Genomic DNA, 72089 nt, shown 5'->3' with positions numbered 1-72089 from the left:
ATTCGTGAGTATTCTTTGTGGGTTACGAGCAGCTCCGTCGGGTATGTTTTATGTAAGAGACACTGTGTGCGGACTTCGAAGCATTATATAACAGGCAAGGCCATCTCACTTCACGAGACGTCCCGTCACCGGGAAAAACCTGAGTAAGTGTCGCGGTTGAGACATGTCCGTGGCCCAAACGTCCTGCACCGCAATTAAGCAAAAAATAGACGCCAAAAATTCCTTTGGAAATGCCAGTTGGGAGACGACACTTAATATCTTAGCATGCTTTACTAGAGGACATTAGCCTCGTGAAGGTAGTACGAGCATAAAAGATAACATAGCGCAACCACTATTCAGATTGCCGATAATGAGACGAAACTGTGACTGTATAATTAAAAACAGTTCACTACACGATTCTTACAAGCAAAATGCTCTGACCTGAGATTCACTCTCTGCGGGTATAAAGTAACGCTATATGGCACTATTGGCTTGGATCCCCGTTCCCCTATTTTCCCGGCGGTAGAGGATCAGCCACCTATTTGGAAAGGTACTCTTCCTTGGCACTCAATGGCACCTTTCCTTCGCGAAGTGTGAGTGCTTAACATACGGCTACGAAGATAAAGAGTAGTTGAGGGAGAAGGGAGAAAATGAAACCTGGGGCTGGTATGTGTCCTGCCGGCCGCGGTGGCCGAGCGGTTCTACGCGCTTCAGTCCGGAACCGCGCGAGTGCTACGGTACAGGTTCGAATCCTGTCTCGGGCATGGATGTGTATGATTTCCTTAGGTTAGTTAGGTTTAAGTAGTCCTAAGTTCTAGGAGACTGATGACGTCAGAAGTTAAGTCCCATAGTGCTCAGAGCCATTTGAACCATTTGGTATGTGACCTATTCGCCTAACGTCACCAAGGGGACCACTAAGCTTAAGTTCCCCACGCGATGGACGAGTCGCCATCAACATTATCGTATACCCTCAGTGCATGAGACACGGCAGAGTGGTGTGAACTCAGGAGCTTTTCTGATAAGAAACTTTACGCCATCGTCTTTCCTTCCCTTGCCAAAAAAACATTGGTGACGAAATTTTCTTCCACCATCAGGAATCGAACCAGCTCTCTCTGGGCTGAGCGTTAGCGACACTCAGTGCGAAGGAATCTTCCTAGACGCCAGTTTTTCTTAATAAAGGACGTGTTGGACATCTTTCACTATAAACGGACAGTCAATGAGTCAGAACAAGTAAAATCCGGGCCACTTCGACTGCTGTCCATATGGCTAAAAGTAGTACAGTGTATTTTAAAAGATCTTTGACCAGTTTCAGTATTATGAACTGTATTACATTCATACTACTATCAACAACAATTAATTTTTGTTGCTGAATTACCAACATGATTCCCTTTCGGTTTTGGGGTTCAATACTTTATATAGAGAAGCCAGAAAGACGAAGTAATTTTCTGTAAGACTCTGCAAAATCACAGTAAAATTCTCATTGACTGGTGCCGAAAATTATATAAAAAAACTGTTACGGCATGGCAAGGTTTATGATAGCAAAAAATATTTTGCCAAAGCTGCAAATCTGCCGGACCACAGATACATATATCTACTGCTGTGAACCAACGGCGACGTCTTTGTGGTGACGTTTGGATGCCCAAGAAACGACGCGTCTTCTCATCTCTGTGCTGTTCATTCTAGAAGGAGGTTATCTGCGAATAACATTTTCTGCGGCGCTTTATGGACTCGTAAGCCTGCCAGTACGAGTTGGTCATTCAGGTCAGCTGTAAACCAAGCACAGAGACTCGTTTGCAGCGCACGAATGTGAACTAGACCGACGTGTTCTTCGGCAGTTTATGAAAGTCGCCAATGAAGTCATAACAATAATTTAATTAAGTTCAGAAACAAACACACGTACCTTTAATGCAAACAAACGTTCAAAAATTAAGGGTTGTTAAGCGAGCAATGTGGAGATTTATACACATTCCGAATTGCTATTAGAGACGGGAAAAAATCGACAGTGATGAGACTGGAGTACAAATTTTATTATGAACGAAATTAAAATGAAATGTGGTTGCGTACAAGTTGACAGGAGAATAGATGGACTAAAAGAGCTTCCTGCTTATTTTAAATCTTCGCAAACAACACGAACGCAGTAAATGCAACAGCAATTATGAATGGATCACCGACTATTAGGAAAAAAGCATACATGAACTAGAACATCCAACTATCATGGGAGCAAAAAAACCAATCTAATATGCTTTGATATAAGCGGCAGTCAAATGAAAACAATACAGATGAGAATAAATGTAAGTAAACATTTGGCCAGGGTTGTTTTGACTGCGCTGCAGACGTTTTCCATATAGTCCTGATCTCTCCCCATACGATTTCCGTATTTTTGGAGTCCTGAAGGAAAACATTCGTAACCGTCGATTTGCTTCAGGTGTACGCCTGTGTACAATCATGAGTCCGTAGGCAACCGCAAAAATTTTTCCTTGATGGCACTGAACGTCTTGTCTCGCAGTGGGATATATACATTTACAGTTACGGCGTAGCGGTCGCGCGATTCCAGACTGTAGCGCCTAGAACCGCTCGGCCACACTGGCCGGCAGTGTACTGGTGCTCTTAAGCATATTCACTACATCTAAATTCCAGTTCAGTGCCACGAAGTTATTTGCGAGGAACAACATAACAATCTTAAATTTAGATATTGTGTTCAGCAGAAGCTGGGGCGTGTGAAAGTTTAGTATCAAGTTGACGAATGTCAATCTCAAGTCGACGAGTATCAGCTAAATCCTTTAACGGACTTAAGAGTCAAAACAGGTACATAACTTTAACATTATTTAACGCTTTTGTACCAGCAGTGGCAAATCAAATACCTTCCTTTCGTTTCATGATGACAGTAGTGGGGTTCAGTGTCATTAGGAAGATAAGTGGAATCATACGCTAAACTGACTAAACTACCTGAGACTACGCTTAATAAATGCTCGTTAGGTGTCACTCAAGACATATGTTCAAGAAAATCAATAAGACATCTCAGAAATTTGGCTAAGCAGGTGACCTTGTTCTAGCAACACAAAGTAACCCTGTCAGCGCGCCTATGAATTTTTTCGGTGTCTGTTGCCATTCCTACTTGATAAAAACTCAGAACACTTGAATAGTACCCAGGAATCGGCCGCATTAGTGTCTTGTATGCGGTTTCCTTCAGAGGTGCACTGCATTTTCCCATAATCCTTCCAACAAGTCTGTCTTCAATTAAGACTCCCTAATACTGATTTTACCGTATCGTCCGATTTTATATCGCGTCTAGTATTCTAAATACTGATGTACTGTGAAGTCCTCAACATATTCACCACTACTCTTGTAATCACATACTATCGGGTTTTTTATCTTTGTTATTGGCATTATCTTATATTTAAAGAGGCCTGCCATTCATTGCACCAAGTGTAAATTCTGTCCAAGTTTTCCTGTAATCCCTTACGAGGACGAGGACAGTAGAATCGTTAGCAAACCATTTCATGCTGCTGGTAATCCTATTTGATAAATCATTTGTGTGTACCAAGAACATTAGAGGTCCTATTACACTTCCGTGAAACACACCCGTTGTTATTTTCAGTTCTGTGAAATATTCGCCGTCTAGTATAACGTACTGGATTCTATTAGTCTAATAACTCCAGAGCCAACTGCGTACTTCGTACGACTGTATCTCGGTTGGTTGTCGATTACGTGGCAGGGTATCGAAACCAATTCTAGGCAAACGGACTCTTTAACTGCTCAGCCGCATTTATTGTTTACAAGATGTCGTGTATTAATAGAGCAAGCTGTCTTTCACACGAGTGGTTATTCCTAAATCTACGTTGATTCCTTATGACAAGCTTCTCCTCCTTCGATGGCCGTTGTGGACGAGCGGTTCTAGATGCTTTATTCCGGAACCGCGCTGCTGCTACGGTCGCAGGTTCGAATCCTGCATCAGGCATGGATGTGTGTAATGTCCTTAGGTTAGTTAGGTTTAAGTAGTTCTAAGTCTAGGGGACTGATGGCCTCAGATGTTAAGTCCCGTAGCGCTCAGAGCCATTTTTCTCCTCCTCCTCCGCCTGTTTCTCAAGGAAATCAAGAGCGCTGCGCCTAACTGAGCAAAATTTAAGTTTGATAATGGCGTTACTTTTAAAAGTAGTTGCATACACAGCAGTGGCATTAATTCTGGACACTTTGTTAAAATGTTCATCCGTTTCGGTATACTAATTAATTAATTTTATTTTTATTGTTAATAAATTGTGCTTTTGTCCTACTGAATATTTATCATTTTCAGAGAAAGTGCTGTAATGTTTTTAATTAAAAATAAATAAACAGAGCTAATTGCCAGCGATTAAAAAACTGCACTATTTTACCTACTTGTGCAGCTGCTTGCAATTTGTTCTGTTCCGACAAGTCAGTCAGAGAAGGCGTGTTATTATTGCTTTAGCCAGTGAGAAAAAGCGTTCTGATCATTGTTGTATCTCCAGCAGTAGCAAATACATATTGTTGTTGAAGAGTAAGATTTCTTCAGTGTGAGCTGAGCTCTGACAGATGACAGATTGAAAACGGTGTCTCCTACATCGAAACGTGCTGACTGATCACCAAGTAAACGGAGGTTAAACCTCTACAGAAATAGGAAAAAGATTGAGTGGAGGCACTACTAAGTCGGATATGATACAAGTTTGCACCTGGTGTGAAGAAACTGGGTCAATAAAAACTGCTCCAAGAACCTGCAGAAAACCAATATCCACTAACCAAGACTGTCGTAGAATATGCCATCTTTCTTTGCAAGATTGTCGGCGTACCGAAGAAAACACAAATGAATGCCGAAGACTTCAGGAATTGAAGCTTCTGATCAAACCGTCAGACAGAAACTCAGCTAAAATGGTTTGTGAGCGATGATACTAAGGAAGAATCCTACTACTACAATACTAATACTACTAAGGCAGAGGAGCCCCCAACCATCAACTGCTGCCTTACAGTCACTAGAGGGATCTACAAAGGCTAAGGATGTTCCCCTGAAAATGGAACCAACTACCTGGCGAACTGTAAGAGGCAATCACCCCAAATGGTTGGGCGGAAGATTAACAATCTTGCCCTGTAAAAATCACTTGTTGCGAATGCTAACAAAGGAAGAATCCTTATCTGAACAAAATTCAGAGGTAGAAACGCGTGAAACGGTCATTAGACACAGGGAATGGACGCACACAGACTGAGTTAAAATCATTGGGAGTGCTGAGGCTAACATTAGCATTTTTGGAAGCGATGGAGCTAAGTTGGTTCGTCGTCGACCAGGCGAAGAATTATTGCTTCATTAAACTAGTTCCACTATGAAACGTCAGATCAGTGTCATGGTGTGGAGCTCTACAGAGCAACAACACCGCAAAAAAGTATCAAGAGGAAGCGTTAGTGTTGAAACAGGTGCCCCCTATTCCCCATTTGTTTGAAGGTAACAGCCATCAGTGCATCTTTCACCAAGACAGTACGACATGTCACACCGCGAAAATCAATAAGATTCGTTCGTTGACCATCAAATTAGTGCTTGCCTAGGCCTGGCAACAGTCCCGACCCCAGTCCAGTTGAGGAGTTGTGGTCGAGGCCTAAAATCATGGTTTCACGGAGGAATCCCAGTAACAAGAAAGAGCTCCTAGAGGCCATCGTCAATTCGTAGTTCAGAATGATCAAACCAGAAGATCTTCGACATTTGGAGGACTTGATGCTGCGCGGAGTTGCGGCAGTGATTAAATAAAAAAGATATCCCACAAAATATTAAGAAATATTGGAATAACTTTTGGGACAAGTAAAATTTGTAACTTTCTGAAATTGTCGGGTAGTGAGTATTTTGTTAAATTTTTAAACTTTTTATTAAATTTTTTTGTATTTGAACTTTAATTTTTCAAATAGTGGACATTAAGGCACGTTTTCAGAAAATTTGTACTGACTTACATTGTACATTTAAACTAAAATAAATTCCCGAATGCAATATTCGATGAATCTTATAAACTGTCCAGAATTAATGGCACTACTGTAAGTTAAACAGATAAGTTAGCATTGTCAATAGCTAATTTACTATGATGACGGTGTTCCAGTAAGCGGCCTGGACATTAAGTGTGAGTTGGTCTAGGAAGAGAATCTACGCTAGTGTAAGGAAAATTCGTGGTACAGAGAAAATATATCCCTTTGTAATACAGTACATCTACCCATCGACTGCCACTTCACCGCGGGCTAGAGTAGGTGGTCGATGTGTAGTAAAAATCGTGCCATATTGAGGAGCCATCACTGGGTTATGAGGTCAACAGCGGCAGGTGACAGACACTCTGCATACGCTTCACAGGCGCTCTGAGTCCTGGAGCACATGAGACTTGTCAGAACAATGCGTGACTCGTAGTTCTAAAAGTAGCTGTCAGAACGGCGACGCCGGAGATACTAGCGATAAGAGGAACGCGGCTGAGTCGTTACGCACGGTGCATCCGTGTCCAGGCGCAACGCGTGTCGGATCAAAGGTATGGAGGTGCCGGGTTGCAGGCGGTGAATCGGCGGCCTACCTGAGACGTTTGCAGCGCCGACTGCCGCGGCGATAACGCGCTGCCCGTCATGTCACGTCACGTCACGTCACATCTGCATGGGAACGAAGCCAGAGGCGGTGATAAGGCGGATGCACGTGCCTCACTACCCGCCACTCCAACGGCTGGGGCATGAGGCTTGCTATCCTACGAATGTTCGTTTTCACAATTTACGCTTTAATTACTAACAAGTACATTATAAAAATGAGAACAGAAGGGTTTCACATCTCGTCGACACTAAATCACTTCTGACGTTCAAAGTCGGAAACTGCAGCATTGTAGCGACAAATACTGTCTGCAGATAGGCGCCATAGTGTACCAATATCAAGGAGATAGAAAATAAAAAATTCTTAATTTTAAGGGGAGTCGTACTGCCCGATCTCGATAATGTTAAATTGGCCCCGTTTTCTCAGCAACTGTTAAGTATATTATAAATGTGGTGTTTGTATCACATGTTCTCCCATGTTTTGTGAGTGTATTGCTCTACACTTTAAAATAACAACTGGAAAAAAAGTTATGATTTTTTTCCCTAAACATAGAATTTTTTGTGTAAATTTTCACAATTTTAATTTCTTGAATTTTAACTAATACAGTAAATACTACTAAAGTAGAGCTACAACATCATTGTACTATCTATGTCATGTGGTAAATAATTCATTAATGTAGATTCAGAAGTTTCTGAGAAAAAGGGGCTTTTATACTGAAAAATGTCATGTTGAGAAAATTGCGTTTAAATAAAAAATTTTAATATACAGCCAACTGATACATAAAAAATATGTTAGAATCCTCCTGGTTAGTAGTCCTCATCTCCTCCTTCATCTTCCTCACCCAGTGCTGCCCTGCTTCTCTTGGATCTGGCTTCATTTGACGTACTGTTTGTTGCAATCTCTGCCTTTTAGTGGTGTTGTAACCTTTATGAATGCCAAGATATTCCAAAACCTGTAGTCTTACCGAATAGCCATCATGAAAAGTAAGAACAGCATCCAAAACACCAAGTTCAAAGATTGACCTTCCAACAAACACATTTTTTTGGCATCCTTGACCATACAACATTGTTAAATGATGCATTCGCATTTTCTGTTTTGCCCTTGAGACATTTCTTCAACAGCTCTGGTTGGGCAAGATCCTGAAACACATGTTTCATGGCAAGCATAACAGCATTTGGTATAGTAATTTTGTGCGAGAAAGTGTCTACTTTACCCTCCTCTTTTGCCTTCAAGTATTTACACCATTCAGTGGAACACAGGTTGTGTACTGGTTCAGCATCTGTAGACAGCTTGTGAAAATAAAATTGCCCAAACAGCTCTCTTCATACCATCTAAATTATCTCTGTTACTTCTAATAGCCATACCATAATACTGTATAATCTGATCAATTTGTTTATCAGTCAGTCGACGTCTTATACTTGGACCATCAGATAACTTGGTACTTCCCAACTGCTGTTTGAGTCTACGTAGTCTCGTGCCCATCCTCTTTTGCACATGATTAATGGACTCTAGTTTTGTAATTGACAAATCACCATAGGGTTTACTCTCCACCACTGCCTTATACGATCGTGAGTTTCCAACCCCAAGAAAACTCATGTAGCGAACAGCACGCAGCACGGTCATGCTGGGAACGTTGGAACATTTTCACTGCAGAACCAACCTCCATCCCTCCACTAGTTCCTTCATAGTTTCTCTGACAATTCATTTCATGCTTAGTTTGCTATTCAGTACTCTTGCCTGCTTGCCTACAATCCTGACAGTACACGGTCAACACATCAACATCCAACACTTTCCCATTGTCGATGCTGATAATAGATGCACATGAATTCTTTGACTGGAAACCTCTTTTTTGCCAGTATCCGTCGAATGATATTGCTATGTCAGAGCTACTATTTTCTGCTACAGCCTGCTCTGCTGCTGTAGTCATTGACTCCATAGCACACGCGTTGACACTACTTCTTACTATGGAGTTGTATTTGATAGATTTTGTAGGGGGGCTAGAGAGGTTCAGCAAGCCACAAAGAACCTTACCAGCGTAATGGCCTTTTCCTATGCATCTAAGTCCATAGAAGTATCTTAGATTACTGTCAAAAAGTCCATTCTTTACACTTACTTCTGAAGTCTTGGAAGTCTTTTCGCTTTTACAGTTCAAACACATTATTTGTAAAGAGCACACCAGACCATTGCGTTGAGATAGCTTTTGAGAAATTTCATTTTCTCCTCCACATATACGACAACACACTGTTTCACACAAAGCTGAAATAAGTATACGGAGATTAATAATGATCTTGCAGTTTGTTTCACTGTCTGAAGCTGCGCTATATTTTACATCATAACCCAGCAGTTTTTTCTTGGAAGCACTCGGAGGAGTAGAAGGACTGTCACTATTTACAACCAAATTATCACGCCCTTCGGCGCTAACCACTTCTTTTACTGCAACTATATTTGTTCTGTAGTATCTGTTTCCTTTGTTTCGTTTTTTTAAAACACTCCTTTTAGTTTAGTCATGACGAAAACTATCACAGTAAACACAGAAACTAAAACGCGGCTAGTGGATAACTGTTGTTGTCAAATACAAAGAAATGTACATTTCTAAAAGTTTACTGCGAAATACCGCCAATGTAGGAAACTTATGAAACGGACAGTTCTCTACAAAACAAAAGAAGCCACAGCCTTCTAGACTATATAGTTCCAGAGAAAAATGCCAATATGCGAAATGATAGAAAACAAAATTCTCGGTAATGTCATTGCATGATTATTTTCAAATATTTATTTAAAATAGTAAATAATCGAATATTTCAATAAAACCAACACCAAATTAAACATAAACATCCATATTTTCATAATTTGCATAAAAGCATTTTGGGCGATACGACTCCCCTTAATTAGAGCCAGAGATTTTTTTTTAACAGATGACATTTTCTCGTCCGGGAAACAGCTTCGAACTTATCACGTCATACATCTAAAACAACTGAACTCAATGAAGTACCTTATGTTCGGCTATTACCAAAGTATCTCGCGTCCGAACAAGTTTACAACTTGAGAACTGACAGGCACAATGCTTTGCACCGCGGAAGAGGCCGACAATACCAGCCTCCAACTGGCGGGAGCGATCATACCAGCTCTAGGTCGAATGCCGACGAATTTCAGCTGGGGTATAAAGTCGGAGTACCAAATTAATTGTATAATTTTGGGATGTATATAGCTCGCCCATTGAATTACATACACTGACCTAAATTGAATAGCTTGGTATGGATAAATCAAAGTAGATGTAATGATATGAAATGACATTAGTTCAAAGCGTTCAGAAATGAACAACTTAGAATTAATAAGTATGTCATGACAAATGAAAATATGTGCCTTATCGAAAAAGGAACCCAGATATACGCAAGCAGTAGCCTTTATCTTCTTCATCGGTATTCAGTTAAATTGTGTAGTCATAAAAAACTTACAATTACGTCGGCTGAAGCAGAAAAACGTCGGTATTAATAAGTTCAAAAATGGTTCAAATGGCTCTGAGCACTATGGGACTCAACATCTTAGGTCATAAGTCCCCTAGAACTTAGAACTACTTAAACCTAACTAACCTAAGGACATCACACACACCCATGCCCGAGGCAGGATTCGAACCTGCGACCGTAGCAGTCCCGCGGTTCCGGACTGCAGCGCCAGAACCGCACGGCCACCGCGGCCGGCAGGTATTAATAAGTGTTCAACTCTGTAATTTCATGAGTTATTCACCATCAGATCTACAGGGGACAAAATCGATGTTTCTAGAAAACTTATGAAGGAGAGAGTTTACTTAAAATTCCCATACTGACAGCCCCGACTCAAACTTTCACTGTCAATGATGTTTCCACATACGACAGCATGTCATTCCATCTTCACTGATTTCATCAACAAAGTCTCATTTTCATTCGAATTTAGAAATTGCAGTTCAATTGAAATATGCTAATATTCCTTGGGCTAGGGCAAACCAGCTTCCTCCATCAGATTCGTTTCCCCGGTGATTCTATCCCCATTTACCCAGGGAAAGCTTTGGTGGTAGAGATCGGAAATCATAGGCGAAACAACAGTAGCAATGCAAGTTTGGGTGAGTCCTGGAAGAGCGCTCAGGTATGCTAAATTTTCAGACTGCTGCTTGTGTAAAGCAGGAGATCTGGCTCAAGTCTCGATCTGCCACAAATTTTCAGTTGTCATGACATATCATTGCATTTGTCGTGGTCTATTGAAACGAATCATTCCTGCATACATCTGAAGTAATTTGGGAATACCACGGGCGACAAATTTAACTACACTCCTATATGTGGATCCACCATCAACAGCGTAACATCACAGCGTCAAAGTGATGGAAAAGGGCTTCCAGTGTGAGCTCATTAGAAAACTTCAATAAATGCTATTTAAGGGTCTCCAAAGCAAGTCTTTGATCACGTGCTGTAGGAACGCCAAAGTCACATTTCATCTTCCACAGGGCAGACATCTAGAGTGAGTCATGTTTCCGCTTCATCGAAAGGGTGGCCATATATGTATCAGGCGGAAAGCGGCGCAGAAGAGGCACACAGAAGCTATGTCCCGTAGCTCATTTGGTGCTTACTGCAACATTGTCGCCTGAGAACGTTTTCGTAACATTCTTCGGTTCCAGCCATCCGTAAGAAAGCCGCTGTGGTCTGAACCGCTTCTAAAGCCATTCCTGTTGATTACAGAAAAGTATACACGCTGATGGTCTTCTCCTGTCGGATGGAAGATAACGCGGCCTACCACAAAGCTAGGAATGTCAGATAGCACTCCCCGGCTCCCCAAACGCACAGTCTCGGATCTAGATGACTAAGTGTGGAGCAATTTTGGCAGTTGCTTCTTCTATGTGTACCCATTGCCACACACTCCAGTGCACTATAGCTAATATTTTTTTCCCATATAGACGTTGCTACAGGTTCTGTTTCTTGTACTATTTGCATATTCTCACAAGAATGCGACAAGACTGCGTAGATACACATGAATCAAGCACTGCTGCTACTTCAGTCATGTAGTTCATTTTTAGGCTTGTCCAGGAAGCTACACTGGGGAATTTGGAACCGAACTTCCATCATTCGCTTCTTTTTAAGTTGCTCGACCATGATAGCAATCCTGCCGCCACTACGAAAGAAATATGTTTCTTAAATGGGAGAGGTAACGAAGGGTCGTGTGTTCAGATTTTCTTGAAACGCAACCATTGAAAGCCAACTGGTGAAAAAATGACGTACGACGAAAATTTGCGCAGTAAAGTAGCATTTGCTCGAACGAGAGAAAGCAATCAATCAATCTTTTTCGTAATTTTATACTTCACTGTTTCCAACGAATTTGATATTACTTTCGCACTTAAAAACAGCATAATAGCCGACAGCTATCGTGCCCTTATCTCCCACCTGACATCTTAAAAAAATGTTAAATATAATTCTAATCATATCGAAGTCTCTGTAAGTTCCGTATCATTGCCAACATTAGCCTCCTTTTACTGCAGTTCCGTCGAGCGGTCTCTAAAGTTATTTATAATAGAACCCTTATTATATCGCTGAAGTGTAACACCAGCACGTAATTTCCACAATGTGCGTTCGTATAATTAAGCATGTGTATTAAATTATACTGTAAATTCATTTGATAGTCCTTTACCACCTCGATGAAACGCTGTGAATAAGTCTTGTTAGTCTTGTTTAAGATGTGATTCTGGTGTAATAAATCTGACTTTTTTATCTCCAGGATTATTGTTCTGTATATACACCATCTGATCAAAAGTATGCGGACAACATTAGTAGAAATTAATTTGGAGTGTGTTCAGCCTTCGCTTTTATGGCGGCTTTGAATTCTGGTGGGGGCACTGTCAATGAGGTTTCTGAATGTCTGCGCAGGAATGGCAGCGCTTCTTCCTCAACAGCCAAAACTAGGAAAGGCAGAGATGTTGGACGCTGGGGTCTGAAGCGAAGTTGACTTTCTAACGCTACCCAAACATGTTCCGTGGAGTTAAAGTTGGGTCTCTGGGCAGGCCAATCCATTTCGGGAATGTTATTGTCCACAAACCATTGCCTCACAGACGCTGCTTTATGACTGGGTGCACTGTCATGCAGACACAAACTGTTGTGGATTGGTCGGAGACCAACCCACTAAATTGAGAGGAAGCCGAAAGGCACGCGTTTAAGCTCACGCAGGCTGGCGTGAGGTCTGGAACAGGACAAGGTATTTAGACTTCAGAAAAAAGGTGGTACTTGGTGGAATACTTAACTTTAATCCATTAATCTTCAACGAAGCTCTTGTCTGTACATTCTTTACAATATCAATAGCAACTGATGATGGCGCCTTGTTAGGTCGTAGCAAATGACGTAGCTGAAGGCTATGCTAACTATCGTCTCGGCAAATGAGAACGTATTTTGTCAGTGAACCATCGCTAGCAAAGTCGGCTGTACAACTGGGGCGAGTGCTAGGAAATCTCTCTAGACCTGCCGTGTGGCGGCGCTCGGTCTGCAATCACTGATAGTGGCGACACGCGGGTCCGACGTATACTACCGGACCGCGGCCGATTTAAAGGCTACCACCTAGCAAGTGTGGTGTCTGGCGGTGACACCACACAAACAATAATCGTTTCCGAGCTGTTCCTCAACTTTGCGTAGCACACATTGCTGTAAAACGTGTTCATGTCTTTCTGCACTTAACATTTGCTCACGCGCAATAAGGAGAGCACACCCTAACCACAAAAAACACCCCTGTACCGTAACGCCACCTCCTTCGTACTTCACTGGTGGCATTGTACATGATGACAAGTAACGGTTCCCAGGCGTCCCCCAACCTAAACTCTTCTGTCGGATTGTCAAGGGGTATAAGGGGATTCATCCCACCAAATGAATCGGCTTCATTAATCCACTGTCCACTGGCGTCGCTCTTTACACGATCTCAAGAGTAGCCTAGCACTGACTGCAGAAACGTGTGGCTCATGAGGAGGTTCTCGGCCACTGTACCCCAATTTTCTTAACTCCCTACCCACAGGCACTATGCTAACTGGAATCGTAGCAGTACTTTAGAACTCGCAGGTGATTCCTTCCGCTGATTTCATGCGATTTTTTACGACCATCCTCTACAATGCTTGACACGCCCTGTCGGTCAGTACACGAGGTCTGCCTGGTTTTGGGTTTGCTGTGATTGTTTCTCCGCGTTTCAACTTCACAGTCATATCACCAACAGTCGACCTGGGCAGCTTTAGAAGCGTTCAAATGTCTTTGTTGGATTTGATACCAATGATTAGTCCACATTCAGAATCACTGAGCTTTCCTGCCGTTATTGCTTCTCTACTGACAACACAATATCTCGCCTCCCTTTATGCTGAGGGGTCCGCCTCTCGTTATACCTAGAGGTCAATTCCGCATTACATAGGGACGTCCTGACACTTTCGATTCGATAGTATATGCTACATTTAACGTTGCGAACGATGTGTCTTAGTCAGCATTCTAGCTAGCACTGAGAGGGTTTTACAGCCACCAACGTCTCGCTAGCTCAGGAGTGCTATTCTCATCACGTAACGCTACGTTTATGCTTTCTGTCAGTTCAAAACTGGCTATACTTTATGCCAGTTTCCTAAAATCACCTTTAAACCTGTTGAAAACAGTCATAATACAGTTCAGTAATATAATCACAAGAAAACCTTGATGATCGTTTTGGTGCTGTTGCGTAGACTGAATAATCAACTTTTGATAATCTTCAACTCTTTACTAGAATGCGACTGACTTCATTTTCTATATTACTATTATTATGCAGAGTCAAATCATATGTGTGGTACAACAGCAAAAGTTGTCACCAGTTGTAGCATGCCTGCCACTGGAAATGATCTTCACTTACAGCCAAAACGCTGTCGCATCTACCGTAGGAAACTTACTGCACATCATCATAAAAGAGAAGTATTGTAATGTAGTATAACGGGCAGTATCATAGACACTCAGCTGTGCTGTTAAATGTTCCAGAATCGTCCCTTTTCTTCTTCTATTCATCTTCGGCAGGTGAGAAGAAGTAATGTTTCCTGACTCGTATCGGGTCATGGGACCTCGGAATTTTGCAAGCCTCTCGGTAATACAAGCGCCTCCATTGTAACATTTTACACAAAAGTTTGTTGAGCGCCTGTGGGACCCTCTCGGAACGACCCTCGTACATCTATCTTTTCGTGTGACGATGGGAACTTCAGTGGTAGAACTCAACATTCGCTTGTGACAGCGGTCGCTCCCGTGAATAACACATTACACTAGTATCGCAGTTGGTAGTGATATGGGCAGGCACTGGTTGTGCGGCAGCTACCCCCGCGTTGCCTGCGACCTGAATGAAGGGCCAGGGCGTGGGCGACCACGTGACCCGCGAGGCCGTATCGTAGCCCAGATAGGCACGACACGCCGCCCTGCGCCGGCCGCCCGCCAACGCCTCGCTTTCGCGCTGCATACGTTTTGCATTTGTCTTATATCCTGGGGGAAAACTTCAAAACTTTCGATACCAGAAGTTCCGCACTCAGCTGTAAATTGAGAATTTTGCCATTCATCAAAATGATAGTATCGTCTATTGCGAATCTGTAGATGCAAATACCCTTTGTTGATAATTGCATGACTGCAGGACAATTACTGAAAGCAGTCACTCGAATAAAATATATACGAATATGCGTACGGAGCGATCTAAAGTGGAACGACCACATAAAACCAGTCGCAGGAAAGGCAAATGCCAGACTGAGATTCAGTGGAAGAATTCTCAGGAAATGTAGTCCATCAACAAAGGAAGCAGTTTACTAAACACTCGGTTTATCAGTACCTGAACACTGCTTATCACTCTGAGATCCGTTAGGACTACTTGTGTGAAATTCCAAATCGCAACGCTGTCTCGTGCCGAGGTGTGGCATTACGATCCCTGAAGATTCAATAATAGCCGTGCAGAAGCTCACAGTGCTAGAGCTTCACTGCAGCAGGCGTCCTGAATGCTAATGTAACAGGTGTGTCCGACACTTGTGGAAAATGGCGGTGAAGCAGCGGGTCAACACCAAAATTTTTGACTCCTCTATCGTTTGTGGGCGAGAATTCATCGAATTCGACCCGAAAACAGACAGGATGGTTCCTGGCCGCTCCTCCCGACAATGACCCAGCCCACAAAGTTCGACCAGCGAATGGATCACAGTCCTCGATCACCCACAATATTCGCCGGATTTGGCACCAGCCGACTTCTAGTTCCCCAAATTGAAGTAGTCAATAAAAAGAAACAATTACGACGCGGTTGAGGACATCCAAGAAAACTGTACTGCAGAACTAAATGCAGTTCTAAAAAACGAACTATAGTGTCTGTTTCAAAACACTTTTAAAATGATTTTAGCTGTGTACTAATTCGGGGGAGACTATTTTGAACAAATACAATGATTTTGTGAACACAATAATTGACTTTTACGTTTGACAGTCACAGTCCTAATGGAACTGGAACACGCTGAGTAGGACTGATAGAGGAAACAGAGAAGATACAAAGAAGAGCCTCCATCACACACTGTAAGGTCGCAAGCGCAGTGTAGATGTAGGAACATACTGACAATGTCACAAACACAACCACACCAAAAATGCCTGAATATGAACCTGTAGAGCTTCGACATCAATGCAGATACTCATAATTAGAGCTAAAATAATAAGATAATAAATATTTTTTACGTTTTATAAGAAAGAAAACCACACGAAAGTTCAGAACCGCCCTCATCGTATGACTTCAGGATTCCGTCCTACAAATCTTCCTCTGACGGAAGGCAATAACGGTGTGTCACTGAAAGTTCGGATTTCAATGTGACATGGCTTTTATTTCCGCTTCTTCGCATATTCTCAATGAATGGCGCTAAGTTTTGCGATAACAGAAAGCTTATAACAGATTTCTCTGTTTGCATACCTGAATTATTAGAGAAGTTGTTAACAATTGCATTCAAGTTTTCTCCGAATAGATTATTGTGAATGGCAGGTTGACTTCCAATGCGAGCTTGTGTTTTGTCCTTTTTTTAGCTTTTCAGCGTCTATAGGTTCTACAGAGCGGTTAACACGATCATCTGTCTAGAGATATCGAGACAGGAGAAAGGCATGCACACGTTCTTGTCATTGTTAACGACATTAACTGTGGCTCAGCACCGTGGCTCCGTATGAAATAAGATTACGAAGCACGGCAACCAGGTACTTTTGTTACCCTAATTTATGCCGAGACTCGTTTCGGAAACAGGCCTGTATCTGATTTGCTTACTGCAGTCAAATATTTCCCTTCATGATCCAATTATTAGTTACAGAGATCGCCAATCACTGACAACGACAGTCACAAAAGAATCTAGAATTAATGCGATAATCTAACTTCCGACTTCAGCCAGTAACTGAAAGAACACATTTTTGCAATTAGTTTAATGCCCGCCACCCAGACTGAACACCCGAAAATTGAGGGGCTATTGAAACGCTGCTCATGAATAGCACTAGTGCCACAATGCCTAGATCATATGACACGGAGATATGAAGAACTGGATCAGATTCGAAACTCACTTTGTTTCTAAGAAATGTCATCTTTGTGTATGACGAACGCAGAAACCCGGCTGTTTCTTTCCATTAAACGTCACTTATCTACGCTTTGTCTACGTTTTACCGTTCATCGTACGTTGCGCGTTAAGTTGTACAACAACGTCTCTATTTCGGTAGAAGTGACGCCTCGCTCACAACGGGGCGAACAGAAACTAACACAAATTCACGTATCAATTCCCCGGTGCTCTCTACCATGGCCTTGTACCAATGAACAAGAGTTTATCCTGTTCTGAACAGAAAAGAACACGAAGAACGAGTATCGAAGCGTACGTCACTACGAACTCTGCGATTTTTTGTCATAAAATCATTGGCTCACTAATTTCATTCAGTACAACGCTAGTTATAGTAGCGATGCAAAACTGTGATATTCAGAAATAATTATTTGTTACGGCGAAAACTCTGTTGGTGAAGAAGTAAGCAAAGCGGCGCAGGAAAAAAATTTCGATGTTAGAAATTTGTCGCACCCATGAAACGTGTGTCGCAGAACTTTTATCATTAACTTACGGCTGAAGTTTCTCAGGCTTGCTCTAGACAAATATCAACGATTTTCGGGGGCTGTTCATCTACAAGAAAACTTGCAAAACAAGACACTAACTACCAACGAGCAGTATAAGCAATCTAATTCTTAGCAACTGGTGACATTTCGTATTCCACCGATTTCCGAGTTTGTGTTCTTTTTACTCCGTTCCCCCCTGCACGAAGCAAGTATTGAAATTATCTTCTTCTGATTTCCCTAGTGGGGACGTTGAGTATTTCGGCAATTTCCTGTCGAACATTATTATTATTTTTTATTATTATTATTATTATTATCATTGTTTGGTTTTGAAGCTGTACTGTCAGCGGTGTTTGTAGGTTAAATCAAGAAAATTCGCATCCCCCTATTATGCAAATAACTATTCTTTTAAATTCTCAAGCATATTTCGGACCATTTGTACCATCATCAGTGGATACTCTTGCTCAGATATGTATAATTCTTACATGTTTAAGTACTAATTACTGGAATGGAAATTAGACTCAAAATCATGTTATATCTATAGTGACTATTACCTTAATCTGTAGCATATTAGGTTCTGCAGGGGTTTAAAAAGTGATTATTTAACCTGTCAAACTATCTCACAAATACATCATTTCGTTGTACATGAAAAACTATGTTCTATTGTAAAGAAAGACTAACAAAACCTAAGATTCCAGTGAACAGGGTAATAATTGTAAAGTACATCAAATGTTTTACGCCTTATTTCCATTCCGATCGTTACTACATAAATTATGTTTGCATTTTACAGGCCTGAATAAAGATATCCAATAATGAAGGCACAAATAAGGTGAAACTTACAGGGCTTTAAAAAGAAAAGTTATTTGCACAATAGGCAGCCCTGAATGCCATACATTTAATTATTATTATTATTATTTTACAATTTTTGCTGTGGGTCTCTTGGATCCCATGTTACTACGTCAACTAACTCCTGCACAGCTCACACAAGTCACAGCTAATAACAGAGGTAGTTCAAGCGTGAAAAGGAGGTTTCTAAAGCATTCCGATTGCTCACACCCAAGCCAACGCCGACACAGAGAGCCTGCAAACTTCGTTAGGCGACTCCCTGAAAGAGCGACGACCAGTGGAACGCGATCGCGAACCGAACACGATCGAATGCTATTCGCTCGCGATTGCCTATGCCCGAGATAATGAACGTTTGAGTTCCTTCCGCTGTAAATCTTGAGTTCGTCCCGCTGTAAATCTTAATTTCGTTTCGGTGTAAATCAGGCCGTAAGCAGCGTTGACACGCACAACTAAAGTAACTCCAGTGTTCGTGACATACTGCAATGGCAGCGTAGTTGCACCTGTGATACCCAGTTTTTGGAAGCGTCGCTGCTATGGTGCCACTTTCTGCCAAGTCACTAAAAGTTAAAGTCGGTTCTATACAGTGATGCCACTAGCCTACCGTCACTACTGAACAGCATCATCGACTGCTACCGGTTGGTCGTGTTTCGAAACACCAGCATTCTGTCCCGATTTACGTGCAGTCATTGCTGGGATAATCAGTTCGATTTCAGTACGTTTTACTTTTATTACAAAATTCGACTGTTTTTCTTTTACAAATATGTTTGCTGCCACCATTTTATTCTTGCACTAAATCGAACATTTGGCTTGGTTTTGTTTTCCTTGCAATTAACTCTTCCCTCACTTCCAGCGTCATAACCTACATGCTAACATTAAAAAACTTCCCGAGCCATCTCAATTGACGACATATTTAAAACTGTGCCGCAACGAATAATTTTTGGCGTCCTGTGTGAACGGCGGCAGCTCAGGGCGCCACCGCAGTGTGCCACGGGCTTTGGTTTCACTTTAGTTGCGTGTGTTAACTAGGGATGGGGAGAACCGGCCGGTTAAAACCGATACCGGTATTTTAGTTCTCAATAACGGTACTCTTCGATATTTATTAGATCTTAGCTATAACAGTTGTTTTTTATTTTTTCTAATAACCGAATAAAAAACCGAAATATCAATCAGCCATAGCAGCAGTGCTATTTTCTCGTACTTTAATAAACATTTTTTTAAAAAGGAGTAATTTTTATTCGTGAAATCTGTATTGGTTTGAAATACTGCGTGATTACAGAAAATGGAATAACCGATCAGTGCTATTTTAATAACATTACCGATAGAAACGAGCAACAAATACATGGCGTGAGAATTAGAACACTATTTCTGAGACAATAATGTCCGTTTTGCCGTGTGTCGCGGCTTACGGCACACGTGTAAGTTCGCTGTAGAAGACTTACTCCCATCTCGTCTATGCAACAGTTTCTCGCTGTCGTCGCTGGACAACCGTCGTATTGAACAATGGCACAGAAGCCTAGACTGAAAATATTTTTACAAAGTGCATAGCACCGAGATACAAAGCTTCATTTGCTTCAAAGGATTAAAGATTTGTCTACCGTTTCCAAATGGATCAAATATCTCTGAGCACTATGGGACTTAACTTCTGAGGTCATCAGTCCCCTAGAACTTAGAACTACTTAAACCTGACTAACCTAAGGACATCACACACATCCATGCCCGAGGCAGGATTCGTACCTGCGACCGTAGCGGTCGCTCGGTCCCAGACTGTAGCGCCTAGAACCGCTTGCCCGCTCAGGCCGGCTACCGTTTCCATGAAACAAATAAATGATAAGGGTAATAAATTAAAAAATTAACAAGAATTCATTCATAGCCAAGCCAAAACATTATTACCACTGCCCACCGTGACGTTGAATGCCGCCTTGTAGCTTTGCAAGTACATGATGTGGCAACTAAAGTATGTAAGCAGAGCAGACACGGACGGGGGATCCCCCTAGCGAAGATATGGGCTGCAAATGGGGAAATCCATTCGGATAAGCGACCTTCAGTAAAGGCAGATTATTATTACGCGGAGCCTTGAACGAATATCTCGAAAACGGCGAAGCTGGTCGAATGTTCAAGTGCTACTGTCGCGAGCATCTGCGGAAAGAGGTAGGGCAGAGAAACTACCACTAGGCGCTAAATGGTTGGACTTAAACGACTCTTCACGGAACGTGGGGTTCGGAGACTCGTCTACTCTGTAAAGTAAGATAGGTGGTGATCTGTGGCATTTCTGCGGAAAGAGAACAATGCTGGTGCATGCCCAAGTGTTTTGGAGCACACCGTTCATCGTACATTGTTAAACTTGGAGCTCCGCAGTAGACCAACACTACTTGTTGACATGTTGACCCAACGACATCGCCAATAATTACTATTGTAGTGGATACCCGATCATCGGGGTTCGACTGTCGATCAATGGAAATGTGTCGGCTCTTCGGGCGAATCACATTTTAGCTATACTAAGTCGATGGTCTTCTTCACAGACGCCATCATCGAGGTGAACGGCGGCTCGAAGCCCATTTTACACGATCGACTTTCCGGTCTCAGTTCACTACTAGAGACAAGTGAGTCGACTGCAGCGCCCCTGGCGTTTTATTCTTGTACCGAGTCAAGTCTGTTTACATGTCAGCGTCAAAATTGCGTGTGGTGTCGTCTGCTGTGCAGTTCGGCATCTCGACGGTGAAATTAGGCTATTAGGAACTACCTTTTTTATTCAAAAATGGAAATACAATAACTAAATGCAGGAACAAGCAATAAGAGAGTCTATTAATGACCAAAGCAGATTCGTAATGAAAGTTCGTGTCCAAGGTCGTGTGGCAAATTCATTAAACTCCTGAGAACTGAAATAATAGGAAAAGTGTCATCCAAACATTTGACAACATATACATTTATTTGCTCGAGAAAACATATACTCGAAAAGACATCAAACAATAGCTATAACAGAGTTAAGAGCGCCTTTTTATATTATCCTTCCTAAGTGCCATATAACATCGAAAATTATTTTTCTCGTTAGTGAATTATGTCTTTTTCACTGTTGAAATAGTTTTCATTGACACACTTTTATCTGTTTACGATCTTATTAGGCATAGCGTGGTTTTTTTCTGTAAATCGTAAATGCATAATTGCTTTCATATGTTTCGTGTCTTGTAGGAGAACACTAGTAGGAAAAAATATCAGGACCTTGCGTAATTTTTACAAAGTGTCGCGAAGACACGAAAGCATAAAATCCATTTCTATAATGGGAGTGAGCTCGGCAGATAGGTTAATTCCTCACGGAAGCAGGTGCCTCCATAGCTTCACGTTTCCGCGCATGTGCACTGTGCAGCGTACTCTGAAATTTAGAACTCAACACTCGGCACAATCTATAGATCATTGACGCCATAGAAATATTCTCGTTGTGGATGGCTGCTGATTAACAAGCAGACACGAAAAGTGCGCGCACTTCGAGTAGTCGATTTTGGCTAGCAAGTCGCTCGTGTAAAGCGGGCTTTAAACGCGAAGGTGCCGCGGCGACTGGAGGAGTCGAAGACGTGCCCGCGACAGACAGAGAGAGCAGGCAACAGGTGGGGGTGCGCGCGCCCCTGCCTCTCCGCTGACACACATCCAAAGTTTCCGCGCGGTGCCCGGCGGCGGCTGACGCAAAGCGGCGCCGGGGTTGCGGAGTCAAGGAACCCGGCCGGCCGGCTGCGATCTCTTCTCCTCAATGAGCCGCGCCGGCCGGCGACGGAAAGCGCGCCACACGCCACGCGCCGCCGCCCGTAGCCTCCGGCTGCCCCACCCCCGCCCTGGACCCCTCCTACGCCACGCCGACGCTGTCACTGGATTTTCCCGCTCGAGCCAGTTTTTGCTTTGAACGCCGCGCGCTTAGTGACGTCGCCGGGAGTGGTGGCGGGGTAGCGGGGGCAGGGGAGAGCGCGTGCTACTATTGGTCGGCCCAGATATATACAGTCCGCCGGTCCGCATGTCGCCGATAGAGCAACCTCGAGCTGCGAACGGAGTGCATGTGTGTTTCTCCGCGACTACGAGTGCAGTATTGTGAGACAGAGTGCCCGCGCCGCAGAGCAGACACGCACACGAGCATTAACGCAAGCCGTCCCGCCCGCCCGCCGACCGCCGCTTTAAGTACTTCGAGCCGTCTCGTGCAGAACACCACGGTAAGTCCCGCAGGACTGCATTCTCGATCGAGTTCTCTCGTGCCACCTCACCTGTATGTCTCTTACCTCATCTTCAGCTTTTATAGTCCTGTCGTCCTCAGCTACGTATCTTCATATCTTGATAATTTTTACTTTTGGACCGTCTAAATTGCAACCGAACGAATCACAGTTTTCGTGTCATGCGTGTTTCGCCTTTATTCTCTGCAAGGCACCTTCAGTGGCCTAGAATATGTACATATTTTTGTTTGTACTATTGAGTTTACATTTTGGGACGATATATGTCATTTTCTTGAACTTGTTGTATGTGTCCCTCGTCCTAAAATGTACACTAAATAGTATACACAAATATATGGTCATATTCCAGGTCACTGAAGATGTCTTACAGAGAATAAAGGCGAAACGCGAGTAGCACGAAAATTGTGTTTCATTCATTTGTAACTGGTCCAAAAGCAAAGATCATCAACATACCGTAATACTCTTACTTCATATTGGTCATTGGCGAAGACTGTCAGCGTAGCGTGCGTCGACAAGCGTACTATTTATTTCTTTTGTGTCTTTTTTTTTAACACGAGAACCCTTTTTGAGACTACACAAAAAGCTTTTTCAGTGACTGTCACAAGCATATCACTTGTTTTATTTCTGAAGTATCTACAGTTGTCTGTAATGAGAGGTGTATCAATGTAATTTTGAATATTTACATAAGCGTTTTAGCTTCACTCTCGTTTCACAGGGTACATAAGTTTTGGCGCCAATGTTTAGCGAAGTTTTAACTTCTTATTATAAAGGAGACCATCGAGTACGGGCCACTGGCGAAGCTCTACCTGTAAAAGCAGACAAATTTGTGCGGCTGTCAACAGAAATGTACTTCATTGAACGTAAAAATGCTTCCAAATTATAAGTTTTACTGCCCAGATCGCAGTTGATACGTATCTTAGTTACTAGTTTCAGCAAAGTTATATTGCCACCTTCAGGTCTGTAAGTGTTACAAGTACGTTATAAGGTTGATAATTATCATACGTAATTCCGAAAAACAACGTTACTCAGTTTCATATTGATATAGAGATCGCTCTCCTTCAGAGAATGTTAGGTAATTACAATATTTTATTTACTTGCAGAGCCTGTCCCCAGAAATCACAAAAGCCCACAGAGACATAGAATATGGTTTAATGCTTATCACCACTGCACTGTTTTAAGTTTTGGTGCTCATGTTTCTCCAATTTTAACTTATTGTTTTACATAAGGAAGCAAGTAACAGATTACTGGCCACTGAGGAAGATTTAGCAATAGAGGAAGTGATACGCGTATGATTCGGTCCAGAAAAACAAAAGAAATATGAAGTGATTTAATGCCTGTCACGGCTGCACCTAATCGCAGTGCATCCCCCTTTCATCCAGTTGCACTTGCGCTTTACTGCCTCGCAGCTTTAGGTCGTTCAGCTATTCAGCATTCAACAGTGGTTCAGTTCTGAAATAAGTATAGTATCAGCGGAACCTAAGTATCATCACTGGACTCGCATTCGGGAGGACGACGGTTCAATCCCGCGTCCGGCCATCCTGATTTAGGTTTTCCGTGATTTCCCTAAATCGCTCCAGGCAAATGCCGGGATGGTTCCTTTCAAAGGGCACGGCCGACTTCCTTCCCCGTCCTTCCCTCATCCGATGAGACCGATGACCTCGCTGTCTGGTCTCCTTCCCCAAACCAACCAACCAACTTAAGTATCATAAAAATACCATAATGGCTTATCTGCAATAGCTCTGGAAGATGCTGCAATATTTAGGTTTCAGTATCTCATTTCTATCTCAAAAAATGCTCATGCTGTTGCTATATCTTTGCCTTGACGTGAGGATGGTGCTACGAATCAGCTACACTCCAGTCGCTGGCAAGGCGTTAGAATAGTGGAGTGTCGGATTTATCGTGCTCACCTGCTATGAGTTTTCCTAGAGGTGTAATCTCATCTGTTAATGCTGTAGAGAGCACAGGAAGACTGAATGGAGGAGACGGAGTAAGGGTGGCCGCTGCGGCTCATCTGAGTCGAGGTCCGTCCGCAGTTTTTAAAGAGCCCGGCCGTCACTTAAGAGCGGTGGGGGGAAACCGCGTGATGTAAGTGACGAGCTCGCTGCGCGCTACACCCGACACGACCGCTCCTCTCGCGTCCACTGTTTTTGTGTTCAGCCTTTTGCCCTAGCAGTGACGAAATAATCATTGTCAAAGTTGTCACTGTTCTCCTGGATCAGACTCGACTGTAACCAAATCGAGGTCACAAGCAAGCGTCTCTCTCTCTCTCTCTCTCTCTCCCTCTCTCTCTTTGTGTGTGTGTGTGTGTGTGTGTGTGTGTGTGTGTGTGTGTTTGTACGTGTCTTTACTTATTATGAGGGTCGAGAAAGGAGTCGTTATGTACAGCCAGGCGGGAATGTTGCGCGTTGCGACGAATAGGGGAGAAAAGTGACTACAGCGGTAGCAATGTTTCTGGTTTGGTAACAGCGACACACGTGTACGGCAACTCTAACAATGCAGATTCTGCTCAGCGATGTTAATCCGCTTGTCGGCTAGCCACCACTTTTGCATTCTGAAGCTGCCGCCATTAATTAAACCTGTGGCAGAGAACGCGCTAATGAGGTCTGTGACGCTGTGTAGCGATTGCTGCAACAGCAGCTCTAGCAAGCCAGCAAGAACTCACTTTTCCTCGTTTCCTAACACTAACAATGCCGTTTGTCCCAGAAACTGGCATTCTAAAGAAACGTCGCTGTTTATATTATCAGCCTCTCCTCCTGGTCATTAAATTAAGTGGTACAGTTTTTCCATTGTCTTCATCAGTTACACAGATTGTTTTTTCACGACTAATTGTTTCTGCGGTATTTAGCGCATGAAGGGGCAGATGCGGTCTTCCTGGTCAGCAGAGATCGAGATCAGCGCCTCATAATGTAGTCTCTGGTTCTCCGTTCTTCTGAGGCCTTTCGCATACGGACCGCACAACAAGCGACTCACTCGAAACTGCTACTTCTCCCTGAGCAAATAAAGAACATAGGCGTCTACTCTGTCCGGCAGACAATGAGAGGTTTTTTTTAAGCAATGCGCATTGTCTCACGTTCACGTCATTAGTGACTGTGTTGGCAAGCCCGCAAAAGCACGAGAGGAAAAGTAGCACGCTCCTGAGTTACGGTTTTCAGAAAAATACTCTGCCTTAATGCAGAGCTGTTCGAATAACGATTTTTAAAAGAACTGATTCTATGTTTTCCTTCTTTATAAAGTGGAAGCTGGTCAGCAATGTGACTACAAATGATAGTCGGTTGTGAGCTCGCCGAGTCATGAGAGACGCGGAACAAAGCGCGCCTGTCGGCTATGAGCGCTATAAAAATGGCCATTAAAGTGAACACACGTGTCACCTGACATTCGCTGACAGAACGCCCGCCTGCTTTTGACGTGTCTCTCATCTTTGATGTAGGATGAAATTGACGGAAACGCGGCCCTCTTCTCAAATAGAATTATATTTCTCTCTCTCTCTCCCTCTCTTGCCTTTATGATGTGCTCCTCCTCAAGATAATAACCATAACATCTCATGCATATCACAATTTAAAAATACTAATAACGTTTTAGCAAGTGTAATGTTGTAGAGACATTTCATAGCATAGTCACACAATTCTTTCTTGAATTACTGTGCCTATGAGTGCATTCAAATGGCTCTGAGCACTATGGGACTTAACTTCTGAGGTCATCAGTCCCTTAGAACTTAGAACTAGTTAAACCTAACTAACCAAAGGACATCACACACATCCATGCCCGAGGCAGGATTCGATGCTGCGACCGTAGCGGTCGCGCGGTTCCAGACTGTAGCGCCTAGAACCGCTCGGCCAACCCGACCGGCCCTATGAGTAGGGTCAACGGTCACAGAAGAAGTACTGCTGATATCACCGCTCTAACTGAGGATCTCATTACTTTCCGATAATCCAGATATGAGCGTTCTGCGATTTTCGTAAATCACTCAGATAAATCAGAAAGACTATGTATGTATTCTTACTGAAAGTCAGTAAATTTGAAGTAAGCTCGCCGTCCCTACCTGGCCCCTGAAGACAAACAGAAATAACACACAACGAGCCACTGTTCGGCTGAGTATGCGATTTTTCTGCGTTAATGGATAAATTGATCGTTTCTATTCTAAGGAAATTAACTGCGCTGCACGGAATTTCTCTGCATTTCTCTTCACATAGAAAGAGCAGAATATACGAATGAGAAGCAAAAGCTCGGGTTGGGGGGAGAATAGGGAACGAAATGGGCCGTGGTCTTTCAAAGCAGCTATCCCAGCATTTGCCTAAGCGATTTAGGAAAGTCGCAGAAAATATAAATCTGCATACACGGACGGATATTCGAATTGGCGCCCTCACGAATTCGACTTCACTGTCTTAACGTTATGCCATCTCCTCGGTACCAACGGTCGGATAATTCAACTACACTGTTGGTGAGTACGATTTTCGACGAAAAGAGTAGCACTGCTATGCATACAAGCGAGTGTATATCAGACCGCCTACAGAAAATGAAACATGAAAAGTATCGACTCCGGTAGTCTGCTCTGCGTAATAACAAGCTACGAAAGCATGCTTTCTGCTGGTGTGGAGATGACGGACACAAGACGTTTAATTTCCTACACTATTGATGGAAAATTGCTGAAAACACTATCTGCCGCAAAATATCTAGGAGTTACTGTCCACAGCGGCGTTAAGTGGAGTGACCACATAAAACAAAGGTAGGAAAAGCAGATGCCTGACTGAGATTCATGGGAAGAATATTGATGAAAGGTCACAGTGTCACTCATCACCGAAGGAACTGATGTCAAAAGCGCTTGTTGGGCCGCTTCTTGAGTATTGTTCATCTATCTGGGATCTTTACCAGGTAGGACAGAGAGAGAAAGAGAGAGAGAGAGAGAGAGAGAGAGAGAGAGAGAGAGAGAGATAAGACCCAACTACGAGCGACGCGTTTCGCCACGGGATCGTTTAGTTGCGCGAGGGGTTACAGAGTCGCTCAGCAAACGCCAATGGCAGACGTTAGAAAGACGTTGTGCATCACGTAGAGGTTTATTATTGAAACTTCGAGAGAACACTTCCCGGCAAATATTATTTCCTCCCACACACATCTCGCGAAATTACTGCGACAAGAAAATTCGAGAAATTAGAGGTAATACAGAGGCTTACCCACAATCATTCCTCCCACGTACCATTCGTAAGTGGAACAGGGAATGGGGGATCAGTCACCGGTACCAGGACTACTCTTCGCCATACTCCGTTACGTGTTATGCAGAGTAAGATGCAGATGTAGATGTCGATATTGCATAGTGGATTTTACACGACACGGAGGACAAAAGGGAGTTTACTTATGAAACTGAACAAAAAGCATCTCTTCTTCTACGCAGTCAAACAATTTCCAGTGAACCTGCAGTTAGCGAAGTCTGCAGCATGGAAATGAAAGGTTTATCGTAATGAGGATAGGAATTCACGAACAACCTCATTCGTTAAATTGTAATTGCAAGAAATGTATATGCAGCGGACAAAATACAGAATGTGACTCAACAACAACAACAAATCAATTCTCTTCTCAAAGATAGCTGTTTCACTAGAAGAGATAAATGTATTTCTCGGCACAGTCCTGAACAAGACTGTGAATGGCTCTGAGCACTATGGGACTTAACAGCTGTGGTCATCAGTCCCCTAGAACTTAGAACTACTTAAACCTAACTAACCTAAGGACATCACACACATCCATGCCCGAGGCAGGATTCGAACCTGCGACCGTAGCAGTCGCACGGTTCCGGACTGCGCGCCTAGAACCGCGAGACCACCGCGGCCGGCCAAGACTGTGAATTTGAATGCGTAATTACGTGATCATTTTACTGAAGACTGACGAGACCGAACTCTGTTATTCGTGAACGTCTTAAAATCGTCATCTCGTATAGTAATGCTAAGAAGTGACTTGAAATGAGACGATTACGTGAAATCAGCATCAGGGAATGCGAGTGGAAGAATTACACATGCTGGAAGGGTTGCAATGGATTTCAAAAGGAAATCGCCTACGAGTCGCTACTACGATAAATTTTCGGGTATTGTCGCACTTTTTTGAGACTTTACCAAGGAGGAATGGCAACAGACATCGAAAAAAATTCATAGCTCATACGAAAGTGTAACAATAATATCTTGGGAACTTAAATGGGATCCTTTGAAGAAATACGACGTAGTTCTCGCGAAACCGTGTTAGATGAATTTAGAGAAAGAGTATTTGAATAAGATTGCTTGATCATTATGCTACCACCAACGTTTCTTTCGGATAGGGACGATGAGAATAAAATAAGAAAGGTCAGGGCGCGTACAAATGCATATAGAGAGTCACATTTCCCCGACCACTACGAGAATGGAATAGCAGACAGAAAAATGGGTCTGAGCACTATGGGAAACAACATCTATGGTCATCAGTCCCCTAGAACTTAGAACTACTTAAACCTAACTAACCTAAGGACAGCACACAACACCCAGTCATCACGAGGCAGAGAAAATCCCTGACCTCGCCGGGAATCGAACCCGGGAACCCGGGTGCGGGAAGCGAAGACGCTACTGCACGACCACGAGCTGTGGACGAATAGCAGACAGAACTTGTGACACTGTTATTATGTACCCTCCACCATCCACTATATAGTGACCTGCGGAGTATATTTGTAGATTTAGATGGACGTATTCAATCGTCTACGATTTTTCCAGGTGTCCACTAGGCCTAATTACCATCGGAAATAAATGTCAACTGAGGAGAGCGCGGTTGGCAGATAGGAGTGGAAACGTTCACGCGTCCGGCCCATCGTTGTAGGATAAGGCCGAGCGCGCCCGAGAGACGAGAGGTGAGGCGAGGTGGTGTGGCGGAGCAACAGGTAGGCGGCGTGAGCGGCCGTCGCCAGGCTGTCTGCTAACGCCGCGCCGGCCCGCTGGCGCCCGTCCACGCGCAGAGAAAGCGCGCTCCCCCGCTTCTTCACTTCTCTGAATTAGAAAACCTCTGAGGCACTGCTTCGCTCTCAGTCCCAGTGAAAGTCCTGCCTTATCACGTAGCCGCTCAACAAACTGACAATGTACAACGTTTCTTCCTGATATTCATACCCAAACGACGGAAATTTGATCGGAATGCGAGATAATATTTTGTGTATAGTTCAGTTCAAGGAAAAAAAAAACGGTTTGTCCATCTCTCATCTCCCTCAACGCAACAAAAATATGCGATTCTACGCGCTTCTATAGCCGACGTCGCAGTCGGCACGGTAACTCATCGTGTTCGGTCAGAGGGCTGGCTGGCTGCGCTCAGCAAGAAAAAAGCTGAGTTAAGCATCTAACGATGAACTTGAATGGTGTCATGTTACGTCCACCCAGATCAGATAACGAGAACAACAACCAACAAAATGAAAGAAAAGGTCGCTAACACACGCTTGTGCGGTGGCACTCGTATCTATGGTACTCGTCCGACCCTTGGTAGAGCAAAAAATTTTCATCGGTAGCATTATGCTGGCAAGGATACATGGCAATGTCCCGGGATAAATTCCAAACCTGCCCACAGTGTCTCAAAGAGTGATGACATGTGATGGTGGTCCGACCGTCGGACGAGGATGTTAAGATTGGCGGCACCACTGAGGAGCCAATACCGGGTTTCACCAACCCTCCCCTCACAACATAAAAATGACACTACACTGTACTAGGGCTGTAAATCTACTGTAGGCTACCTAAGTAAGCGTAGACTGTAGTCGTTTCCCTAGTAGCTTTGGTCAGTTAAGATCGTAAACGCGTCAATTGTACGTTAGGCGTGTTGCATACCTATTGGGCGTTACCTCATTTCGATAACTTTGCTTGCGTATGAGCGGAAGCGGTGACATGTCTAGAAAGTGAGCGAGGATATATACAGAGCCACATAACCTACGGAACATTTTTGTTCTACATAGTTATCCTCCCATCTGTTATTTAAAAATAGAGTGTTTATAGCAAAATTGAAAATGTCGTTGTTTAATTCAGGATTTATTCTAAAGTTGTTGATTTGTAACGTGAAATAGAAGGGCGTTGTTGTTAAAATATACAAAACACAGGTTTCTCATATGGCGCTTGAAAACGAAATTTCCTGATGACCTCAGATGTTAAGTCCCATAGTGCTCAGAGTCATCCTCAACAAAAAATAACAGTTATTTACAATAGTTTGTGTTTGTGCGTATAAACTGTACTTACATCAAAAGTAACTGTTTTCGTTAGATAGAAACTCCGAAGCTACGTGAGGGGCTATTTTTTAATTATGAAACGCAATTTATATTTTGTAAGGGTATAAAATATACAAGGCACTAACACTGAACAATGTGTGTGTGGTTCTAATTATGTGTAAAATAAATAAACAAACAAAAACAAAGAGACCTCGTCGGCTCCCAGTTCCTCTCTCACGTATTCATTTATGTTTCTTTTCCTACCAATGCTGCCAGTACTACTGGCAATTCTATCATTTACTACGTCATTTATGTAGTATACCAAAACTACCGAATGGTCCACACACCCATTACTGTCACCTACACTCAATGTGTACGCTCACTATACAGCACCAACACTCTGCCAAGGGAAGGTACCAACGTGTGCGAAGAAAGAAAACATTTCCAATTCCTCCGCTGAATCTACCCCTAGAGTTCTACCAGCCAACCATGCCATACAATTTACTTACTTAGAGCGACGTCAAAGTTTCGGCTAAGTTTTTTGTATGAAAAGAATAAAAAGACTGAGATTGAGAAGAACAAAAAGAAGAAGCCTTAAGATGTGTAACAGTGTTTCTATCTCTTTACGAGGCAAGTAATGTTAGTCATGCTTTCAATGCGTAAATAGTAACCACCTTTTCAAGAGCTTACTCTGAACGGCTCTAAGATATCATTACTAGTCGTTACGTCCGTCGGGTTGTCGCAGATGACGGTTAGAGTCAAACATACTGTCACCATCGATGTCATTAGAATAAGTGTACAAGCTCGAAAGAACAAGGGGCAGAAAACGAATTGGTCACAGGTGCGTAAAAAAACAAGTTCTGCATTCGACCGAAGTTGCACTACAACTGGTGTACCGAAGATGTTGCTCGCCGTAAGAAGGACTTTGCAAGTCCATGGCTCCGTAGTAATCTCTACAACTGATAGACACAAGAAACTGCAGACAGAAAAAACCTACCTCTACCGCAGAGAAGATATAATACCAGGTGGCATAAAGCGTTTCTTGAGAGGTTTTGCTAAAAAAATTGTATTGTTGGGGAAATCAGAACTGGAATGACGTGAGGTCCATACAAGACGGGCTACTGCGGTCTCTCTATTGGTAGGCAGCACTGGTCTGCCTCGTGCAGCCAGAGCGTGCTTTGGCGGTCTTACAACAGTGCATTATGTTGGCACTTGACTGTCAGGGAATACCCGCAAAGCAGTCTCCACAGATTCTTGGCGGATTGGGCAAGTCATCTACGGAAACTGTGTTATGACACATAAGGTATCTCTAAAGAAGTATAGGAAAACTGCATATTCTTGTATTTTATGACTACTTCAGCGAACAAATGATTTCGTTAAAGTTTTGAACAGTCGCACTAAATGAGCGTTTGAGCATTTGTGTACTATGTCTAATGCTACGTTTCCGACTGAAATTTTTCATCGTGCGACTCTTTACATATTGGTTGGAAAGGTCTTTGGCTATCACCAAGGATCAGGAAGTCATAAAATCAGATCACTTACAGTACGTGTGGCGAACAGATGTAGTGATATCGTAAGCAGCGTCCCATTCACCGTGCGAACAAATTCATCATGAGAAACCTATCACGAAGAGTAGCCTCTGATAAGATAAAACAATAATAGATAAACCGTCATGATTCCTGCAGAACACGTGTGAAAGCGTGTAATCGTTGTAAATGCGCAAAAAAGGTTAGAACCATCGAAAGATATGTATGTTAACATAAATGACAGTGCCAGATATCGGCTTTCTCGATAAACTTATCAAAGGAAAGCTTATTATCAAGAGCTAAGCGAATTTGTGGAACTTCTTTTGTCAGTTAATCTAGTCTTCAGATGAGCTGATCAAGAGATACATTGAGCAATAAAGCCGTTTTTGGAGGGACATTACCAGTTTTTAATGGTTGAGCAGCGAGTGGTGACATAGTGATCTTCACTTACTGTAGAATTTACCGCGTTCCTATGCTTCCACCACTTAACAGAAATCGGCCAAAAAATAGAGAACGAATTTAGCTCAAAGCAAAAGCTTCTTGTTGGTATACGTAATGACTTAATAGTTCCGAGCAGTACATGACAGAAACAACGAGATAACTTTGTACCGAGATATGTCAATTTTATGTGAATTACACAAGTAGATTAATTTTCCACTTCGTTTTAATCCTCTCCAACAATATGATGCAATAACACTATTTCCAAGTGCCGATGGAATACCGAATTCTCTAAAGTTGCATATTACCGTAGTAGTTTATAAAAGTGTGACTGTAATTATTACCTCATTAAAGTCTCCTTCACAAAGAGGGTAAATGACGCACTGTCGAGTGCAGCTGCGTACTATTACGGTCGGTTTACGCTGTAACCCCCTGTACTTTTCACAAAATCGTCTCATATTGCTAACACACTCGATTTTCGTCTTTCAAGGAGCAGACACTTTGTGTTCTGTTTTTTCTTCCTCGCACCTCGAACTCTCAACACAGATCGTTAAGCCCATATGATTTTTCTGAGGTCTGCAGTATTAGTAGCGACATATAAACTTCTCGAAGACGTTAAGTACAATCTGTTTCTCGCCGCGCTTTAACAATTTTCCGCACTTATGTGTCACTGCAGAACACGAAAGCACCTCACACATTTCCAAAGCGCGTGTGAACAACACCGTATGAGCAGGACAGGTGGGACAGGGAAAGCAACTGTCCAACGAGATTTGACACATTTAAGACAATGATTGGCGAAAACAGTGACGATTATAATGCTTTTTTGTGCCTCATTACGTCATTCACGCTAGAATAACAAAGAAATAACTAATGCAAGTAGGGCCTAGTTACAGTGATATCACATCATCTAGCGCGGGGCCCACGAGAAATATGGTACCTGAAACGAACTTGTGACGTCACGCTAGTCGTCTTGTCCGCTATACTTCGCGAGCCCTAGGCTTACAGGAAATCAGTATGAAATTGAAAAGGTACCCACTAAAGATCTTAACTTTGTCGTGTGATGTGGATACTGCTTGCATTTAAACGCGCAGTCAAGAATTACTAATCTGGTCTGAAATAGTTGCTCGCTCCCCGCTGCAGACAGCTGCTAGCCCTCGTAAGACCTGCAGTGTCACGTGCTGTGACGTACGCGCCACGGCCTGTCTTTCTCGTGGGCCTCGATCTAGTGTAGAAGAACTGCACCCGCCGTCTACACGCTGAGCTTGGTGAGCGAGCGTTTGTTTACATCAGGGTTAAACTTAAAACTGCGAATAAAGCACAGCAAAGAGCTGTGCTGTTCAACTCTACCTCCGAGTTGAAGATAATTTTATTTATTTACCAAGAAATTATTAAAAACAAATCCGAGAGAAATCTAAACTAGGATGAATGGGGTGAGGTTTGTACCTCATGCGCATCCCGAATGCGAAGGCGTCCGGTATATTGACCAGCGTGCCGCCACTATCTGTGTTTGGAATATTTGTTACGGTGAACAGACGAAGAGACGTGTTATGAGTCCCGGGTAACGGCCAGTGTTTACCAGAGCCAGACCAGCGCAATGAAGGGCGGTCTTAGCTGCTGCCTCGGCTATTTGACAGCACAGAGCCGTATTTCTGCGACGGCGTGCGTCACGTAGCCCGAGAGCGCGGGCACAGTGCCCCGCGAGGCTAGCCAGCTGCCAGCTGCCGTCACACCTGTTGCCACGGCGTCGCGTTTGCGTTTGCGCCCGCGCGCATCCCAACCCAGCCTTGGGCGGCGGCGCGCGTGTAATCGCCGATCACCGGCCTCTGCTGGGACGCGGCCAGATACGTGCGCCGCTTTCTGAACTCCGGGGCATTAGTGCCACTCTGGTTGCTTCGCGGGCTACTTTCTGTCGTTAGCGGATTAATTTTGCTTGCGCCCATTCTACGGCCAGTGTTCCACTCACCTAGGCAACGAGATACATCCTGACTTCAATATTTGTACCACAGACATACAATGTCGATTATTACAGATATCTGAAATCAGTCTTCACAGTTACTACAAATGTGTATTTATCTTTAAGATACACATTTCGTTTTATCCATTTAAAACGTAGACAGTGGTCTGGAATAAAACATAGTTACTATTTTGGTTTGCTTATAGATTTAAAAAAAATTTCGTCACAAAATCACTTAAGTGTGATTTTTACTCTTTTTCTTGGTATTCTGTAAGCAAAATCACTCTTCTATATATTTTGTAACAAACACGCTAAAATTATAAATATGTGTCATTCCAGGCCACTGATGATGTTTTAAATGAATACAATGAAACGTTTATGGTAAAATAAATACGTATCCTTTAGTAACTGAAAGACGAATTTCAAATATCTTTAATAATTGTAAAACAACTACCGACACTATGGCCATACGAATGACACAAGCACTATCGAATGTCAGATTACAATCAACTCCTGTGTGTTCCTCTCGCACTTCTTTCAATATTTTTCGTTCCTAGGAAAAAAAAGTAAATTTTAATGTGAACGAAGAAGAAAAATAAATTGTGTACGTGCCTACGACCTTTGACGACACGGATTTGTTCTCAAAGAAGATTCTGTGTTTTTGTGTTTTTTCTGTATTCTTTTGCCACAAAATGTAAATCCTTGCTCAAGGAGCCTGAAAATGAAAGGGCGAAGAAGAGCGTTACGCTAATGTTGCTAGTTTCTCTATCTTCCCGTTTCTCTCTCTGCTCGTTACAACAAAATTTATTTTACCGAAAATAACAAAGATATACTTTTTTCGTGACAGTTTTCATACTACTGACTAAGAATAAAAAATATTGTAAAAAATACGTGATGAGCCCACGTCCATGGAATTTTACTGTGATCAGAATGCAGTCCTTACTCCACTTGGCTACCGCCTCGGTTAGCAAATAATGTCCTTCATACGTATATCAGCAACGGATGGAAATTAGTAATTCTTCGATCTGTCGAAAACTATTATGTAGCGAGCCTCTATTTCCCCCCGCCCCCCCCCCAAAAAAAATCCTTATTCTTGAGTGTTCTAACGACAAAATGAAATTCCTGCTCAGCCAGACAATCTTCAGCCTAGACCCCATACAGTGTTGCCCCGCAAATGTTGCGGAGAAACATAAACACTCAGATTCTTGCAAGAGGTAATGTATACTGCGTGCATAAATGTCTGACAAACTTAGCCACTGCACGCACATTTCTTATATAAAAGAGTCAACAAATAAAATGTTACTCGACGCAATAATTCGTGCGACCTTAGGCAAACAGAGGTCATTCCTGGTAGCTACGTAGTTCGCGTTAGCCTTGAACAGCTGAAATTTTATTTCGCTTGCTTGCTCCGCAACGAGATTGCTGCTTCCGCAGTATGAGAAATGAACTCTACTTGTACACTACATAAAATCGTATTTTTTGTGTGATTAATCGTTTCGTGGTCATTTTTAATGTACATAAATATTGTAGGTCCGCCTTTTGTCAACCAAGAGAGGCGGAAATTACGGAACTGATCTTACAGCGTAATAAAAGACTCCGAGCAGTTTAATAATTTTCATTTTATTAGCACATGGTAGCGGTAAGGTTATTTCTGTCAGACAGCATGTCAAGTTAGGTGGACAGTGAACAATTAATGCCTAATACGTTTGTCGTATGTATTAAGTGGTACAGGTTGCTAGGAGAGGCGCGGCGCCTGCAAGAAATTACGTAGGCCACCCACATAGCGTCGGCGTGTATGTGCTCGAGCCAGCTGTTCAAGGCTCTCCTCTCCAAATAAATTAAGTCTTGAGTGGTGTCGCATGTAAATTAAAATACTTAAGTATTTGCAAACTTCAAGTGTCACACTTTGCTGTCATCTGCCTTTAAAAATGTGATTTGATTCATGCTTGGGAAATTGCTACATATGGATAGTATTCGGAATACCTTAATATTCTAACTTGTGCTCCAAACGATTTTGAGAGGTTCGTGGTGTGAAATAAAGATGGTAATATTCGCGTGTTGCTGATAATACACATGGAGTAAACATTCCGAAACGGCTCAACGTACGCCCTCCGACAATAGTCAAATGTTTATTCATAGTGACGAGTCAGCTACAATAGCAGAACGTTTAGTTAGATGATCACGAACGGTTTCCCTCAGTCACTAAAGAATCGTTCCTAAATTTATAACAACATCAAGAAATAACGTGTCTGCACAACGAAGGAAGCGTTAATAGAGACAAAAACACTATTCTTTTAATCATTTGAAAGCGAATATATCCGCATCGTCGTATTTGTGCTGACTGATAGAAAAGCTTTCATTCAAGGTAGTGGTAGCGAATCAAGCTTAGGGTGACAGATTTTTTGAACTCAAGTATTCCTGAATACTACGTTGTATAATGTTGTGTAACTTAAAATAAATCTGGAACAACTAGAACATGGACCACACTGCAACAATTCCACTAAAACTGCCATGTTACACTAATTGCTCTTTATGAAATTGTCTCAGTTAGGATCGACGATGACGTGGCCAATGAAAGCTATCATGTTGAGCAATCAGTTACAGGTAATAAACTTCGCGTTTAGTTTTTCTGGTTTATTACACGAACACTAACAGTGGAGTTATAAAACTCTGAATATCATCTGCACGCCACACTCTTTCACACTGAAACTTCGATTGAGCCATATTTCCTGACGCGGCTAAATAATCTAACACTGATCTTCCTACATTAAACAATAATTAACTGTAACATTACCCAGACACACATATCGACGTGTCCACATCTCAACCTACTGCAAACTCGCTACTTGCGTCTGCAACGTACGACTTCGTGAACTCCAGATATTGTCCCAGACAAAGGTAACTTTCTACCAGTTGGTTCAGATTTAATCAGCTGTGCTGCATGAGTACCGATACATGACGGTATATGCAGCCATAGTAAAGAATTAATGAAAATGTCACAAAACAAGCAATAAATATGATGTGTGAAGATGTATGTACCTCACAGCACCCTTGGAAAGCGGCGGTTGCGGGTATGAAGTGACATCCAGTAAGTTTCACGTGATAGTACAGTGACATGGCGCACTGCCTTTATACCAGCCGAGTCTGTTACATCCTTCAACAAATGCAGTGCCGATAGCTTCAAAGTCAAAAGTCTGCTATCGTTCTCTCTGAAATAATTTCCTTTGACTTCCAACGAGGAAGAGATGTGTGTCGCGACGGCTCTCCACGTTAGCAAAAATACGGCGAGTCGCGGCGCAGCCAGGAGTGCAACACGGGAAACCGACTCGCCGCCTCGGCCAGCCGTCTCACTTGCAGAAAGCCGATCGCGACATCCGAGCCAGCATGCGGTCGTCTAGCATTACGGACGTCCGCGGGCTTCGCGTCTCCCACCGGCGCGTCTGTCACTTCGTCACCGTTTGCCAGCTTGTAACCAACTAGTCCACATCACAAGCTTGCTTATCACTGTAATACCATCACAATCAGTCATCATTAGCGGACGAAAAACCCATATAATTAAATGGTTGCGATCGGTCAGCTGTGCAACCCAGAACTCTGTTCGGGTTTTATTTACCAACAAAGGTTTTATTTGCGACTTTGCTCTCTTTTCCACGCTTTCTTAGATAATATGCTGACAATTGAAACTTATCTATTGCTAGGTACAAAGTTCATTATATAGGGCCGTTACACAAGGTGAGTCATTTCGTGAATGGTTCAAGATAACGAAACGAGGTTGTCGGCGAGTGAAAGTACGCAAAGAGGCACATAATTTTGATGTATGGTCAATCCTTTTAATTTTTTATCAGTCTAGGTATTGAAGCAAGTATGGAATTCTTTTTCCAAAATGGAACAATGTAATTTCATTAGAAACTAAGCCGTTACTCGTTTCGTATACATGTTTTTTACTAATTTTATGGCTTGCACTCTGTATTGATAGCAACGGAAGACTAACTATTGGAACTTACGAGATGAAGGAAATAAATTATTATTTGGATATTTTAAAAATATAACTATAAATACAAGCCTAATGGAACAGAATCTTAGGAATGTTTTAAAAAGTATGTAATTGTAATTCTTCCGCCATTTTAAGATTTGTCAGGTTCTGCTTTGATGTATAGAAGACGCACACATATAGCGCAAGGAGTGGGAAAAGACAGGCGCCACCTGGTTTGTTAATATAATTCTTTGGTTTTTGCACTCTTGATTTAGTACGACAGCGCATGGCATGAACGCTTTACTCGCCATATGCCACCTATGACTTGTAAGTATTTACCGCATAAATACCGATTTTTTGTTTTGTGTCACAGGCCAAAATATTTTAAAAAATAATTATCAGGTATTTCATATCGTAAATATTTTGCGTACGTATATTTTTCATGAAATTTTGTATGCTGGTGCATTCTAATGAGTTTATATTCCATATTCTTGTACATTTTCCATATAGTACGTCTAAATAAAAATTGTACAATTTCTAAATCGATCATGAGAATTAGATACCATCAATAAAGGAGCTGAAAGGATCATCCAATAACGGTATATTAATTAAATACAGCTAAACGCCCCTAAGGTTCCATCCACGAAGATAAATCACGGACACACAAAAATGTGTGTATTGATCAGAATTAGTACTACACTGTCTCCACGTAACACTGATCACTTGATGTACAAGACGTTCGGTTTGCCAAAGTGCAACACTGTTTTCTTCTCCTTCTACAGTGTTCAACCCATGGGCTAGTTTGCAGTAGCACGCAATTCCACACTTCTGTCTGCCTTCTTCTTCATTTCCGCATACGCAGGACACGCTACATCACGCATAATCTGCCGCATGTATCACATCTTTGGTTTCTTGTATTCTTCTGAACATTGGTAAGTCTATCTCTCTAGTTGATATTTAACATCTTTTTTAACACAAAATCTCCAGAGTTTGTAGCCGTCTTCTCTCTTGTTTTCCAACTGTCCGTGTTCCACATCCTCCTATGAGCCACAATGAAACAAATACTTTCATGACGGTTTTCTTATTTCGAGACAGATGTTCCAAACGGCGGATAAGTTCTTTCTCAAACTTGCCTGCTGTACCTTGCCCACCATTTCTCTCCGCCTTCTGCCTCCTCCAAACAGTAGCGACTGTGGCGGCAAGACGGCCGCTGGAGGCCAGCGCCGCCGGAACTGGACGCTGGAGGCCCGCCGGCGGCTCGAGGTGAGCCGCGGCCGAGACGAGGTGTGGCGAGGATGTTTGCCACAGAGCGGAAGTGGCGGCGAGGCTGCGGCCTCTGCTAATCTCGCCCCGCCTCGTCACCACACGCCGGAACTACACCCGCAAAAGTCAAGGCCCGCGCCCGCATACTGCCGTAATAATGCGTTTCCTGCTTCCACCGCACCAAACCTCTTATGACATTCTGATCCGCCGTCTCAGTTTCACATTCACCCACACTGGGTTTCACAATATTTACTATACAACATATGTGTTCAGGGATTAAACTCTTTTCAAATTCCCATTTTCTGATATTTCTGATATCACTGTGCGCTGCTTCCGATTGCTCGCTACTCATTTTTTTACGAATGTGACATCGTTTTTCGACTTGGGTTCGGCTTATCTAACTTACTTTACTAGATTCGTTGCCTGATAAGGAGAACACGGCAAGTACCGTATCACGAATTCTCAGAAACTTCGCTAAGTGGAAGAGCAGTCAAAATAAGCGAACAAGACCTCGACTTTCTGAGAAAACGACGGTCAAACTTTTCGATGTAATTTAGGTGCCTTTAGCGCGCTCTAATCTCAGCTGAAATGGCTGTCGTCGCGGACCTTCAATTTTGCGCCCCGTGTTCGAAATACGATTATTACTTTTATTTTTGTTTTTCGTTTATCTACGATGTCTGCAGAAGATTACTATACAAATGTTTCTTATCAAGTTAACGGAAAGATTGCTCCCTATATTAACTGTAAAATTACTAACTGGTTTCACAATATTTACTATACAACATATATGTTCAGGGATTACACTCTTTTCAAATTCCCATTTTCTGATATTCCATTCTTATATCATCTCTTATATTGATTACATTATTGAATTACTATGTTTACTCTTCAGGAAGTCTGGTGCATTCCCTTGGCTAATAGAAACAGTCGATACATCGTATCACGCGAAGTTAGATTTGCCACAGTGACATTTCTTCGTATGAATGTCCTCGGGAAAGACACATAGTTAACACTGCTCAAGATTTCACGCGTTGGCAGTGATTTCGCGGCAAACCACACATAACGGATCACTTTACCAAAAATGGCGTTTGTAGTTGATTATGAATCAAGATACGCTACAGGAATTTCTACGATTACAATTTCAAACAAGTTTCTCTTTCATTTTTTTGTTTTTTTCTTTTTAATACAATTGGTAGAAAAATAAAGACAACATTATTTTAGTACACACGGGAAAACATTCGTGTAGTGATCTTCTACGGAACGGGTAGATAAATGAAAAACAAAAATAAAGTAACAATCGGGTTTCGAACACGGGGCGTAAAAACGTGAAGCCGCGACGCTAGCCGCTGCGCCTTCACTTCGACTGAATGATGTATCCACTAAAAGGTACACAAATTACCTCTAAAACTCTGGTCGTCGTTTTCTCAGAAACGATCGTGTATTTACGGATAAGCAGAGACAGGTATTCTCTTATTTTGACTCCTCTTCCACTGAGCGAAATAGAGTTATGGCACCTGCCAAAGTGCTCGGAGTAATGTCGGTCTATATTTACATACGAAAGGCTTGTGCGCGTACATAGACACAGACTTTTCTCCATGACCACCCACTGTCACCCACTCGTGGTTGCGATGGTAGATAGCCGTTGGTCTCATGCCGTTACCAAGGGAGTTTGGTCGCGGTACGTGGCAGTGCGTGTGCGTGGCGAACAAAAAACCGCGAAATATGGAGCAATAAATACTCTCAGGAAAAGCTATATACTCTGTGATTTACGAAAATTGCCGTACATGTGAAAAAGTGTTTATTGCTTCACTGGTCCGACGTAATATGATGCTTGCGGTGTATCGTTATTCAGACTTTGATAACAGGGGGGTTATATCAAATAGATCCGTTTTTAATCAACAGAGACACAAAGAAAAAAATCCTTATAGACACAACAATAAAAATACTCGTAACTTACAAATGAATAATCGAACGGTACACCACAACGCTGCCGCGCGGGGTGGCCGCGTCGTCTTGGGCGCCTTGCCGTTGTTCGCGGGGCTCCCCCCGTCAGAGGTTCGAGTCCCCCCTCGGGCATATGTGTGTGTTGTCCTTAGCGTAGGTTAGATTAAGTAGTATGTAAGCTCAGGGACCGATGACCTCAGCAGTTTGGTCCCATAGTAACTTACCACAAATTAAAAAAAAAAAAACTACAATGCTTTCGAATAAACATTTCGCTTATTCTTCTTTAGTTTAATTCTTTTCATAATTTAGCGCGTTTTAATCAATTACTTCGCTTATTCTTGGCTTTCATTATTCTTCGTGAACATCATTCCATGCCATATATTCTGACCGGCAACGCCGGGTTTCTCAGCTTGTATGGTAGAAACTTCATTGCCATTTTAAAACTTCAGTGAAAGACAACACCATTTTCCCTTGCAGGCACTACCAGTATCATGGTATCGAATATACGTCAACACAGGGGAATCTTTCTTGGTAATATATTTTTGAGCGTCCATAACGTGGACAAAATGTCAACATCTCCTACGGAGATCTTCAATGTTATCTTTACGTACACAAAAAGCAACTTTCATCGCCTTTTAAAATGCTGTGTGTGTGTCGTATTTGTCTAGTCTCTTGTTATCTGAACTATCGACAGAGATTTCTGTTTCCCTTCCCCCTTCTCGCATGGAACCATAAATCATGATACGATTTCGAGACTGATGCTCACAGTCGAACAGCATTAACCACCGTATAAGTAGAAAATTTCGTATCCTGTATTGAAGTTGAACTAGTAGCTGCCAGCAAAGGTTTGTTTTACTGTTTTTGATGTGAGGTTTATTCTGATGTAAGCAATCTGCATCAACATCGCCATCTGCATCTACATCATTACTCTGCAATTTGCAGTTAAGTTCCTGGCAGTGGGTTCATCAAACCACCTTCAGGCTACCATTCGACACTCTAACAACCCACGGCAAAAAAGAGAATTTAAATCTTTCCGTGCGAGCTGTGATTTCTCGTATCTTATTGTTATGGTCATTTATCCCTATGTAGGTGGGCACTAACAAAATATTTTCACAATCTGAGGAGAAAGTTAGTGGTTGAAATTTCATGAGATGATCCTGCTGCAGCGGAAAACTCTTTTGTTTCATGCCACCTCAATTCGCATGGCGCTCTCGCCCTTATTTCGTGATAATACAAAACGAGCTGCTCGTCTTTGAACTTTCTAGATGCCCGACGTCAATCCTGACGAGCAGATTTTAGTTATGTAAATATTATCGTGTAGTAGTAAAATTAAATACGAGAAGTACGTGAGAATATAGCGAGGATACATCAGTATGTCCTTGCTCGATGTGGCGTTTCTGGGTATTCGACAAAGGGACTTTGCTTTACACGATGATCAGTAGCGAGTCATTTTAAGGCTTGTGAGCGATGTATTGGCGCTAGTCGTAGAGCTGGTTTTCCTCCTCCGTCGCATCTTAGTAAGTCTTATAGGCAAGTTGGATAAGCTGAGACAGACGTGGTGTCTATGTTGACAGTCTCGAAACGTCGAAGCCGCGAAGAGACCAGTGATACTTTGTACAGAGATATTACGCAGCTCGGAAATAGAAATCGACGCGCGACTCATCTTGTGGGGCTGGAAGGCGTAACCCAGCTTGCGGACTCCGGCGCGGCTCGGCGACCGCCGAACCTTGAGGTGCAAGTGGCTGCAGTACCTCGCGGCTGAGAAACGAAGCGACGGAACCCGCGTCCCGTGACTCACCGCCGTGGCCTCGCAGCTGCCGCGGCACAAAAACCCTCGCACCGCCGTGCTGCCGCCGGAATAGCTGTGCATGTAAACGCGTGCGAAATTACACAACGCTGACTCACTTTGCGCCGCGCCGCGATCCCGCAGCCGTTACCCGGACCTGCCTACAGTCGCCTGTAGGAAGGGCACATCGCTCGCGCTCTCTCTCTGCGGGGATGTCCCACAAACCGAGGCGCCGTTACACCTTCGCGCTGCGATCTGCACAGTCGCGATGAGTTATTTTTTCTGTTTAACGCGTTAAGATCCGATGGTTTTAAGAACCTGCTACGATCGTATATCTGCACCGAGTACAGCGTTGTTCGCAATTTGATGAGCTGTTTCCTGGTATATCGAGTAAGTGATGGCGATGATTTAACAAAGGACCGATATTCTGCAGGAATATATCTACGTATATGATCTACAAGCCACTACACAATGGTTGGCGGAGGTTACGTCGTACCAGTATTATAGAATTTCCTGTACTATTGGATTCCCGCGCGTTGAGTGGAGGGAGTTAAGACTGTCTGTTTACATTTGCTTCTAGACTCAGCAATCTACCGTAAGTTGCATGGCGGAGGGTCCTGCCTCGTTTCGCGAATGGTGCCTCCAATTTTACTTTAATGTTTTTTTCGCGAGTTATACTTAGAAACAGCAATATGTTGAGAGACTCTTATAGGAAAAGACCAAGGGTCGTGCCGAGGCGGATACACTGTTTCCCATCAGATCATCGAAGTTAAGCCCTATCGTATATCCAGTTACACAACGCGCTGTTGACATTCTCACCTTTGCCTTTACGGTAGAAGGGACAGAACGGATGGTGGCGTCGAGTCCCTGATCACCAGTCTTTGCGCCACGTGTCCTGGATTCTATGCCAAACTTTTCCGCAGTGTCTCGTGAATTGAGGGGATGCTACACTGTCGATGGTGATCGTTCCGGCGTCCTTTGTGCTCTTCGGGAGGAGTAGGCTGTGTGCCGGCAGCGTGTTTCACGCCCTCCCTTCTCTCATCATTTTCAACACGAACATGACACTACACTACACACGCACACCTTTTCCAGTCAGATACACTTAGCTTTCATACTTCGCGAAGGAAAGGTACCTGTGGACACAAAAGGGTAGGGAAAAAATCTTTCCATTTAGTCGGCTCAATCCGTCTCTTGGGGCTTCCCAGCTATTTCTTGTAGCAATAAACGCTCTCTGAATTTTGATATTAAAACACAATGCAATAGACAACTCCTCTCTTGAAGCGCCTCCCACTGGAGGTGGATGATCATCCCCGTGACGCTTCCTCGCTTACTAAACGATCCTTCGGGGAAAATTCCTACTTTTATTTCGATATTCTTTATTTTGTATCTGGTATAAATTGTAGACTGAGGAGAAAAAAGCGGACGAACAAGTATTTTGTAGCCTACTTTATTCGTGGGTGAACTTCATTTCTGGGTATTTCTTTCAATAAATCTCATTCTGGTTCAAAATGGCTCTGAATACTATGGGACTTAACTTCTGAGGTCATCAGTCCCCTAGAACTTAGAACTACTTAAACCTAACTAAACCTAAGGACATCACACACATCCATGTCCGAGCCAGGATTCGAACCTGCGACCGTAGTGGTCGCGCGGTTCCAGACTTAGCGCCTAGAAACGCTCGGCAGTGAGGCGCTACCGTAATTTAGACGCAGGACTGTCATTTGGAAGACGCGCGGCTCAGATATCCCTCTGGACATCCAGGCTATTTTCCTTGTGTTCCATAAAGCCATTAAGACGAATAGCGGGATTGTTCTTTTGAAAAAGACACCACCTATTTCCCTCTCCACATATCGTCGACGGGACATTAACCCTAACTCTCTTCTCCCTATAAAATAAATAAATTAATTAACTAAAAAACAAATCCGCGACAAGTTCTACATCTACCCAAATATTCGTAAGTCGCTGTACAGTGGCTGATGGAGTGTGCTTCGTGTCGTTATTAGTCTTCCCTTTTTCTGTTTCATCCGCGGATGGAGCGCGTAGATAATGGCTGACTGTGTACCCCGCTGCGTAACCTACACGTTTCCACGGGACTTTTATCACTGATCGAGTCACTCGAGCGTTTTCCGTCGCAGCAGTAGTAACGACTGCGTAGGGTACCTCCGAGATGGTCAAGACAGTTCCTGAAACGTGAGATTATGCTGTCGCGCTTCCACGTTACACCGGTTTTACGGTCTTGCCCCTACCTACGCCGTCCGCCGGCTGAGGCCCCTTTAAAAAATACGCCGGTGGATACGTGCGACGCCTGGTTCCCAGAAGAGGTAGGCAGGCAGGCACGCGGCAGGTGGCCGGCCAGAATTACACCTGGACCGCCGCCGGCAGGCGGCTGCCGGGGCCGGTTTTTGCGAGCGTCCACGGTCCGGCGCTCATTCTCATTTCGCGGTGAGCAGTCGATCGTGGCGGCAACATCTGGGCAGCGCACAGCCGCGCACGCTTAACAATCCTGTTACCGTGGCGAGGCAACTGCGGAAGTACCCTAGCCCTAAGTAATGAGCCAGCAATCGCGCATCCTCACACTACATTCCGGAATAGTTCAAGAAAATGACCGAGTCATATTTGCTCTGTTGCTACACTGTAGACTATCTTGGATCTCGCTGTAAGGGTTCAGCACACTATAGACCGAAATATCACTGGAGACAAAGGGTTCGTTCAAACCTGACAAGGATCGGTGAAGGTATCTCACACAGCAGTGGACTAAGAAAAGCCGTGGAGCAAGCTGACTGCTCCAGGAGTACAAAGCGTTACTCTTAACTTTTACGAGCCTATTGTTCCAAAGCGGGTTCACCTCTCTTGATCGAATACAGCACAATTCAAATTACATGTCTAACGATGTAGGCATAAATCACCGAATCACAGTCCGCCCCCGGTAGCTGAGTGGTCGGCGCGACGGACTGTCAATCCTAAGGGCCCGGGTTCGATTCCCGGCTGGGTCGGGGATTTTCTTCGCTCAGGGACTGAGTGTTGTGTTATCCTAATCATCATCATCATTTCATCCCAATCGACGCGCAACTCGCCGAAGTCGAAAGACTTGCACCAGGCGAGCGGTCTACCCGACTGGAGGCCCTCGTCACACGACATTATTATAGCGAATCACAGGGACAGGAAAAAGTATCTTCGACAACGGCATCACCATCAGGCTTTTACCACCTGAATCTGGCGCATGAAACAGCACGGAGAGCTACATTTTTATTGCATATTCCATCCTCTGTCTAGAAAAGAACTTATAACTTACGAGGGCTATTCGGAAATTACGGTCCGATCGGTCGCGAGATGGAAACCACGGTCACAATCAAAAATGTTTTATCTGTAACAGTTAGCGACACCTTCCAGCTACTCCTCCACACAGTCACCGCTCCCACTGAGACATTTGTCGTAGCACTGTACAAACTTTCCAATACCCTCGTCACAGAGGCAGTCGTCTGTGCTTTCCGCCACTTCTCTACGCTAATCTGCAACTTCTTTCCGCGCTAAATTGTTATCTTCACAGCCAGCGGTTCATGTGAGCAGAGATGAAACTCGACGAAGTCAAGTCCGGGTTGTATGGTAGCTGATGAAACACTTCTCATCGAAAACGCTGCAGGCGCATCTTCATTGCCCCTGCAGAGTGAGTCCGAGAAGTTACGTGGGCTGCGTGACATCAGGTGAAATCTCTCACCAGGCCTTTATACGTGGCGGGAGGCACTATTTTTTAGGCATCTTTAAATGGTCACTGGTCGCTTAGAACTCAAAAGAGCGACGTGACGTGTTCGACGGGTATACTAGAGAAACAGCCAAACACATCTGTGCAAAGCTTCATCGGATTTTCACTGTGGTTTCCACTTCATGCCCCATCGGACCTTACTTTCCGAATAGCCCTCACATATTGTCCGTACTTGGAGATCAAGTTACCTCAAGTTAGTACTGTCCATGGTAGGGAACGCAGCTGGAAAACTGGACTTAGTAACAGGTACAACGCCATAAATACGCCACCAAACTTCCAAGCTTAAGGTGAACGAGAGAGAATAACTACGAAATGGACAGAACCGAATACAGCGTTGGGTGTCTGCAGAAGGGTAGGAACGCCGAAACTAACAATCATTTAGCTGTAAATCAATTTCAAGGGTAAGAGGTAGGAGGTAAATGAACCACAGCATGTGGCTTCCCCTTGTGGAGTCGGAGCCAGTCACCGGCAGGCAATGCCTAATAAAGAATAATGAAGAATCTATGAGAAAGAGAAGAGTGGTTACTATCAGCTCGCCCTGTTCTCGCGTCCGGCCGCCTCGGACAAAGGACGGAGAAGCGGGAGGAAGGAGAGCCGTTAGTTAATTAAGTGCGAAACGTATCGACTGGCGGACCACCAACGGCGGCCGCCTCGGAACCTGTTCCGGGCCTCTGGACCACATTTTAAATGCGAGCCGGACGTGAGAGGAATACAGATGTGGTCCCCGCGCCGCGCTGTCTGGTCTGTTACGAGCCAGTTGCCCAGCCCACAGGCCCTTTGCTTGCCTACTCTCATCTACGTCTACCTTACTCGCTGCAACGTCCTCCCTCTTCCTCGACGAAGGCCGTGCTGTCTACTGTGCACCAGGGGCTAATGATGTGTTTCATAATGCGTGCCTTTCCCTCTGGTCGAGCAGTGGTGCAGTGATTACGCAATATTCGTGTCTGGCTCACACAAATCAGAACTTGCTTTTATTTCAAATCACAAAAAGCGAGTGGTTTGTCATATTTTAAACATAGCTGCGCTTCAGCAAGCATGCAAGAGCTTCAATGGATTGGGAATAGCTGCCAACCAGTTGCAAAATACAGGTTTATTGAACCTTGACCACGGTTTCGACAGTTTAAAACTGTCTTCCTCAGAAGGTATTGCACGTAGAATCACATATTATCTATATCCGATGTGGGGGGCGGGGGGGGGGGGGGGGGGGTAGTTGACTGGGTCTAGTACATGTGAATGCCATCCACTTAATCACCATTTAAAATACATAATTTAAAAGTAGTATCTCTCTACTGTGGGGCTTTGTCTTACAACTTTTTAAAATACCGCACATTTGACGATGGACACCACATGTTGTTGGATCCATAATCGAATGTGTGGAATATAAAAAGTTGTAAGACAAACTCGTACAGTAGAGAGCTGCTAGATTAAAAGCATGTTTTTAAATGGTCATTAAATGGGCAGAATAAACGACTCCCACATCGGATATATATAATACGCGATTATACATACAATACCTTTTGAAGAAGATAGTTTTCAAACTGTCGAAATCATCGTCAAGGTTTAATATACCCGTATTTTGCAACTGTTTGGCGGTTATTTCCAATCCACTGAAGCAATTGGTTTGTCATACAGCATTACAGGCCCATAAAAACAGCAACAACCGTCTCCTGCAAACTTATGGGCATTTATGAACGTTATCAGCCTTATAATAAGGATGAGCGCCTAGCGTGATCTTTCGTTACGGACAAACATTATTAATATGGAAAGACTGTGCGTTTGAACTCTCAACTGGACACCGAATAGATATAAAGTTTAACCCGTCAGATGGGTATCTGATGTGGTGAAGTATTACGGGACGAGGACAGCATCACAAATTTCAAAATGTAACTAAGATATGCTCAGCTTCTTTCTCTCCTCTCTTAGGAGATTAAAATCATATCTAAATTTTATTGTCGAAAAATACTCCAGGGAACGGAAACCTTGAAGAAATGAAGGAGGAGGTCAAACAAAAAAAATCAAGAAACATAATGCGAACATTTTTTGTGCAAACAATATTCTTAGGACATTGTCTGGCAATAAGCAACTGTTCGCTCTAATGCCGTCAGTTTCACTAATCAGTCATAATTCCACATACAAATACATCGTAATCGCAATTTCTTCCGCGTTGTGTTGTCATGTGGGCAAGGAAACGTGGCGATCGTTTGGAAGAACTTGTCGGCAGCTCCGGTGCTATTAACTGCAGGCAGCCTTCTCCTTAGGTTGCACTCACACACCTGCAGGTATCAGACCGCTAACTAGCGTGATGGACGGCCGGGGGAACCTGTCCGCCCGTAATTAACAGCGAAAGCGAAGAGAAGCAGAGTGGAAGAAAAGGCGACGCCAGGGAAGGGAGGTAGGGTGCGGAATAAAACCTGTGGTAACCATTACCAGCTTAAATAAGCAAGTCGACAGAGAAGGCTTGCAGCGCGGATAAGTGGTGGAACAGGAACGGGGAGATAATATTCTAGTACCCGCAAAAGGGAACCGGAACATAATTAGTGTGAACAAGCACGCGGGGTGGGCTTTGTAAAGGAGCGCCAGGCAGTCTGAGTTGCTAGACACACACACACACACACACGTGCACACTCACAGTGCCGTCCACTCAAACGAGCATCGAATGAAGTCATCGCATCGGCTCCGCCGATCTGTAATTATGCCGGCGATCGCCTCTCATGTGCGGCCAACGTCGGAGGCCCGTGATTACGAGCGGCGATTTTTGCGGAGCGAGCGCGCAGCTACAATTAAGCCCCGGCGCTCGCCCTTTGAAAGTAAGCCGCTCGCCTGGGGCGTTTTGCACGGGTGGCCGGGCCGGCCAGGTGCTCGGCCAGCTGCCCGGTGGTCGCGGCGACCGTGCAGAAAGAAGCAAGCCGGAAAAAAGGCCAAGAAAGACCAACCTGCGCGTCCGGTTGTACGCGTAAGCAGCCGAGCGGATGGCCGGATCTGCGTCTCGGTTGCAAGATAACCACATTAAACATAAAGTGACGCTGGAAAGATATCACGGATAAATTCCTCGCGTAGTATGTAATGACGTCACAAATAAACTACTCAAAGTGGTCATTCCTTTGTTGACACCGAGCGAGGTGGCACAGTGGTTAGCACACTGGACTCGCATTCGGGAGGACGACGGTTCAACCCCACGTCCGGCCATCCTGATTTGGGTTTTCCGTGATTTCCCTAAATCGCTCCAGGCAAATGCCGGGTTGGTTCCTTTGAAAGGGCACGGCCGACTTCCTTCCCCGTCCTTCAATAATCCGATGAGACCGATGACCTCGCTGTTTGGTCTCCTCCCCCAAACAACACAACCGTAGTTGACGAAACGAACTCTTCATAAGGCTGTCATCCTCATTAGATATGAGTCGACGATCGAATTTCATTAACTCCCCAAGACGCGGATATTGAAGAAGAACGTACTCAGTATGCTACTCATTAGATCTATTGATTTTCTCTTACAATACTAGAGGTCATGTGTTGTTTTCATGGGCCGAGGGGACCTCGTTCTTGACATACACTGGGATGACAAAAGTCATGGGATACCTTCCAACCGTGTTGGGCCTCCTTTTCCACGGCACAGTGCAGCAAATTGACGTGGCATGAACTCAACAAGTCGTTGGGAGCCCCTGCTGAAGTAGCGAGCCATGCTGCCTCTATAGCCGTCCGTAATCGCGAAAGTGTTGCCGGTGGAGGATTTTGTGGACGGACTGACCTCTCGATTATGTCACATAGTTGTTCATTGGAATTCATGTCTGGCGATATGGGTGGCCTAATGATTCGCTCGAATTGTCCAGAATGTCCTTCAAACCAATTGCGAACAATTTTGTCCTAGTAACATGGCGCATTGTTATCCATAAAAATTGCATCGTAGTTTGGGAAAATGGAGGCCACGAATGGCTGCAAATGGTCTCCAAGTAACTGAACATAACCATTTCCAGTCAGTGACCGCTTCAGTTGGACCAGAGGAACAGCCCATTCCCTGTAAACACAGCCCACACTACCATGCAGCCACCACCAGTTTGCACAGTTCCTTTAAAGTCAGTACCGCCGTTAGACTGTTGTTTCATTCTGCGCACGCCACCTTGACTCAAGATGCTGTACTCAGTAAAGAAGCAAAGCAGTAATGGTTCAAACGGCTCTGAGCACTATGCGACTTAACTTCTGAGGTCATCAGTCGCCTAGAACTTAGAACTAATTAAACCTAACTAACATAAGGACATCACACACATCCATGCCCGAGGCAGGATTCGAACCTGCGACCGTAGCGGTCACGCGGTTCCAGACTGAAGCGCCTAGAACCGCACGGCCCCACCGGCCGGCGCAAAGCAGTAAGCTCTGCCAGATGTATACCCTCTTAGACATACGACAGTATGCCATCTTAGGCAATTTATAACACTTAAAACACTTGATAATGGCACTTTGAAGCCGAGATCATGATTGTGTAAGTGTAAATGTAACACTGTAAATAAACAACAGTCTAATGGCGGTACTGACTTTAAAGAAATATATTATGACTGTGGTCCCACATTATGAAAAAGTTTGCACAGTGCCTTGTTGACAACTTGGATCCATGACTTCGTGGGGACTATGACACAGTCGAACCCTACCATCAGCTCTTACCAAGCGAAATTGGGACTCATCTGACCAGGCCACGGTTTTCCAGTCGTCTAGGGTCGAATCGGTGCGGTCACGAACCTAGGAGAGGCGCTGCAGGCGATGTCGTGCTGTTAGCAAAGGCACTCGCGTCGATCATCTGCTGCCACAGCTCATTAATAACAAACTTCGACGCACTGTCCTAACGGAAACGTTCTTCGTACTTCTCGCATTGATTTCTGCGGTTATTTCACGCAATGTTGCTTGCCTGTCAGCACTAACAACTCTGCGCAAAAGACGCTGCTCTCGGTCGGTAAGTGCGTTGTCCTTGGTGAGAAGTAATATGCTAAATTTGGTATTCGCGGCTCTCTCCTGACACTGTGGATAACACAACACTGAATCTCCTAACGATTTCCGTAATGGAATGTCCCATGCGTCTAGCTCCAACTCCCATTCCGCGTTCAAAGTCTGTTAATTCCCGTCGTGCGGCTGTAATGACGTCGCAAACATTTACACATGAATCACCTAAATATAAATGATATCTCCGCCAACGCACTGCCCTTCTATACCTTGTGTACGATACAATCGCCACCTCTATATGTGCATGTCGCTATCCTATGACTTTTGTCACCTCCGTGTATAAAGTACACTACTGGCCATTAAAATTGCTACACCACGAAGATGTGCTACAGACGCGAAATTTAACCGACAGGAAGAAGATGCTCGGATATGCAAATGATTAGCTTTTCAGAGCATTCACACAAGGTTGGCGCCAGTGGCGACACCTACAACGTGCTGACATGAGGAAAGTTTCCAACCGATTTCTCATACACAAACAGCAGTTGACCGGCGTTGCCTAGTGAAACGTTGTGTTGCCTCGTGTAACGAGGAGAAATGCGTACCATCACGTTTCCGACTTTGATACAGGTCGGATTGTAGCCTATAGCGATTGCGGTTTATCGTATCGCGACACTGTTGCTCGCGTTGGTCGAGATCCAATGACTTAGCAGAATATGGAACCGGTGGGTTCAGGAGGGTAATACGGAACGCCGTGCTGGATCCTAACGGGTTCTTATCACTAGCAGTCGAGATGACAGGCATCTTATCCGCATGGCTGTAACGGATCGTGCAGCCACGTCTCGATCCCTGAGTCAACAGATGGGGACGTTTGCAAGACAACAACCATCTGCACGAACAGTTCGACGACGTTTGCAGCAGCATGGATTATGAGCTCGGAGACCATGGCTGCGGTTACCCTTGACGCTGCATCACAGACAGGAGCGCCTGCGATGGAGTACTCAACGACGAACCTGGGTGCACGAATGGCAAAACGTCATTTTTTCGGATGAATCCAGGTTCTGTTTACAGCATCATGATGGTCGCATCCGTGTTTGGTGACATCGCGGTGAACGCACATTGGAAGCGTGTATTCGTCATCGCCATACTGGCGTATCATCCGGCGTGATGGTATGGGGTGCCATTGGTTACACGTCTCGGCCACCTCTTGTTCGCATTGACGGCACGTTGAACAGTGGACGTTACATTTCAGATGTGTTACGGCCCGTGGCTCTACCCTTCATTCGATCCCTGCGAAACCCTACATTTCAGCAGGATAATGCACGACCGCATGTTGCAGGTCCTGTACGGGCCTTTCTGGATACAGAAAATGCTCGACTGCTGCCCTGGCCAGCACATTCTCCAGATCTCTCACCAACTGAAAACGTCTGGTCAATGGTGGCCGAGCAACTGGCTCGTCACAATACGCCAGTCACTACCCATGATGAAATGTGGTATCGTGTTGGAGCTGCATAGGCAGCTGTACTTGTACACGCCATCCAAGCTCTGTTTGACTCAATGCCCAGGCGTATCAAGGCCGTTGTTACGGTCAGAGGTGGTTGTTCTGGGTACTGATTTTTCAGGATCTATGCACCCAAATTGCGTGAAAATGTAATCACATGTCAGTTTTAGTGAAATATATTTGTCCAATGAATACCCGTTTATCATCTGCATTTCTTCTTGATGTAGCAATTTTAATGGCCAGTAGTGTATCCACAAAAACAACGAATTTTCTTTTACATGTTCTGTAATTGTTATCGATGCATCGCAATGCACTGAGTAGTTACAGCTGTTTGCAATCGTTTTATTATTTTTGAACTGCCCTGCATTGTCTTTGGGCGGGCAAGTTCTCTGTGCTATGTGAACAGCGGAAATCGTACGCCTTGACCTAATCTGCTGCCGAGACACGAACGAAGTGCTCAGAACTGTGAGCTCCTTTCTGAGGTATCGGCAAGTGTCGGGAATCTGGTGCGCTGGCCCGGCAGTGGGCGCTGAAGGCACTCGCGAGGCACCGTGTCGGCCCGGCCCTAACGAGCGCACATCCTCTGGCTAACGAGGCGGAATGACGGCGCTGCGGGCTCAGCCGACGGTCGGCCAACAGGGCCACGGCCGGCTCGGGGGCTCGGGCAGGCACTCCGCAGCGGCGCGCCAGTCCCACCACGTGCGTCAGCGCAGCTCGGCGCGGTCTCCGGCCGCCTCCGCTCGCCGCTCGGCAAACGCACACGCAGTTCCGCGGGCTCGGGAACATCTCACGCCGGGCGCCATGCCTCTCGCGAGGAGCTCCGCTCGTTTCGTCTGCGCGTCGTCGTGCCAGTCGCAGAGTGTCTCGATAAGAGCTGTAGCCGAGGATCACGGTCCGGGATCGCCGCGCAATTCACCGACGTGTGCAAACTGATTCTCTCGTCGTCTCTGATTTCTTGTTGTGACTGAATAGGAAAAATCGCTACAGCTTGTGCGAAAAAAACATCTGTTCGATATTTGTATTTCCAAATCCGTGACAAGAGCCTCGCAGCTGTATTCGTTCAGGAGTGGCTGCGAAAGTTATGAGGTAGCAGAATGAATCTACGTTGCAGATTCTGTCCGTTATACCGAAATACGCCGATGACTATTTTGTATCCTTTGTTGTTGTTTCATTTCCCTGCAGCTCTTTTCAAGAGTTCACCATACCACAGTGTATAGACACGCGATCGAGCAAGTACTAATTGTGCAGTAATCCACATTATCGTTGCTTTCTAAGTGTCCTTGCTTTGATCCCACCGCTGGTGTCATAGACAGTTAATATTTTTGAACAATAGTTTTTCAGGAACGGTATCTGACGTCGGCCACTACGAAATTCCACCCATAATATAGTGCCTTTCCCCGCAGTTTGTCGTAAATAATCACCGTGGTTGGTTTTGCTCAGCACTATGTGTCGCCAACGCCAGGCACCTGTTGCATTTCGTCTAGCAACAAAAGCACTGACCGTGGGAATATCATTGTTGCAGATGCACCACCAGAAGCAGCAGCAGCAGCAGCAGAAGCAGCAGGGAGAGGCTCCATGCCGACATCTCCAGTGGCGGTTATCAGGGGTCGTCCTCTGCGTCCTCGTCGTAGCTAGCCTCGTTTCCACGGCGGCTTCCAGCCCGTTGGATCCACACCACCTTGCCAAAAGGTCCTTCTTCGACATCCAGTGTAAAGGAGTTTACGACAAGAGCATCTTTGCACGCCTCGACCGCATCTGCGAAGATTGCTACAACCTATTCCGCGAACCTCAGCTCCACTCTCTGTGCAGGTAGGTTGAACTGACGCAAGAATGCCTCGAACTGGTTGTAAGAAAATACACACGCAAAATCGATCTAAATTATCCAGCAGAAAATTCAGACTGCTCTGTCAGCATTGAAATCGTTTCTTATAAATGACAGGAAATGCAATTAGTACTGGTTTTTATTTCTGCTTAGTAATGAACAAAATATGGGGTCATCACAAAAGGAAAAAACGTGGTCCAAATTAAAAATAATAATAACAATGATGATGAGGCATGCCTTTTCTTTGACCTTTCCACGTAATATGCATAAACTTTATCATAACCTACACTAGTTGTCTGTCTGATAGGGCGAAATATGAAATTAACATTTATACTGCAGGTAACTGATGCCTCATATATAATTCAAATACTAATAGTGAGTTATTTATAGTTCAGTTTTAAAAAGAAAATGTTGATGAATCTGATGTAGTGCCTTTTGTTTCAAGTCAACAAACATTGTTTTCACTGTTTTCGAAGGCAGATGATCTTTTTCTGAAATTGCTCCCGGCTTCTGTTTATAAAGTTCTTACATCTATAAATTCTTGATTGTAATTTATATATTTCATTTTCTATTAAAAATTATATATGCTTTTCTTTACAGAATATTCTGTTATTAATTGATTGATAGTATATATTTTAATGAAACTTTACAGAAATTGTATCTTTTCATACAGTCAATAAATAATTAATAATTTGAGATCTGTTGAAAAATAAATTTCGTTTAGTGTAAATAATATTTTTTCCAATTACAATCAATACTTAACTGCACTTCAGAATACAAAATTAAAACACACAAATGCAAAAAAAAACATTGAAATTATATGTGTTTCTTAACTTGTCTGATTATTACAGGAAAGACTGTTTCACATCTGACTACTTCAAGGGATGCATCGATGTTCTACTTCTCCAAGATGACATGGATAAGATACAGTCTTGGATAAAACAAATACATGGGGCAGAGCCAGGGGTTTAGGTATTTTATTTTTTGTTTTGTTTTGTTTTTCCTTTTTTCGTTTTCTAACTACAAAAATAACATTAAATAGTAATTACTTAAAACAATCTTTAACTAGAATAATAGTTTTTTCTGAAAATAATGTAGTTAAAATCAAAATTCATTAAATAACTTACTAACTATATAGTAATACTGAAGGCTTCTATAAACACTACAAATCTATACCTTTTACTAATTTATATCTACAGAACCAGCACTAACATTACGAGGTACTATGAACCAGCACTAACATTACGAGATAGTGTGTTAAAAAATAAACCTTATCATCATCAAGACTATAATGTGGTGTCAGTAATGGAAAAGTGAAACAATAATTAATATCATCCTGAAATAAAATCATGTCAAATATTCAGTTACATGGTTCAGAAATTAAATAACACTGAAAAATACAATTAAAATCTCAAAGCGAAAATTTTCTGAAATTCTCACACATGGAATCTAATGAAACGTTTTGACACATGAGCAAAATTGCACTTGACTGAAAAATATCTGAATTTGGTCTAAAATAAGTCTTGATTTACCTTTTTCAGATCTGACTGTTTCAAGAGCCCATACTTCAAAGGTTGTCTTCAGGCACTACTTCTGATTGATGAAGAAGAAAAATTTAACCAAATGGTGGAAATACTGGGGAAGAAGTAGACTGCACAAGAGCTCCCTGCAGGCTGGGAGATAAATTACGGAAACATTCTAGTCTTTGAAAATATATGTTGGAAGAGTTAGATCTGTTTTTGTTTGATTGATTTTATGTTGATGCACTGGCCTCTGAGCCATCATTAATGTTTTAATTACTTTGTGAGTACACTATCCGTGGGCTCATAATGGAGAGTTCTGGACGAGATTTCATCATAATTTCATTTCATCATGCAGACTGTCATAATTTCATATATAATTTAAATCACTTATTTATTAGTTGTTTCTGAATGATTTGCAAATGCACACAGTAACACACCTATCGTTTTTCTCGATATTGTTGTAGCATCATCTGGTTATAAAATTTCCAAAATTTTTCAACAAATTAATAGAAATATCACTCAGGAACGAAGGAGAAATGGTGATAAAGCTTAACATATATATTGAATTAATATGGTCATCTCATGTTGGAGAATTAATATTGAATATGATTTTAAATAATGTCTTTATTTTGTTCACCACGTGAGCAACTTTGACATCGCACTATCAGTGAAGTTTTGGTGGCATCTTGTGAAGCATTATGCCATGACGATGCTGAAAAGTATTAATGTATTTATTTTTAATATAGAACTGCATTCACTTAGTAGTCACACTCCTTATAATGTATTATTCATCATGCATTTATTAAATTATTTAATGAAACCATCTACATACTGCAAATCATGTGATTTGTTAATTATTAGCTAAAAGCTGATGTGTTGTGGCAGTATTAAAAAGATTTGTAAAAATGAAATATATGTCCAGGAAACTGGTTTTTTGTATTTCACACTATCATTCCATAATCAGTATTCTTATGTGTCAATGAGGAAGAGACCTTGCCTTGTATACATTACCTCTGCAGTATAGCCTAGTTCCTGCTCTGACACATTTGCAAACATAGTGCAAAGCACTGTCAGTAAGAATATGAGGAGCATTTGTTTACCTGTGTGCAAGTAGGTGTGTCTTGAGTGTTTATACTTATTTTAGATTAGCATTGTGTCTTAAATTATTTCAGAAGTAGTTTAGTTTTACAACTCGTTCATATTTTATGTGGAAAGAGATTCTTTTGTGTATATGTTAACTTATTACAATTTTTTATGATTTGAAGAGAGTACGGGTTTAGTGTATATTTTTATATAACCTTGTAAACTTATTGTACAATTGACTGTCAACTTCTTTTATCTGAACATCTTTGTGAGCCACAGAAAGTGTGCCTATATGTTTCATACTACATTGAAGCTTTTGTTATGTACCATGTCTGTTTAAACCTAAAAGGAAAATTGGAAATTATTTTGGAGCCTATTTTCTAAACAATACATCTGTCAATTTTTGGTCTGGGAAAATTAACTGAATCCAGAAATATATATTTTCAAGCTAATTTCAATTTTATTTCTCTACACTTTACCCTTCCCCAAACCATAACTGGTTCTCTCAGACTATAGTGCAGGAAAACTAAGTACAGTGCTGTAGTGGCTCTAGGGTAATGGATAATTAGACTGGGAAAGTAAAATTGTACCAGAGCAATTTCTTAAAAGTCTGATGTGGAGAATTTCAACTAAAAATTTCAGGAGTTATAATGCAATGCTAATGCTGTAAAATATCACTTACAAAGTTATTGTTACTTGCAGTTTTCAAATATAATAAGTGTTCTAAAAATACCATGACTGATAATTTTGTCATTGAGCAATTCAGCCAGTTCAATAATAACACAAAAACATGGAACACATTTTCAGCAACTGTCATAAGTACCTTTATTTAATCATGTACTGCTGTTATGTAATTAGTGAATGTTTTAAGGTGAAATACTTACTACATCTCTGAAATGTTGAAAACTATAGGATGTCTATAGACAGCAATGAAAATGTCACACTAGATATTAGCAAAACTGGTTCAAAGATTTGTTATTAAGTTCATTTTAGATAATCAGCTGCAAACAAGGTATCATTTGCATCAATACTGCAAAGAGTGTAGTTTCACCTATTAAGCATTTATAGTGAGGCCAAGATTTTTCCCACAAGACAACTGTTCTAACATGCCATGTAGCTGGTTCAAATTCCGTACAAGATTCTAAGATTATATAAAGCAAAGAATGAAGAAGCTATATATTTTTCATATACACACATGATTTCATTCCAGAAATTGAAACGAAAGAATCAGTTCTGGTGACAGTTTTCTAGAATGACAGTTATCTGGCAACATATTTTTTTTTATTTTCATTACACATTTCGCTATTTTTATGGCTAATGACCATTCCCCACACTAGCAATGAATGTTATCAAGGTAAGTCAGAGGACGGAGAAACTTTCGTATTAGAGTATGCTATTACTCCCACAATACAGGGATTCAAATTAATATAAAGAACTATGTTTTAACAACGATAGGTACTCCCTTCTTGGGTGAGAGCATAGAGGCCCATGCAAAAATATGACAGTATTAAAAACAACAAGGTGCTAGGACAAATAATTTCACATACATGCATTCTGACCGTGTATACACATGATGGAAAGTGTTACTGATTTTTCTAAACGACTAGAGAGTACAGACACAAGATTTTGTAGATATCAGTTTCACTCAAGGCGCTGATTGGTCATTGGACTGAGGTACTCAAAGCTACTGGTGTCACAGTTGGACTTACTCCTGACAAAGGCATTTTAATCATGAACAGGACATAGTGTAATAGACTGGGGTTTGGATCTAAGTGCACAAAGTGATTTAGACACAAATAGTTATATTCAGTAGTATCAGTATCTTTTGGTATAAAACAATTTGAGCAATTGCATCATGACAGGAATACACTTGAGAAACAGAATGCATGGAAAGAATTTATAAGAAGAACAATTTTGCTAAAGATACTGTGGATTACAAGTTGGATTCATACAGCAATATGAATTGTGTTTACTGTAAATTTAGTTGAGTTTGAATTATAATAGAGCAGACAAGAAAGAACGATTAGTGCATGAGATCCAAGAGATAAATCTACTGAATGCTAAGAATGATTTGTAATTAAGCGTTGTAACTTAAGTACAAATTTCAAAATATCTCCACAAAAACAGAACTTGCAAAATAAAATAAAATTCTCAAGAATAAATGAAAGTGTAGCTGGGAATCACTTCCTCTTATTTTCAGGTGTAACAGCAAGTCTAGGGAGCAGAAATAGACAAACTAATACAGTCTAACAAACTCTAAAGCAAGGAGTCTAATATAGGTGGGTTAGTTATACTCTAGTGGACACTGCACTGCACATTTCAATAGGGATACATGTATCAGTTTTGAAAATAATACACTTAGTCATTCATGACATCCTACTGTTTCTAACTAACTTCTGAGACCTACTACGAGACTATAGATTGGTATTTTCTGACAATGTAGCCACACTATACCAAATAACCTAAAACACTGATCAGTTTTATAACTGTTGGACTGAAAAACCTTTATCATGGGCATCCAGTTCAGGAAAACTAAATTTTGTGTCCCAGAAATATCTGTAAGGAAAAGGAACGCTCAGTTCCAGTGACTGTAGGGGTCTACATGTCAATGTCCTATGTTAGAGAGATTTCACGGAAGCTACACTCACAAAGCTACTCTGTTTGTGATGTAATGTCAAGTGCAAAGATCAATGATGCACTTAATGCAGTCACTCTGACAGACATGGGAACTACAACTGGCAAGATCTATCAAAATCTAAGGCACACTGTATGAAGCACACAATAATAGTACATTAGTGCAATGCATTAGAGAGTACATCGTGACATATTACTTTAAGAGGTCAGTGATACAATGATTTGCTGGCAGACATTCAGATACCATTTTCATGCTTGAACTACTGCACAAACTGCACAACAGGCGCTTATCATGAACATGAATGCAGAATATCGCTTACAGTGCTACAGACAACACCGTCATTGGTCAGTGGAACTGTGGAGGATGATTTGATGGACTGATGAATGGCAGCAAACAATGAGGCTTTTAGATGTGTTCTAGTAGACCAAATGAATACTTAGCAACTGTGAAAGTCAATGAAAGTGATATGATCATCAGGGGCTATGCTTAATAATCTGGGATGAGGTTATTACATTTGGCTGATGACAGAAAACATAGGAATTCATGAACATTTTTACAGTAGTATATGTTCACACATTATTCAGTATACTGAAGGATAACCTTCTGGGATGTGAAATGGACCACAGTATGAATTAAAATTCGAAAGTAGCTATCTGATACTAATTTGACATAATACATAAAAAATTATGGTCATTAAAGTATTTTACTCTACTGCTTGCAGAAGCTACACACAAACCTCATACAATTAATAGGACGCCATTTTGTTAGAAAAACTACTGATTCTCCCTCAGGTACATAGCTGCTTAAAAAAAGGGGGAGGGGGGTACTTTACATTCTGTAATGAAACAGTTGTCTGCAGCAGGCAGTTTGTTAATCTTGCTTGCATAAGATATTCAGGCAAGATCGCAAAGTCTACATGGTTATTGTTTTTGTCTCTTGTACAGTGACCACACAAATTGCAGATTTCTGCTACTAGCTACAAATAACATTAATGAGTGAATGTATCAGAATGTTCAGCAAAAATACATTTCCCAGTGTATAATCTACATTATACAACATATTGCTGCCTACTGTTGCAGAGGAATACTTCATTTACTACAGCAATCCCGATTATTGTAGTAAAGTACACAAATAAACTAGCATCTGATGATTCACTTCAAAACAATAAGAGATATTTGTACATGTTAAACAAGCTGCAATGAGGTTTTTCTGTTCTAACTCGTAATTTACTACCTAAAATGGCGGCCGTCCATTCCTCACTAACATAGTGCATTATTAATGGGCCACCCCACCACCAACATTATTTGGTTACCCAGTAACATAGGATCAATCTACCATTCGTGCTTTTTATGTCACTCAATCAACGGCAGCAGCAGCAAATTCAGGCGATATTCACAATTTCCAGCAGAGTATCATGCCCAAAGGTATTCTGCAGAAGTACTTAAATGTATTATGCTATTTACAGTTTTGGAGCAATTTGTTACGAATTTGTCAATTTTCTACCACTTTTTTAAGAAGACACACATAAAAGATGAGATCATTATTATTTAACAAGTACCGCCACTGTGCAATGTTGAAACCTGCTACACTGATATCTGAATAGCTTAATGTTTAATAATTAATGCAATGCAAAAAATGCGCTCCTGCTATGTTTCCTTCCACTGCAAGGAAATTATCAATGCATTGTTAGCGTGTGATGTCACTACAGGTTGGCTGAGAGTAGTGTCAGACTATAAGATTACTGGGAATTGTAAACAGCTGAGGGAAACGCGAGCAGACACATAGTACACACACATTACTCATGACTAAAGTAAAATCGATAGCACATGCTTTACCAGATAATGTATAAATGATCACTGTGCCACATGGGGCACAGTGGGAAGCAAGGAAGGCAACAATAACTTCTTTATTTGAAACAAGCAAAAATTGTGGAAGGACCTCTCCCACAAAGTATTTCAAGTACGCATGTCTGCACCACGCCAAATGCATCCACATAGAGAAATACCACAACAAGTTACCATCATGGACTGAGGGCCAGTTTGCCACTGCAGCACATGTCGAAATCTGGCACTGGCGCCACATATGGATAAACAGATAACGAGTATAGGCTTTGCATTGTCTTAACTGGACACAGACCCCTACATCCCACCCCTTGACAATCCAAATCCCTGTCCTGCAGCCAAGCCTCTTTGTGACCCTTGATGATTAAACAAGTAATGATGGCTACGACCACTTTCTTTAATAATTCTCTTGAAAAATCACCTTTTCTCAACACACCTAAAGTGCAATACATATTAAACAGATAGATATTTCAGAGCACCTATCACAAACAATTGTGATCTACCGAGCAATTATATCACTTTATCTTAATGGGGCACACTCGATACGAATTGGCTAAAACGTGTGTGCTAACCCACAGTTGCGTAATACAGATGTATCCATTCCAGCGCCTTACTAGTGCATTGGTATCCATTCACGCTGAATACATCAGTCCTACATAACATAATGCCTTTACATCTTTCCAGAGGTATGTGACTTCAGATATTTACGAAATTCACGTCGCATTACGATTTGACAGTTGTAGTACTTTTTACTGATTCTGTCAGACTGATCATCGACGAAAGTATAAAGCAGGAACTGACATTAAAATTCCGTCATACGACTTTCCCTTCATTTAATTTTCACTACCGCAGCAATCAGAGGTAAAGTGTGACAGTCCTAATAGTCAGCAGGCATATTTTCCTCTGCTGTTTTGGTACATATCTGCAATTTCATTTTTGCAACACAACCAAATATTTTCTCCATATTTTGGTTTCATAGTTCTACAGTGAAAATCATACATCATTTCTTTAGATAAATCAAGTATACTCATGCTTAAATAGATGGGTTTATAAATTTGATTTTTGCCTTATTCGTACAGATAGCAACAAGATTTTCATTAAATATCGCTCTCCTTTTAAAGTTTGGCTTTAATACAAGTTTATCACATTTTTCTCCATCTGAAACTAATTTAATATCTACTCTGTTTCGTAAGTTTTCCATCGTCTTTCCAAATACTGAATTATTCACCTATTTGTAGAAATCTTTTTCAAAATCATTCTTGGTTTTAGTCCTCATTTCTGTATTTAAATCTATACTTTCTTCAACTTATCTGATTGTTTAAATTTTAAAACTCAATGCAGTTTTTGTTAATTTCATTCTTGAGACAGATAATGTTTAAGATTTCTATAGTGAACTACACTAGTAGATCACGGGTGCGCTATAAAAGGGAAGCAGCTACTTGGGTAACAATGTACTTGCGGAGTGTACATGGTTTATTTTCTTTAGGCTAGGCAGTAGTTTGAGGTACTCCGATGAACTTTCGCCATTCGATACGAAGACAGCGAAATCAGACTGCGTTCAGAGTAAAGACACTTAAACTGCCAAAATTTTATCAGTAAATTGTCGAAGTATTCGTAACAAAGCTGCTGAATTTAGCGCTCTCCAGGGACTTTGCCGCGCTCACATCATTTTCGGGATTGAGATCTGGCTGAAACCCGAAGCAGAAAACTCTGAAATATTTAGTGAGTCACGGAACGTATATTGGAAAGACATATTCGACGCCATAGGAGGTGGACTGTTCATTACAGTCGACGAAAATATTGTCTCTAATGTGGTCGACCCTGTGTGTGACTGTGGAGTTAACTGGAAGCGTATAACAGGTCTAGGTGAAATCAAGTTAATTGTTGAACTTTTTACCGGCCATCCGGATTCCGCCATGACAGTTTTAGTGTCGTTCATAGAAATCCTACACACAGTAGCACGGAAATAGCCAGATCATGCAAAATAAGTTGGATGCAAATTTAATCTACCAATTATGGAATGATGTGTTTATGGATTCATTGCAGGCAGTAAGGACATGGAGTCTTGTGAAGTACTTTTGAATATGTTTTCCAAAATCTGTCTTGAGCAGCTAGTTCAACAGCCCACACATAAATGGAAATATTTTAGATCCTGTAGCTACAAACAGGCCTCACCTTATCAACGATGTCAGTATAGGTATAGGAATTGTGTTCAGGTCGTCGTCATAGCAATGATGGTTAGTAAAGTCAATAAATCAGTCAAGAAGATTAGGAGGGTATTTTAGCTATAAACAACATCGAAGCAGCTGTTAGCATCCCACTTAGACAGTGAAAGGGCATCATTTAGTTCCAGCATGATGGAAATAGAGAAATTGTGAGCAAACTTTAAACGGATTGTAAATCACACTTTGAAGAAGTATGTGCCAAGTAAGTGGGTTAAGGACGGAAAAGATCCATTGTAGTTTAATAATAAAATTCGGAAAATACTGAGGAAGCATTCGGTTCAAAAGAGAACACGAATTAAGACAGGCAAAAGTCAGTAGAGATTCGTGCGTCCATAAACGATTCATGCGCTAAGCATGAAACAACTACGACCGTCATACCTTAGCATAGGATCTAGCCGAGAACCCAAGAAGATTCTGGCTCTACATAAAATCGCTAAGCGGGTCGAAGGCTTCTATCCAATCAGTCGTTGACCACTCTGCTGTGGCAATACAAGATACCAAAAGGAAAACAGAAGTTTTAAATTTCGCGTTTAATAAATTGTTCATGCAGGAGGATCGTACAAATATACTGTTATCTGACTATCGCACAGACTCCTGTACAGATGGCTTAGTAATAGGCATCCCACACGTATAGAAGCAACTGCAACAGTTGAAACCAAATAAGTCGCAAGGATCGGTTGGAATTCCAATTCAGTTTTATAAAGAATGTCCTACAGCATTGCCTCCTTACTTATGTTGAATTTATCACGAATCTCTCGCCCAGCACAAAGTCTAGAGCGACTGGAAAATGCGCTGTTACCTCATATATATATAAGCAGCTTAAAACAACAGACCAAAAATTGCAGACCAATGTCCTTAACAGCGGTTTGCTGTACAATTCTTAATATAATAAGGTTTCTTGATACGGGAGTACTTCTGTCCACATATCAGCACGGTTTTAGAAACCATCGCTCGTGTGAATCTCCGCTAGTCTTTTCTTTTACCTGATGTACTGCGAACTATGGATGAACGACTACAGGCAGATTCCATATTCCTAGATTTCCGAAAATCATTTGACACATTGCCCTACTGCAAACTGTTAACGAAGGTAGGAGCATTCGAATAGGTATGTGAGTGGCTCGAGACTTCTTAACAGAACCCACTGCGTTGTCCTCGACGGCGAGTGTTCATCAGACACAAGGGTATTGTCATGAGTGCCCAAGGAAGTGTGTATGAACCGGTATTATTTTTTATATACATAAATGGTCTGACAGACGGGGTGAGCTGTTTGCTGATGATGCTGTGGTGTACGGCATGGTGTCGTGGTTGAGTGACTGTAGGATGACTTAGTGCAAGATGACTTAGAAGAAACTTCTAACTGGTGTGATGAACGACAGCTAGTTCTAAATTCGGAAAAATGTCAATTAATGCAGATGAGTACTAAAACCAGTCCCATAACGTTCAAACACAGCATTATTAATGTGTTACTTGAAACAGTCAAGTCGATTAAATATCTTGCCGTAACACTGCAGAGCAATAAGAAATGGACCCAGCATGTAAGGACTGTAGTGGGGAAGGAAAACGATCGACTTCAGTTTACTGGGAGGGTTTTAGGAAAGCGTGGTTCATGTGTAAAGGAGACCACAGAGAAAGCACCAGTGCAAGCCATTCTTGAGTATTGCTCAACTGTTTGGGACTCTCACAGGTCTGATTCAAGGCAGACATGGAAGCAATTCACAGATGAGAGCTAGATTTGTTATCAGCAGGTAGTATCAACACGCAAGTGTTACGGAGGTGGTTCAGTTGGAATTCCCGGAGGGAAGGCGATCCTACTACCGCCGACGTATAGTTTGCACAAGGGCCATGAACATAAGATAAGAGAAATAAGGGGTCGTGCAGAGGCACATAAACAGTCGTTTTTCCCTCGGCATGTACAACAGAGAGGAAAATGACTAGCAATGTTACGATGTACCGTCCGGCACGCACCGTATGGTGGCTTGCGGATTACGTATGTACATGTAGATGTCAGTGAAAATGAGTAAAATGTATTCAACGACACAGCGAGAGGTATTTCCTGTATGTAGGTCCCGAGTTGGACGATTTCATAGCTGCAGTCATGCAAGATTACAAACATGCTAAATTTAACATAAATAAAAAACTATTATTCGACAAATATTGTCGTATGACAAACAGCTTTGATGAAAGAGGAAGAAAAAGGAGCGTATATTAAAAGATTATACACATGAAAAAATTAATGAATTATTATTATTCTTTTAAAAGTTGCAATGCATGTACAATTTTCTATCACACGTATTACTATACTCTCCTGAGAAACGTGTATTCAGTTCATACTTTCTATATAGAGACACAGTTGCTATACTTAACACACGTTCTAGACAATCAGGGACACGAAAATAAACTATGCTCTATCTGATCATAGTTTTAATCATTTACTTGTAAACTATGTGGAAATCTATGTTACACATTCGATTCCACTGGTCTACTGGCGTACTGACTATTGCTCAAAAGCAAATTGCATTTCAAAATCACAGGGATGGAAGCTGGAGATGTATACGTTGTAGAAGATTGTAGTTTTAATGGAATACCCGTCAATGGTGGAAGGCAGTACCGCACAGCAATAATGACATCACATATATGTACAGGGTAGACACAATAATATGAACACAACACAATACAATACATCTTGTTACAAGCAGGTATCACTGCATATATATAAATACTATGATACAGCTGGAGTGTACAGCTCACGTGCCAAGTCGTAGAGGTTATCTTTTAGTGTATTACATACTTTGTTCACTGACGGTTAAGATAAGCAGCGGTTCTAGGCGCTACTATCTGGAGCCACGCGACCGCTACGGTCGCAGGTTCGACTCCTGCCTCGGACATGGATGTGTGTGACACCCTTAGGTTAGTTAGGTTTAGGTAGTTCTAAGTTCTAGGGGACTGATGACCTCAGATGTTAAGTCCCATAGTCCTCAGAGCCATTTGAACCATTTTTAAGATAAGCAAGCAATCTCTCAGACTTTCAAACAGGGCAACTTATTGGTGCGCCATTAGTGGGACCAGCTGTGACAAAAATAGTTGAACTGTTTAACATTTCACGATCGCCAGTATCCCCGGAAATGATGGCACATACAAAACATGGTAAAACAGCATTGATGAAGAGGAATAGTCGGCGAAATCCGAAGTGAACTGACAGAGGCCAACGAGCATTAAAAAGGATTGTGACCAGACAACATAAAACTACCGTGGCAAAAATGACTGCACAACTAAACACTCTCTTGAGTAACACTGTGTCGACAATAACACTACGGCGGGAGCTTCACAAGGCTAACATTCGTGAAAGTCTGCAATTTCAAAAGCCTTAATATTGGAGGCCGAAGCAAAGCTACGAAAGAAGACGTGCCACGACCATAAAACCTGGACACTAGATGACTGGACAGAATATGATACGGTTTCCTACAAACAGCTGGGTGTATGTATGGAGAAACCCAAAAAAAGCCTCTGATACGGCCTGAGTGTTTCCTACAGTCCATCATGGGGGAACTTCTGTTATGAGTTGGGCGGTGATACCATGGTATTCTGCTGGCCCCATTTCATTTGTCGGATTACAGCGAATGAATATCTCAACATTCTCGACAATGATGTGCTCACTATGACAAGCACATTGGTGCCAAATACTGCTATATGCCAAGACGAGTTTGTGCCCATACACACTGCCAAAAAGGTTCATGCGTGGTTTGTGGTGCATCGGAATATCATCAAACATATTCCCTGGCCAGCGCAATCTCCTGACCTTAACATCACTGAACCGATGTGGGGAGTTTTAGAGCAGAGAGTGAGGAGCAGATTTCCAGCTACAACATCATCGAAACAATTGGCGGATGTTCTGACAAAAGGATAGGAGAGCATTCCGTTGGAAACTATTCTGAAGTTCTACGAATCTATTCCACGAAGAACTGCAGCTGTTCTCAAAACCAGTGGTTCCTCCTTATCAATAAATAAATTTGGTATATATGACAGGTAGTCACATGATTTTGTCCATCCCCCGGTCCCCCGTACTTTAATGGTGGTGAGGGTGGGGGGTGGGGCGGGGAGGGGGAGAGGAAGAATAGACATTAGAGAGACATTGTGCCATAACTAAACTATGATTTCTCACATACAGCAGAAAAACTGCGCTGTCAAGAGCCATATTAGGAGAAATTGGTATGCAGGCAGCGGAAACCATTCTCAGGAAGTATAAGAAATCTGTATAAATAGGAAATTGGCTGATGTTAAAATAGACCACCTGCCTGGATACTGCAATGGCTTCGACTAGATAACTATCAGCTTATGGGCTTTGATATAACACAAGACTTTTAACAGAGTAGCTATGTTTGACTACTTAACAGGGAAACACGGCTTCTGTGTATGCAAGAAGAAGACTACCTGTGGTATGTCAATGTACTGTAAACAGCGATAAGAAAAGAAGATCAGGCCTTAACGTCCCGTTGACAATGAGGTCATTTGAGATGGAGCACAAGCTCAGGTTGTTTCAGCGATGGGGAAGCAAATCGGCTATGCTCTTTGAAAGGAACCATTCCAGCACTTGCCTGGAGCGATTAGAGCTGTCATGGAAAGCCTAAATCAGATGGTCTGAAGCAGATTTGAACCGTCGTCGTCGTCAATTCAGGTCCTCTGTGCTAACCACAGAACAATGATAAGGCCTTTTCACATAGGCGAACTGCAATTGTAAGTATACATAAGAATATTTATATGGCAAATGATAGGCCTAGGAGAGAATGAAGTTATCACCAGAAATGCATCCTGCTACACATCTAATAGAAGCATTTCCGCTAAAGGGCAACGTTTTTAACCGTTTCAGGCCCCGAATTTTTTATGGAAGCAGAAAAAAATTTTTTTGTTCTAATGCTTTTAGGTGATTTTTTTAATGATTTTAGATTCAAGATTTGTGCCCGTTTTCAATATATACTTTGCACAGTAAGCTTATTTTTATGGAAAAATAATTAATTTTGAAATATTCACTGTTGTAATAAATATACTGATAATTCAATAATTACCATTCAAAATAATAATAATAATATTCAATTATACAATGAGTTATAATGAACCAAAAACTTCTGTGAATTCCGGCAGTCACAAGCTCCTGCGCACTGCTACATTCACTTGTTGATATTTTTACAATTATGCCTAATAAGTGGGGGTAGTTGCACATGATGTAAAAACTGAACATTCGCAGAGGTGTACGTGAAGTTACCGTTGAGGAAAAATATTTCTGTTGCAACAAATGTAAGCAACTGTAACTAGTGGCTCTGAAAGGGTTGACCTACAATTTACACATACGGAATGGAAATTCCGCGTTAGACTCTGTGGAGAGCTATCTAAATGTACGAAAGCGTGATATTAAAGCAGGAGAAACGTATTTTTCAGCACAGTACTACCAAACACAAACACAGATAGTGCAGAATTATGACTCCTACAAGCGATGTTATTCCATAGGTCCTAAGAAAAATAACTATTGAGATTTAAACAACGCCCCAGTAAAGATTTCTGGAATAAAAAAAAATAAAATAAAAATAAAAACACTACAGCTCTAACTTGATTGTTATATAGCAGCAGAAACAAATACTTACGGCACCACTGAGGTAGCGAGTAATAGTATGCATATAATGGCAAGCATAGTGCATCCCTCTTTAGCAGATTTCCCACATCTTCTAAACGTTTAGATAATAAAACACAGTACTACTACTGCAATGTAAGGCAATACTCACACTAGCTTACATTATACTTTGGACATGAGAGATAAGTAGATCTTTTGGATATTCTTCATTAGAGATACACAGTCAGAAATGCTATGGTACATTTAGCAGGAAATGCTCTCCAAAGGATGTAGCTGCATTTCTGTTAGAGTGATACATCAAGATTCTATACTGAGACAAGTTGTACTTTGAGAGGGCAATAGTTACTATGATTACGTCATGATCTTTCAATTTTCTTTTTCAAAAAAAGATCTGTATTACACATTTTCGAATCATTTGTTAACACACGTCTTTTTCAATGTCGGGAATAGCTCGTCAGATGCAACATGTACACTCTGCTGTGATGTATCAAGATGTAATGCACAGAAAAAATATTTGATTTCGTTAACACATGTAACATAGCAATTACAATTCGTTGCCTACACCTATATGTCATGTTACAATGTCTTTCAGATACACTTAGAATGAAACACTGTATATGCTAGAAGTGATCGGAATTTGTAACAAAAACTGGATGAGCTTTTCAATGTAAGCGCTAAGTGTAACGTGGAGATGATATCACATATGTGTATACGTATAAATGTATTAAATGCTAGCGATATTGAAGTATTATATTAAGGAGAGTTAGAACGGAATTTTTTTTCACATTTTCGGATTTTTATCTCATTATAAAATTTGCAATTTGCAAAGTTCCGAATAAACTCACTTGGTAAATATTTCATTTTATTTTTTGAATATAATCTACACCAGTTGAAAATGTTAAAATCTTTACGTGCATTATTTCAAGATCTAATAAAATCTGTAACTTTTTATATAGAAGGATGTGGATTGCTGTGTTATAAAGGTTAAATTACGTGTTTGTATTGGTAGCACTGTCAAAAACAGTATCATATAGTTTCATAGTACAAACACGTAATGTATGTCGAAGTGCTAAAATTTTTCCGAGGAAAAGTGATGAATAGATTGGTAAATCTCTCAAAAAGTAAAGTATGACGCCAAAACAAAGTGTTTTTAAGAAATGTGGGTTTCATGGTAATAGATTTTCGTATAAAGGAAAATACTGTGTATAACATGCGGCGTATGAAGTTACAGACAATGAAATACAGGCAAACTCGTCAGTATCTAGAGAAACATCCATTACTGCTTCGAAGATCAAAATAAAACGTTGTCATACACGATTTTCCCTAAACTAAAGTGATGTAAATGGTAGGTTAGGTTACATTCTGATAGATTTACGGATCCTAAAATGGTGTTAGGTGAATGTGTGTGTTGTAAAATATGTGGAGAGCCAGTTAGATTACATGAAGACA

General features: G+C 42.3%; 1 protein-coding gene across 2 annotated transcripts; it reads left to right on the top strand.

Annotated features, from left to right (window-relative positions):
• Positions 1-22438: 22438 nt before the first annotated feature.
• Positions 22439-58771, top strand: LOC124606820 (ion transport peptide-like). Of its 2 annotated transcripts, XM_047138886.1 has the most exons (4): positions 22439-22629; positions 55414-55700; positions 56565-56685; positions 57255-57388. In XM_047138886.1, exons 1-3 carry the CDS (start codon positions 22477-22479, stop codon positions 56683-56685), a joined length of 561 nt encoding a protein of 186 aa, XP_046994842.1. In that variant the 5' UTR covers positions 22439-22476; the 3' UTR covers positions 57255-57388. The 2 variants fall into 2 exon arrangements, with proteins under 2 accessions (XP_046994842.1, XP_046994844.1); XM_047138888.1 differs by lacking the exon at positions 56565-56685 and having other exon boundaries at positions 57255-58771.
• Positions 58772-72089: the final 13318 nt, after the last annotated feature.

The sequence above is a fragment of the Schistocerca americana genome, chromosome 3 (genome assembly GCF_021461395.2).
Source record: "Schistocerca americana isolate TAMUIC-IGC-003095 chromosome 3, iqSchAmer2.1, whole genome shotgun sequence".
In the NCBI taxonomy this organism is placed as follows: Eukaryota; Metazoa; Arthropoda; class Insecta; order Orthoptera; family Acrididae; genus Schistocerca; species Schistocerca americana.
This window is presented reverse-complemented; position numbering and strand designations above follow the sequence as displayed.

Bases quoted from the DNA above. Each gene is read 5' to 3' on its own strand.
- LOC124606820 (XM_047138886.1), top strand. From the start codon at position 22,477: ATGTGTGTTTCTCCGCGACTACGAGTGCAGTATTGTGAGACAGAGTGC. The intron at 22,630-55,413 runs GTAAGTCCCGCA...TCATTGTTGCAG, and splicing joins GTCTCGTGCAGAACACCACG to ATGCACCACCAGAAGCAGCA. The intron at 55,701-56,564 runs GTAGGTTGAACT...TGATTATTACAG, and splicing joins CAGCTCCACTCTCTGTGCAG to GAAAGACTGTTTCACATCTG.